The sequence below is a fragment of the Mytilus californianus genome, unplaced genomic scaffold (assembly GCF_021869535.1).
Source record: "Mytilus californianus isolate M0D057914Y unplaced genomic scaffold, xbMytCali1.0.p SCAF_14, whole genome shotgun sequence".
Taxonomy (NCBI): Eukaryota; Metazoa; Mollusca; class Bivalvia; order Mytilida; family Mytilidae; genus Mytilus; species Mytilus californianus.
The window spans coordinates 27,261,943-27,322,890 of record NW_026262626.1 but is presented as its reverse complement, the minus strand read 5'-3'; the positions used below and the strand labels follow the sequence as shown (position 1 = coordinate 27,322,890).

At 31.8% G+C, this 60,948-nt stretch overlaps 3 protein-coding genes across 6 annotated transcripts; 2 read left to right on the top strand and 1 right to left on the bottom strand.

Annotated features, from left to right (window-relative positions):
* Positions 1-1,933: 1,933 nt before the first annotated feature.
* LOC127724468 (uncharacterized) lies at positions 1,934-35,519 on the bottom strand. 4 transcript variants are annotated; one of them, XM_052231432.1, is made up of 17 exons: positions 35,408-35,519; positions 32,630-32,803; positions 30,227-30,322; positions 28,883-28,894; positions 26,313-26,336; positions 22,091-22,246; positions 16,982-17,080; positions 16,141-16,279; positions 13,051-13,223; positions 11,832-11,903; positions 10,991-11,056; positions 9,632-9,741; positions 8,568-8,628; positions 7,989-8,021; positions 6,179-6,369; positions 5,348-5,435; positions 1,934-4,364 (listed from the first exon to the last, which is right to left on the bottom strand). In XM_052231432.1, exons 1-17 carry the CDS (start codon positions 35,486-35,488, stop codon positions 4,293-4,295), a joined length of 1,647 nt encoding a protein of 548 aa, XP_052087392.1. In that variant the 5' UTR covers positions 35,489-35,519; the 3' UTR covers positions 1,934-4,292. The 4 variants fall into 4 exon arrangements, with proteins under 4 accessions (XP_052087392.1, XP_052087394.1, XP_052087393.1 ...); XM_052231434.1 differs by lacking the exon at positions 7,989-8,021; XM_052231433.1 differs by lacking the exon at positions 28,883-28,894.
* A 9,502-nt stretch (positions 35,520-45,021) lies between these two features.
* On the top strand, positions 45,022-46,859 carry LOC127724465 (complement C1q-like protein 3). The gene is made up of 3 exons (XM_052231430.1): positions 45,022-45,106; positions 45,769-45,944; positions 46,447-46,859. The coding sequence occupies exons 1-3, from the start codon at positions 45,102-45,104 to the stop codon at positions 46,839-46,841; spliced, it is 576 nt and encodes a 191-aa protein (XP_052087390.1). The 5' UTR covers positions 45,022-45,101; the 3' UTR covers positions 46,842-46,859.
* Positions 46,860-51,170: 4,311 nt separating this feature from the next.
* On the top strand, positions 51,171-53,094 carry LOC127724464 (cerebellin-3-like). The gene is made up of 3 exons (XM_052231429.1): positions 51,171-51,322; positions 51,993-52,168; positions 52,679-53,094. The coding sequence occupies exons 1-3, from the start codon at positions 51,318-51,320 to the stop codon at positions 53,071-53,073; spliced, it is 576 nt and encodes a 191-aa protein (XP_052087389.1). The 5' UTR covers positions 51,171-51,317; the 3' UTR covers positions 53,074-53,094.
* Positions 53,095-60,948: the final 7,854 nt, after the last annotated feature.

The window sequence follows — 60,948 nt, the reverse complement described above, 5'->3', positions numbered from 1 at the left end:
AGTTGACCTATTGCTTATAGTTTCTAAGAAACAGTCTTAACCAAAAAAACTTAACATTGACCAATGAACCATGAAAATGAGGTCAAGGTCAGATGAACCATGCCAGACAGACATGTACACCTTACAATCAATTTATGCATTAAATATAGTTGACCTATTGCTTATAGTATCTAAGAAACAAACTCAACCACGAAAACTTAACATTGACCAATGAACCATGAAAACGAGGTCAAGGTCAGATGATACCTGCCAGACAGACATATACACCTTACAATCCTTCCATACAACAAATATAGTTGATCTATTGCTTATAGTTGAAGAAAAACAGACCAAAACACAAAAACTTAACACTGAGAAATGAACCGTGAAAATGAGGTCAAGGTCATATAAAACCTGCGAGACTGACATGTTCATCATAAAATATTTCCATACACCAAATATAGTTGTCCTATTGCATATAGTATTAGAAAAAAAGACCAAAACTCAAAAACTTAACTTTGACCACTGAACCATGAAAATGAGGTCAAGGTCATATGACACCTACCAGTTTGACATTTACACCTAACAATCATTCCATATACCAAATATAGTAGACCTACTCTGCTTATAGTATCTGATATATGGACTTGACCACGAAAACTTAACCTTGTTCACTGATCCATGAAATGAGGTGGAGGTCAAATGAAAATTGTCTGACGGGCATGAGGACCTTGCAAGGTACGCACATACTAAATATAGTTATCCTATTACTCATAATAAGAAAGAAATTAACATTACAAAATGTTGACTTTTTTTTCAAGTAGTCACTGAACCATGAAAATGAGGTCAAGGACAATGGACATATGACAGACGGAAACTTCGTAACATAAGGCATATATATACAAAGTATGAAGCATCCAGGTCTTCTAGCTTCTAAAATAAAAAGCTTTTAAGAAGTTAGCTAACGCCGCCTCCGGATCACTATCCCTATGTCGAGCTTTCTGCAACAAATGTCGCAGGCTCGACAATAAACTTGTCTATTGTTGAAAACCATATGTTGATGTTTTGTTTTTGGGCTATTGTGGGGTAGCAAAGGTGCTATGTAAGTACCTGCTGCAATTACAGGTAACTTTACTGGATTTGCAAAAGACATCTATGATGTCTGTATGTGCCATATGTGATTCTATAACCTTCACCAGGTACGCATTAGTCCAAAAGTTTAGAAAGTCCGTAAAGTATTAAATATAATATGTTGGAGAGCACAATAACTAAAAGGGCTTACAGGCATTATGAGATTTTGAAGTCTGATGCATTTTTTTAAGGAACAGCCCTATGCAGAACTTTGAAAATAACCCTTAAGGTTGCATTTCTGTAAATATTGACAATGCATTTTCCCATAGGAACTCCCTTTACGGCTAAAACTGTACCACTTTTACTATGAAGTTTTGAAAAAAATCATATCCTAGAATGGAAAGTTCATATGCACTACTATTTTTTTCAAAGGTCAAAATATAGGGCTGTGTGGCATATTTTCAACGTTTATATGCCCCGAACTTCAAAGAGTTAAAACTAACACTAAATTTCTTGACTCCACCTACCTCGACTGTAGGGTTACCACAGATTTCAATATAAACAATATACAAAAGTATGTTTACTGGTAACATTCCCAAGTTATGTCTCTATAAGATGCAACATAGAGATCATAACTAGGAACCAGTATGTAAACAAAATTAATTATCTGTGAATATTCTATTTCTCCCCAAAAGAGGCATGGTTTGAGAACCAGCTGTATTTACAAAGTGCAACCTTAAGTCAACTTTGCCTACAATTAAAGTTCCAGCACCATTGCATAATTTTATGAACTGGAAAAATACATAAAGAATTGTTTTTAATATGATTACAATGATACAAAGGACTGGAATTTTTACTTGCAGGATGAGAAATTGAAGAGTAATTATTTATTAATATTTTATTCACACATTCATCGAACCAACCATTTGTTGGTTAACAAATTTGTGTACAAAAACAGATACAAAAATATTTCACATTCATTAACTATATTAAACAATAAAACTAAAATATGCCTTCAACATTTCATTATGAAATGCTATGTATTATATCCTTCTAGCTTAATTACCAATTGAAGAATTATTTTGAAAGCTAAGAATTTTCTAATAAATTGAGTATACCTGTAGTAAAAAGCTATTTAACTGATAACAAAGTTGGCTTTCTTTCTCCCGCTGTATTGCAGAAGTAACGATTATCATTACTAGTTCACAAGATAATGAAATTGTTGAGCCAAACATATCAATTAGTTTGTATTTTAACCATAACTTATTGAGAATTTATGTAAATAGTTCAAAATCTAGATACTCAAATTAATAAGCTGCAGATTTGATTGTATATATGCATACATGGCAATATAATTTGAAAATGTTATTGTGATATTTTTTAAAGATTTATACAAAAATTTTGCCAGACACGCAAGTATCAACTCAAATAAATGTACATGTAAAAAAAATGCATTTTCAAAATATAACCATAGCCGAGGACTAGTTCTATGCTTGAAACTTTATTGGGGTTTAAATGAAATCATGTAATGCATTGAAGAAAGGGCATAAAGGAACGTTATGTCGGAGAAAATGCAATATTGCATGTATCATTGCTAAGATTCAATGATCTTGCAGATAACAGATTGCAACTTTGTTTTCCTCAACATTTAGCCAAGATCACTCTCAAGGGGAAGTGACTAATACTGTCTTCTCATGCCATTCATTTATTTTGCCCCACCCACAACAAATAATAAATGCAGCCTTAAAATATGTAATTTGAATAAAGTCGAAAAACAAATTTTTTTAACACATTTGAATAAACATCACAACACATGAAATACATTTCTGAAAGAAAATAATGTTTGAAAAAAAAAGAACTCCATATTTCAGGTGATTCATTCATTTTTGCACCACTGATGAATGATAATGATATGTACAAAATGAACTATTCTTAACATAACTCCAATCTCAGAAGTTGAAACAAATCATTTAATTCTGTGTCAGACTTATCCAATACCCATACACTTTCATTTCCATTAAAGTCCACACACCTCATACTTTCTACTCTATAATCTAACAATATACTGTACACCTCTTTATAGGCCACAGATCAATTATAGGGAGGATTTTGTTATCCTTAAATTGTTTGTCCGTTTTTCATCTTAAAGAATTATTTGAAAAAATAAAATAAAATATGGAATTAAGGAAGACATGATAAGGAGTGAGTGATAATCTATTGATAAGTTTTCTGTGGCCTTCTGTATCACCACAACTTCATATTAAAATCCATTTTTATGAAAAGATGATCATAAATCGAAATCAATGAGAAATGTGTATAAGTTACCCTTTTATAAATGAATTATATTGTGCTGCAAAAACTCTGAAATTGTGTAATAAGATGGAAAAAATTATTGAAAATGAATACAATTTTAACATAATACAGCAAAATTGAGACTACCATTCATTTTAAGCATGCCATCTCTGATACATAAAAATTTAATTATTTCTGCCTCAAATTTTTGTTACTTTTTTTTTTACAAAATTTTCTTAAAACTATTGACTATGAAACAACATTGAAGGCCAAATTCTATAGGACTCTCAAAAATTTCATGTGAACATTGCAGGCAGTTAAATAAAGAATATTTTGAGGTGAAAAAATAAAGTGAAATTTATGCAACTTAGCATTACTTATACAGTCCCAAACCACAGTTTTTTAAGATTGAGTAACAATAAACATAAAGTTTGAAAGTTGGACTGAAAATTAAAATCAAATTATACAAATTAGCTAAAATATTATATCTACCATAACATAGCAGTTACAGGCAGTTCCTTTAAAACTAAATTACATGGGACCCAACCAATTAAAAAAACATAAAACTTTGAAATGTGTCTGTACTGTTTCAATTTGATAAAAAACAATAATATTCAAAATAGAGTAACAGACCTCACATGAGGTATTCAAAGTAAATTTTAGCATGGATATGAAATGTACTGCATACATACATTTTGAAAGTTGTTCAGAAACAACTACTTAAAATTAGAAGTCTTTAACAACTAATAAGTATCACTTGAAGTAAAAATATTTGGCTAAAAAATCACATTTTGAAACTATCAAAATATGCTTTGATCAGTATAAAAACCAAAATGGAAATATCTGTGACTGTGCAGTCTGAAGCACTCAGGGATAAAAACATTCTTGTGTTTCTGTGTTTGGACGGCATGACTTCTCTGACTTTGATGATCAAATTGACAATTCGCAATTTACGATTCACTCTGCACTGGTCTACCATTCCTCATGTAGTTTATCCAGTTTGTACTCAAACATTTTGGTTCCTGAAAAAATAAAAAATAAATCTGTACACCAAAATTATCAGAAAAATAAATAAACAATTTGAAATATTGTTTAATCTGGTGGAAGCTGTATCACTAATGTACTTAGAGGATGTGTAGAAAAACTGTCCTGTGGATCCATTTAGTTTTGTGGATACCAATTTTCCTGGATTGTGGAAAAATTGTATTTTCGTGGAGATTTGATTTTGAAGTTTTGCCAAAGCCTCCCTACAGACCTATAGAAAATGTGTACTTTGTTGGACATTTTAATTTGTGGTTTACCTTTACACATGAAATCCACGAAAATTAGGTTACTATGATTAATAATGATTCCATAGTATTCCTTTTCAATGATCTGGTAAAATGTTATGTTCTTTCTGTAAAACATCATGACTTTTTTCAACATTCAAAGATGTCACAATAGCTGAATCAAAAGACAGTATGAAAAATTGACATCATATCTATGTCTTGACTAATGAATAATTGACATTATAACTATGTCTTGACCAATGAAAAATTGACATCATAACTATGTCTTGACCGATGAAAAATTGACATCATAACTATGTCTTGACTAATGAAAAATTGACATTAAAACTATGTCTTGACCAATGAAAAATTGACATCATAACTATGTCTTGACCGATGAAAAATTGACATTATAACTATGTCTTGACCAATGAAAAATTGACATCATAACTATGTCTTGACCGATGAAAAATTGACATCATAACTATGTCTTGACCAGTCCAATGAAAAAGCTCCTGAAATCACCCCTGGTTTTTGGTGGGGTTCCTGTTACTCAATCTTTAGTTTTCTATGTTGAGATTTGTATACTGTTTGTCTTTTAGAAGTTTTTCATTTTGTGACATGACATTGTCAGTTTGTTTTCGACTTTTGAGTTTGAATATCTCTTTGGTATCTCTCTTTTACAAGAAACAGGTTGACCAAGAAAAGTGTTTGGTGTAAAGTTAAAAATATCTTACAATAGTTCTTGTTTTCTGTCTGATTTCATCCAGGGTAAGAGGTATTGGAGGTGGTGGAGGTGGTAGCTCTTTTCCTAACTTCCGTCGACTGAAAAATAAAAGTATAAGATTAAACAGCTGCTGAACGGTTTCAATCAAAGGACTGTTCAATAAAAACATATGAGGGACCCAGGGAAGGCACTTCAAAATCTCAAATATGGTTGGGTGTTAAAGACTATTTTGTACAGGGATAATGCAAGAGAAATTCAAAAGTTCCCTCTATAGACGTTTACTCCATTATCAAAGTGCCTACTTTTACTAACATGCATTTTTTAATGGAACAGCTCTTGCACCTAAACTCATGAAAGTGGGTCTATTTGAATCTTACCAAGAGCTATTTAAAAGATATGGAAATCAGAATGGCTCAAGTAAAACATTTTGCTTTAGGTGACTATTTATTTGTTTTGAAGAACAATTAAGAAACACAAATTACTCAATCACATATCAATACATCATTGACTACTAAAAAATGGGCATTTTTGAAGGGTTTTGTGAAAAAAAGTTATTTAAAAAATTATCTGATATTTTTAATTTAATAAAAGATTAAGATAGTTTCAGAACAAGCCAGTGATTGCCAAAAACAAATGAAATATACAATCCTTTTAATAAAATAACAGAAAAATTTAATATTCATATTGTCTTTAAAAGAGAAAAGTAAATTTTTGTGAACTTTTGGAAAACAATTTGTATCCTGGTTGTTGTTACTCCCAATTATATCTGTGTGTATTGGTACCGGTTCCTTGATATATATTTCAACTGACCTTGCTATATGACCTTCATAATCATACATACCTAGATTCTTTTCTAAATGAACCTCTAGAAGCTAGACTTGTTCTAGATTCCCTGCTGACTAGTGACCTAGGTTTTGAACTTCCCTGACTGACTGACATTCTGGGTGGAGGAATAGCAGGATACACCGAATCAGGCATCCGTAAGTCCTCCTCGGATATATATTGGTCTTCTGGGGCAGGCAAGATTGATAGCTAAAATATGGACAACAGTATAGATGATCAACATTTCCAATAAGACCACACCAAATTAATTTGCTGTTCTTAAAATTTTTCTTCTAAAACAAAGGATTGGAAGTGATATATTGACTATTGTTAATTTCGGAATCTACAACAACTAATAATTAAACAGCCTAGATGTACAAAATATTTAAATTTCATAAATCTTTATGATCTTTTATGGGAGTAAACTTAGTGTTAAAAAATTCCAGATTTGATTGAAAAAAAGATTTCAAATTATGAAACGTTAGATGAAAATTGAGATATATATATTTTTTTTCTGACTTTAGCCTAGAATTTGAGGGTGTCTGATGAACAACAAATAAATTTGTGTGGCCTATTTCTATTATTTAAAAAAAAAAAAAAGCTGAAATTGGCATGTAGATGACTTTTTATTCATATTCTTGTTGATAACTTTTTTCTTAGAATAAGAGAATATTGGCATGGGGGATATTAAGTTGTGGTCAGTTTTTTTTTCTGTTAATCTACATGGATATGATTATGCATGCAGTTATAAAAATGAACAAAAAATTATATGTAAATATATAATGCTATTTAGAAATAATAATGTATATATTAAAATGTTTTCAAAATTAAAATTATTTCAAGAAGTCTAAAATTAAAAAAAAAAAAAGATTAGATGAGTTAAACAAATGCATTAGGGAATTTTGACTTCACTTTAACAATAGATTTTTATTTGTAGGTATGGCATTTGAAACTATATATAATTTCAAATACATATTTTTTTGACTATCTGTAAATAAAGGTTGCAAAACTGTTAGTTTACAATAAAATGTTAGATTTAGGGAAAACACACATCATGTATTAAAATGCAAAAAAGAGCCACTCATGAAATTAAATAAACTGAAAAAAGGTGATTTTTAAACGTAAGATTTGACCATTCAACTAACAATATGAGACAAACATGTATAATAGTTATTTAAAAAGTAATAAAGCTTGTATCATATTCATTCTCTTGAAACAAAAACAAAAAGATAGACATATCTACCATCACAAGCAGGGATATTTTTAACTTAAAAACATTTTCATGCCTGATGGAAAAGTACCAGAGGTACATAAATTTTTATTCATAATTCATAAAGAATATTTTTTTAATCCAAAAGAGTGGAAAATACAGATTCCTTAAAATGTTTGTAAAAGTATATTTGTGCCCTACAGTTTTCTGGAAAAATTAAATAATGTAGCAGCTGTGTAGCTACTTTTCTACGTTTTCCAAAAAATATTAAAATATTTCAGGGTACCTGGTGTTTTTTTTTTCTTCACTGAATGTTTTTGTTTAAGAACCATTATGCTTGAAATGTCAAAAATCTACCAATGTTGGAAAGTGGTTGTGTGAAAAGAAGACATCAATTTAACACTTGATCAGAAAATTGTACTGAATTACTTCGAATTGACTAAACATGACTAATAAAAATCCTTTAACAATAGACAAATTAACAACATAACATGAACAACAATAACAGAACAGCACACTATCATATGTGTGTTTCACAATGTTATCATCTTGTGCTAGAAAAAGTAACAACTATTTTAATACAAAACTCATTGAAATACAGATCACACATTTGACCTACAAGATTGGTCTGCATTCCGCAATATAAAGATTTCTGAAATTAAACATCATCATCATGATTTTTATGATTATAATTTGTCAATGGCGTATTGCTACTCTTATGTTTAGTGTAAAGGGTTTTAATCCAACGGTATATGGACTTTTCGTATAATATGTTTAAAATGATTATTTGAAAGGTTTTATCTATTATATGAAAAAGAAATCGAATATTGGATTAAAGGGGATAGACAAACTAGCTTCCACCATCACCTGAATTTTGTTTAGCATTGTGATACAAAATGAAAATTATTTTTAAAACAATGATCTTTTTATAGATGTATAATTGTATTAAGTTAGATATATAAACATTAAACTCTCAAATTACAATTAACTTGCAGTTACTTATATGAAAATATTAATCATAAACAGAATGTTGTTGACCAATACCAATATTATTTGGTTACAGGGAAGTTTTTGTATCATGCAGGTAGTGGACAATAAACATGGAAATGGTACATGTTAGGGAATTGGAATTATCTCCCTTTAAAGATAATTCAATTTTGGGGAGGGGAGATAATCCTTTGAATCTGACGAAACTTACCACATCTCTGAGAGTATTTCCCTCCAAAAAACTTGATAATTCTCCATGTTTATCTAAAATTCTACAAATGATAAAAAATAATATAAAATTGGAATTAAGATAAACATTAAAAGTCGTCTTGCTGAAATATATTTCAAATGCTGACGACTGTATGATATCCTCATGTTTTCTCCTTTCAGTGACAATTGATTCTTATATTGCTGACAAAAATATATTATGAAATAAGATGTAAATGGTGAGCAAATTTTATCCTAAATTTAATTTATATTATACTTAGGATATAATACAATTAAACTGATTTTATTTTTATTTTGAAAAGCAATATATATATATTTTTTTTTTAATATCTGTGTAGCTTCTTAAATAAAACGGTGACACAGAAAAATCTTTCACACCCTTTGAAAAAACTTAATTTACCAATTATCATGCCTAATTAATGTTTTTTTTATGAACAAGAATGAACTACACTAAATAATTCTACATAGTTATAGGATATTAATATTTAATATATTTGTCATAATAAAGGAAAGACAAACATTAGGTTAAGGTGGTACCTAACACTACAGGGAGATAACTCTGTAAAAATCAGCTAAACGTTTTAATTACGTTGTATTGTTAAGGAAATATTAAGCTTCTCAATGATCAAAATTAGTGTTTGTCAAACTGCTATATAACCAATGAAATTTTTCTGATAAAGTGGTTGGTTCAAATTTTTTGAAATTCTTATATTTTTGTCAAAGGGTCAAAGTAAACATTTTGTCAAAATTTTATGAAAATTAAACGAGCCAAATTAATATTAGTCAAGGTGTTGGGTACCACCTTAATCTAATTTGCTATGACATTATACTAGGTTTAATATTAGAAATTCCAGTATTGGCATTAAAACTGTTAATTCGGAATTTATTGTGATGTTTTTATTAATGCAAATAATGCGATTGTATCAGGTTTGCAATAAAAAAAAATTTGTATTCATAAATTCAGTAGTGAATTTCCATCATAAAATTTGCCAGTGGTGAAGGATTTGCAATAATGAATACACACATTCATTTCTGAATTTACAATACCTGTTTGTTGCGGCATTGTTTGCCATGGCCATTTGATGCATTCTGTGTAATTTTCGTAAAAATCTCTTTCTCTGTTTTATTTTTACTTTTAATTCCGCTTCTCTAGCAAGCTACAAAAACAAAATATTCAATGTTAAAAAACATATGAAATACACTTTCTGTGATGAATTTTAATTCCTAATGGAACTCAAAAGTCAAGGATTTGAAATGTGCTAATAAAACAAATCTTCATGATCCAGGCTATATTCAAAGTACCACATAAAATGGCGTAAAAAAGTACCTTTAAAGGTTGACATTTCTTCAATATTGAAAGTTAAAATGTCATTCAAAGTTGTCTTTTTTTTTTTAATAAAATATGAAAATGTGAATACTCTTTAATTTTCAGGGCATTTGATGTTTTTTTTTAGTTTGATATGTTACAGCACATTCAAGAGTATTTTTTTTTCATGTTTTGATTGTAATCAATGATATGTATTTTTTTGTTAAGACAGTTGTCAAGAGTACTATTGATTATACTGTTGTAGGAACTGGAAAAACTAGAAAAACAGCAAATACACATTTCATTTGTTTTCCCTGTGAATGTAACACTTTCCTTAGCTCTTCATAAAATTGCATGACTTTGATGTCAAATTTGCTTGACCTGACTTATCACTGACATTATGTTTGACTTGATGTAATCAGTTGACCGGTTTATAAGGTTTTCATCAAATTGATATTGTAAAATGTCAGCGGCTCAACACAATATGAAGCCATTTTGAGTTTGTTTACTGCACTCACTTGACAAATAGCTTCATATTGTGACTCTCAGCTGATGTTTTACAACATCATTATGCACAAAACCTGATAATCAGCACTTAAAAAGTTTCTTGCTCCAGGTGTATTTTATACTGCAACTGTACTGTACTACGAGATGTGCTATCAAAACATTTGTGATCACTAACCACAAAAAAATCTGTATTTGTGGTATTACCAAAATATTTTTTGTTGAATTTCATTGAGGACACAAAAAAGGGATGCAGATTTGCTAAATTTATATATTGTTTGCTTCATGTCAAATTATCAGATGAAATATTGTCTTTATAGTCAATAGGCCTGACTCATCTTTTTTGTGATTTTTTTTAACTCACTGCATTGGCCTGTAAGTAAAACTATTTAGAGACCAAAGAAAATTTTGAGTTGAAGATGATTACAACTCTCTGACAATGCTGACAATAAACAATTTTGACTTTTCTTGTTTGTTTGATGCTTTTTGTTGTTCTATTTATTTGTCTTCCCAAACTTTTGGTTTTGCTATTTTGCTAATAATCCTTTCAAGAGTAGTGGTACTGGACTCTATATTTCTAAGATTTATATCTGTACCTGCTCTGGGTCAGGCGGTTTTTCTCCAAGGTCCATTGTAAAGCAGTGTAACTGTGGCATCTGTGTCTACAAAAAAAACATTAAATAAGGTAAGTGGCTTTATGTAAAGATCTACTTATTTGCAAGAGAATCCTTTTTATAGAATAGATATACAGAAAAAAATGTCTTCTTACTTTTTAAAATGCACCATAGTTTTAAAAAAAACTTTTACATTAACTAATTAAGTTAAAGTAATGTACCAAATTTAGGCATGTATAATCTGCAGTTTTTTTCTCCTAAATTTAAATTGTAAGGCTGGGTACAGATTATACACTTATACACAGAGAAAAAGTAGATTCAACAGTGTTTGTTGTAACATTCTGCCAAGTTTGTTCTAGGTGCCTTATTTCTATTCCAGATTCTTTAATGATTTTAACAATTCTGCACACTAGCTCTTAACAAATATATTTGTGAATTACCAATACTTTTTATATTTTCCTTTACTGACAAGCACAGATTTTGCAATTTTTGTCGTAGCTGTTGAATTTGGCTTATTTTAACACTAGTGAAGTGTCATAGAATCATTTGTCAACATTTTTAACATCTTTTTGTTAAAGAATTTTTCTATGAAAATACTGGAAACTACCACACTCTACTTGAAACATATTGGAGTTTCATGGACCATTTCAACAAGTGACAAAAAAGGACTTTCTTCTGAATTTCTGTTGTGAATAGGATGTGCTGGTTATACCTTTTTTACAGCAAATTAGAAATATATTAGTTTCTATAAAAGTTTCCGTTTAAAAAAGTTTTTCTCGTCATTGAAGTATGCATAGTTTCTAAATTGGTAACCAGTAAATACCTTTGGGAATTTCTTCTCTAAATCTGAACTTCTTGATTTCTGTGGGGATGCTACCTTTGTGTGTGAGTGTTGCTGAAAAAAAAAATCACAGAATTAATACACACTTTTATGTTTGTCAGAAAATCAAACAGCAAATTTTATATGAATTTGAAATTCATGCTATCATACACATGTGTAATGTATGGACATTTTATTATCAATCTATTCTGAAGGGAGTAGACCTAGTTTAAGGGACATAATCTGTAAAATCATTGTTAGGTTTGTATCAAACATTTTTATATATACGTTCTAAGCTTCTTAGTAACATAGTTTATTTTAATTCTATTTCACATAGATATAAGAAGATGTGGTATGAGTTTCAATGAGACAACTCTCCATCCAAGTCAAAATTTATAAAAGTAAACCATTATAGGTCAAAGTACGGTCTTCAACACGGAGCCTTGGCTCACACCGAACAGCAAGCTATAAAGGGTCCCAAAAATTACTAGTGTAAAACCATTCAAACGGGATGCTTAAAAAAGCGTGTATGTAATTGCCTATTACAAACACATTACTGACTTAAAGAGTTATCTTCCTTAACCATGGTCTATTCCCTTAATTATTAATAGTTTTGACATGTTCTTGGTCTTGACACTTGCTACTGGACGTTAGTTTGAAATGACTTGTCAAGTCATGCATGGATAGCAGAAAACACTTAACCTACTGACACACCTTGTGTTGAGTATATATATCCTATTCCCCCTGGTTTCATTTCCATGTTGTCACTAGACAAAGTAGCGAAATGATTTTTGGTAGACGACCTATAAATTTGTAATTAACTACTACTGTGAATTCATTATTATTCGAGGGATACCAATTTTCGTAGGTTTCGTGGGTACAGGTAAACCACGATTTCAAATGTTCAACGAATGACAAATTTTATAGAGGCACGTATAAGGACTTTGACAAAACCACGAAATCAAATATCCTTGAAAATTCAAGTTTTCCTCACTCCAAGAAAATTGGTACCCACGAAAATAAATGAATCCACAGTATCATGACAGTAATCAAAATGTGTGAATGTGAATCAAATTTTTTCCACAGCACAAATGATCATGATTTTGTGTTGCAGACATACAATTTTTTAAAAGTTTTAGTATTTAAATGTTTTTGCATGAACTTTTTTTCATATAACATATTAGATCTTTTCATACGGGTTTTTTTCCCTTTTCATTCTTACATGTTTGAACTGTTGAGTAATTGCCCAGTCCTGTGTATCTTTGTACAATCCTGGTACAGAGGATCTCTCTGATATCTGACTGAGTGAACGGCCAGGATAGTCTTGTAAAGCTGCTACTGTAGAATGGGTTTCTAGATTTGAGCGATTCAATGAACTGGTGGCTGAACCAGAACCTGAAAATAAATTAATGGCGGGTTGTTTAATTTCCATCAAAGAAAAGATTTGATACATGTAAATGTGCCTATTCAAGTTCAGCATTTAACTGTTAAATGAGATGCTGCTAATGATATATATGTATATATGAACAAAAATGTACACACATAAATGTCTCACCAGCCAGTGCTTTACTTATCATGACTAAAATTTATGTTGAAAGTCTGTAATATGAAGGTTTTACTACAAGTAGCACATAAACTTAACATCAACAATGAACCATGAAAATGAGTTCAAGGTCATATGAAACCTGCAACTCAAACATGTACACCTTACAACCATTCCATACACCAAATACAGTTGACCTATATTGCTTATAGTATCTGAGAGACACAGACTTGACCACTAAAACTTAACCTTAATCACTGATCCATGAAAAGATGTTGAGGTCAGTTGAACCCTGTCTGACAGACATGTAGACCTTGCAAGGATCCCATATAACAAATACAGGTATCCTATTACATATACCAAGTGAGCATTTCACACGAAAAAAAAATACAGCCAGGTCATGTACATTCTGAAATATAAAGCTTTATACAAATTATTAACGCAGTCTACACAGCACCAATAAAGTAATCCCTTTGTATCTTATTCTGCAACTTTTGCATGACAAATACTTATGGACAGATGAACAAACATTGGCTTTAAAATTAGAAAGATCAAATCATAGGGAACATGTGTACTAAGTTTCAAGTTGATTGGACTTAACTTCATCAAAAACTACCTTGACCAAAAACTTTAACCTGAAGCGGGACAGACGGACGGATGGATGAATGAACGAACGAATGAACGAAGGGACAGACAGACGAACGGACGCACAGACCAAAAAAAATAATGTCCCTAGGTGGGGCATAAAAATAAAAATATTTTCAAATAAAAACAGTGCGATTACTATATGCTTCCAATATTTTTCGAGGAGCATAAAAAACCTGTTTAATAGAAGATCTTAGACAGGCATATAAGTGATTTCATTTTTGAATATAACATTGGCAATTAATTTGAATTTCTGCTAGCTGATTTTGAAGGTGGGCATACAAATTTTATGTATTGATTAGATTGATATGAACATTGGTGTATCCAACAGAATTAATTCATCAGTAAAAAGTAAAATAACAAAAATACTGAACTCCGAGGAAAATTCAAAACGGAAAGTCCCTAATCAAATGGCAAAATCAAAACGTCAAACACATCAAACAAATGGACAATTGTCATATTCCTGACTTGGTACAGGCATTTTCTTATGTAAAAAAGGGTGGATTAAACCTGGTTTTATAGCTAGATAAACCTCTCACTTGTATGACAGTCACATAAAATTCCATTATATTGACAACGATGTGTGAACAAAACAAACAGACATAATAGGTAAAAATGTCAAAAATATGGGTACAGCAGTCAACATTTTGTTATTATCTTAATCACTATAAAAACAAACAAATATGTAAACACACATTTACTATGGCACAATAACACAATGACGGGATGTTTAAGTACAGAGCCACGTCATATGTAACAAACCAGTTTGACATGAGAATGTCTATTCTGGTTTTTACAAGAACAAAAAATGCTAACTGCTAAAATCAATATTCTTTTTTTGGAACTTCTGCTAATCTGAATGACATTTTTTTATTTAATTATGTGAATATGGTTGAACCTATTTTAAACTGTTTTACTTGAGCAAATTTGTTTCAATTTGCTTACAACATATATTGCAAATAGGGTTTCCATAAGAATGTTTAACAGAAAAAATATAAATTGGGTTACAGAAGAACTTTGTTCTGCTTTAAAAGGTCAATACAGAAAATTAACCCTCTACATTCCTGAGGTTAGGGATTTTAGATTATCCATGCTAATCTGTTATTTTTAACAAATACATGTAAACAACCTAGATTAATCTCCAATAAAACCCTCTGCTTAAAAGATTTTGTAAATACTGCTTAAATCTATGGACTAATATTTAAAACTTCCTTAATTGTAATTTCTATGTAAGACTAAGTAACTTTAAAAAGAAATTTTGCCACCCATATTCATATTAAGATTATGTTACTAATAGTTTACAATCATACTAATGAAGAAAAAGGGGGAATCACCTAGTATATGGTGCCTAGTATATCCCTGTGTGTAAAGGATAGTACTCTTGGACTTGATTTAGGCATGACAGATTCAAAAATAAGTCTTCCATTTCAGCTACAACAAATTATACAACCAAATAATGAAGTAGTGTATTGTGAAAGTACTTTTATTCATGGGGTACTAATTTTCGTTGTTTTTCGTGGATGACCTTATCCACAAATTTAAATGTCCAACAAAATATATCAATTGTTGTCCAAATCAAGACATGGAAATATCCCCATGTAGGTTGGACTACATGGATACGACATATAATCTAGAGAATACATCGACTATCAGCAAACGTACTATGAACTATATATATACAACTTCAGACAGGATTTTACCCCTTTAATCTTTACAAAACCAAAACTTTACGATGTTTAACCTTTTATTTCTCATGAAAAAAATAGTTTTGATCGATAAAAGTCAGACTTCCTGTGATGATATGCCATGATTAAGTGTTCATTTTATCTCCTCATAATTCTCATTCGAAAAAAAAAAAAAAATTTGGCCACTATATGAAATCAAAGTGAGAATTATAAGTTCAGATTACCTAGCTTTTAAGACAACTGTTTGTTTTTTTAATTTATAAACTGTTTCATACAAAATCTTGTACCAATTATCACTAATAGTACACAAGTAGTCAAAATTAGTATTGTTTTATTATTGGAGTCTGACTAGGTTTTGGTTGCTCTAAGAGGCATTTTGAGTTGTCATGATCAAAATGTTTCAAGTGTGTGCTCTTATAACCAATAATGAATTATATACCTGATGCTTGAGTCTGAAGAGCTGGTTTGAAATATGATGAATACACATCTGGTTTCTTGATGTCCAGCCAAAATCTGTCAACTTCTGCCTGGGTTTTGAGTTTTCCTTCTTTCATCAATTTATCCTGTAGTTCTATAATCTGTAAACAAATATAAAAAAAAGAGTTAATGCTTTAGATTTAACAGTCATTAGTTAATGTTAATTTCTCAAGTCAGGAATACATTTGTTTTAAATATCTTATCGCAAATCTTTATTTGGTTGGAGAGAATTTTTATTTACAAGTGTCCACACTATAAGACTGTCACAACATCTGAAGATGTATATGTTCTCTCTTGACTTCATGGCTATGAAAACTGTGACAAAACAATACAAAATCACAACACTTTCTAGAGTTAACATGACTTTTACACATTTTAAGAGTAAGTATTAAATTTTGCATGGTATATTATGAGGGTCGTAATGGAGGTACCTTCATGACAAATAACGGTAAAAAATCTGGCCAAATGACGTTTACGGTAATTTTTGGTGCATGACGATAAAATGAACACTTTCTTTATGACAGTAAAATAATCGACTGATTTTGATGAATCATGTTAAATTCTTTCCAAACATAATGGTAACCGTTAATTATTTGAGACCTCTGACGAATCACGATAAGGATATTTTGACTAAACACGATAAAATTTTAACTAATTTTACTAATGCTAGCAGAACATGACCATTTGACATCTGACGGTAAAGGGCATCGCTACCTTCATATAGGTGTACATCATGTACATCAAATCCATGAGTGTTCTAAACACCCAAACAGATCAATATAGTTCATATTTTCAATAATTACCTTTGCCATTTCTGTTTTTGGAACTGTTTTAAGAAAATCTGTATTTGTTGACAATTCATGTCTTTTTAATTTCTTCTTCACAGAGTTCTTTTGTGCCTTCTAATACAAAAACAAAATATAAATGAGAAAATGCTAGATCTAAAATGTATTTCTGAAGATGTACAAAAACAACTGGAATTTGAAGTTTTTCAAAGCTGTAAAGTAAGGGATCCTACCAATAGTTTTATCTTCTTTATACCATTTTCTCAATATAATAGCAATCACCTTTTTTAATAGTACTAATAGTTATTTTCACCTGTCTTTGTCACTTATTAAAGGAGTTGATGTCCATTGGAATTATTCACAAAAAATTTCCAGAAGCTTCAAATTTGAACTCAAATACCATGTTTTTATAAATTAGTATTACACTTTAAGGGATCTTATCAAAGCATTTAAAAAAGTTCGAAAATTTAGAAATGGGAAACATATGCTCAAAAGTAATATAAAAATGAACTTATGTACCATATAGTTGAGGAAATGCACTTTGGAATCTCTAGTTTGACCTACAATTTGTTTTGAAAGACGAAGTTACTGATATCAGCAAAAAATTTGAACTCAGAATGCTATCTATCAACTGCCAAATGATGAATCATTTGTGATGACTAGCAGATTGAAGGTCTTATATTATATTGTGACGTGGAAAAATACAAATTTATATATACATTGTTAAGAAGAGAATACTGAAACTTAAATTAAATAAAATTTTCTCACTACTCATACTAATTATATTAAGTTGTTATCTGATGCAAAATGAACACCATAAGAAAAAAAAAGAAGGGAATGTGCAGTGCCAATCAAATTTACTTGTTACCTACATTTCATATATACAAGAAATTTTTACTTCACTGTATAGTTAGTATGACTGTTAAAGTATCTCATTTTTGGTTTGCTCACAGAAATAATTTTTTTAAACAATCACTTAAAGTGGGATTGGGTTAGAGGTTGTTAGGCTGTCTGACCAATGGTTCAGAGAGGATGTTTTAAGGTTGATGTCTGGACAAGAGATTGAGGGATTTTAAGGAATGATGTCTGAACAAAGGTTCAGAGAGGATGATGTCTGGACAAAAAGTTTGTGGGATGTTAAGGGATAATGTCTGAACAAAAAGTTTGTGGGATGTCAAGGGATAATGTCTGGACAAAAGGTTCATGGGATGTTAAGGGATAATGTCTTGACAAAAGGTTCATGGGAAGTTAAGGGATAATGTCTGGACAAAAAGTTTGTGGGATGTTAAGGGATAATGTCTGGACAAAAGGTTCATAGGATGTTAAGGGATAATGTCTGGACAAAAGGTTCATGGGATGTTAAGGGATAATGTCTGGACAAAAGGTTCATGGGATGTTAAGGGATAATGTCTGGACAAAAGGTTCATGGGATGTTAAGGGATAATGTCTGGACAAAAGGTTCATGGGATGTTAAGGGATAATGTCTGGACAAAAGGTTAATGGGATGTTAAGGGATAATGTCTGGACAAAAGGTTCATGGGATGTTAAGAGATAATGTCTGGACAAAACATTCAAGGATAATGTCTAGACAAAATGTCTACGGATGAGGTCTAGACTAAAGGTTCATGGGATGCTCAGGGATGCTGTCTGGACAAAACTGGTTTCATGAAAATGAAAACATATATTGTAACAAAAATACCTTCACTCTGACATGCTGTAAAAAAACAAAAACTTGTGAATTTTAATGCAACTCTCTGGTGGAGTGTTGTCTCATTGGCAATCATACCACATCTTCTTATTTTTATATTTTGATATCATATAAATCACAAAATATCAAGCCATGTTTAAAAATCATGAAACACAGCCCTTCAACTGGTTTTACATCTGCAGAGATTTTCTATATATATATAATATATATATGAACAACATTCGATCTTCAATATATGTAAAAATTGTAATGATATTGTCTTTTAGTTGGTGTTTATTATAGCTTTCTTTTTCAAGTCACAGTGCCTACAGCAACCTATTAGAAAATCATGTCAAATATAGCACTATTACTTCTAAATTCTGAATTCAAACCAAAATTTGCTTTCATTGAGTAGTGGATCCATTTAAAGATATTACATTGCTATGTATAGGGAATATTTTTTTTTATCTTATACAGAACTTATCAGAACTGTACATAAATGTGCTAATTGTCATTTTTAAAAGTTTGAATCAGCAAATGCTAGTTAATCAACATACTAGTATCCACTGAGAATGAGTTTAATAAGTAACAAAGAGGACATGAAAAAACTGCACAGTGCCAATGAAAGAAATGAAATAAGTTAAATGAACTTCACAGTTGCCAGAAATGTAAAAGTTCATGTGCACTTAGTACTGTAAATTCAGAAATTATTGCGTGCATTTATTATTGCGATTTTGTCATTTTAGACTAAAATGCGATTTTTATTTTTGCGATATTGAGAAAAATCCTGTTTAATTAATATAAAAAAATTCAAAATGCGAGTTTAAAATATTGCGATTATAACACTGTCGCATTTTTCGCAATAATAAAAACATCGCAATAATTTCTGAATTTACAGTATTTAAAAATGTTAAAACGTTAAAAAAAATGAATTGAACTTTATTCTCAAACAGTTCAAACATACAAGTATCTTATATTTATATAATTTATACTAAATATGACCAAAGGTTGTTACTGATTTGTGGACAAAAAACTTAAATAAGTGTGAATTAAAACATGTATAAAAATACCTTCTCTGGGACATGCTAAAAAGCACAATAAATGTAATTTTTATAGCATACAGATGACATAGATTACCAAGTATAACTCTTCCTTCAGAATATAATCATAACAAGTGTGTCTGTTATCCTGACATTGTTATAAATATATTTATGTATTTCCATGCTCTTACTGTCTCTTTAACAAAAAGCTTGTAGTTTTTAATTTGAGTTCATTTAGCACATATAAATAAATTATATGCATTTCATAGTTGCTAGAAATGTAATAATTCATGTGCACTAAGTATAACTGTTAAAATATGTGAATTGAGTTTTACATACAAGTATCTTGTATATACATGTATATATTTATGTATGAATATGGCTAATGGTTGTTAACATTTGTGTACCAAAAAAAGTGTAGGTGAATTAGAACATGTTTAAAAAATACCTTCTCTGGTACTTGCTGAAAAGCACATAAAATGTAAATTGTAATTAACCAAAGAACTTCAGCAATTTTATCATGTTAATTAATGTAATTAAATGGAATGTACCTTCAGAACTTAAGAAGATGAACTGTGAGCAAATTTGCTCATTAAAGTTAATTTGCTACAAGTATTCTGTAAACAGAAAATTCAGCAATGTATGTGAAAATTTATCAAAAGGAAAAACATACTCAAATGAAGCATGATACCAAATTTAAAGAAAATCTGATTTGTAGTTACTTACAAAAGTGCAAAAAAATTTCAGACCTGGCCATATGTGCAAGATTAGATAAGTAAATTCGTCATGTTTGTATTTGGTTAAAAGGAAGTTGACCCTCAAAGATTTTGAAAACGCATTAAACCGTATAGCATGCTCACATGAAGCTTAATTGCTACCAAATTTTAGGAAGCTAAGTTATTTTAAAGTTCCAGAGAAAAATGTGATGCAAATTTAATTAGACAATGACAAAGGTAACCCTGCATAACTCTTCCTTCAGAGTAGGAGTATAGTCAATACAAGCAGTGGCGGATCCAGGGGGGGGGTGTTCCGGGGGTTGAACCCCCCCCCCCCCTTTTTTTTGGACGATCAATGCATTTGAATGGGGACATATAGTTGGAACCCCCCTTTTTTTTTGGACGATCACTGCATTTGAATGGGGACATATAGTTGGAACCCCCCCCTTTATTCTAGGTTAGGAACCCCCCTTTTATAAATGGCTGGATCCGCCCCTGACAAGTGTTTCTGTTATCCTACATTATGTGTGAATTGAGTTTTATTTTTAAATAGTTTGAACATACAAGTATCTTGTACATGAATATGGCTGAAGATTGTTATAATTTGTGGACAAAACAAAGTTCAGGTGAATTAAAACAAGTATAAAAATACCTTCTCCGGGACATGCTGAAAGCACAAAAGAAAAATGTTTTATAGCAAAGTACTTCAGCAGATTTGTCATGTTATTAACCTGAAATGTACCACCAGAACTAAGTAATGCAACTTTCTGTTATCCTCAAGATTTCATACATATTTATGCATTTTTATCATTCATGCACTTACTTTCTCTACAACAAAAAGTTTTCAGTTTTTAACTTGAATTCATTTAGGTGGATCTTACTTGTTCAAGTTAGTTGCATACTTTAATTAAGCCATACAAAACTGTGATGAAAGCTTCTACACTATTGCAAGTCAACAGAGAAAGTTATATTGGAAAACATTTAACAATTACTAATCCCTCTAAGGGTTCAGCTTGTCAGGCTTTTCAAAATTTAAAAATACAACTGAAAAATGAATTTTATAGAGTTAAGTTGAAGATCAAAGAACAAAATGTGACACATCAAAAGAATTATTCAACATTTGCTGGGTAATAAGTCTTTCTAACATGTGCAACCCTCATACTAATTGCTATAAACATTGGTCAGTATCTAACTTTGAGACAGGCGTTTCAGGTGATTTGCACCAATGAATTAAAAAAAAATCTTCTAAGAAGTCATCTGACAAAATAAAATTTTGCAGTAATGAAAACATGGATGGCTGCATCTTTTCTACATCAAAGACTATTTTCCAGTAATTTGATTTAATAATTCGAGATCTTAATAAATTTTTAAAACTTCAAACAGGTAAACACAATGGTGCCAATTTTAGTTCAGCTATTTTTCACCTGTTTATGTTTTTACACACATCTTGAGTACACGACACCTTTAATGGTGGGGCCTTGAATGGAATTGGGTGTATGCATACAACATAATATGTAAACTTTGCAAAATTTCTAAATCTTTATTAAAATTTGATCTCAGCACTTGCTTACTTTTCATGCTTTGTTGAGGGAGCACAGGTTAAGCAGCTAGCGACCAAGCATAAAAAAGTGAGCAAGTGCATGAGATCTAATTCTAATAAGATTGTAAAATTTCCTTAACATACTTTTGTTTCTTCTTCCTCTTGTCGAGGTGTTCTTGGTGTCCTTGGTGTTTGTGATCGGCTATCAGACTGTGTTTTAACTCTAAGTGCCAAACCAGAAACCTTTTTTGAGTAAAAATTTCCACCATCTTCTTGATTTTCCATAATTTGTTGATATCGCTGAAAAAATAATTATGATGAAAATTATTTAATGAAAAATTTAATAAAAGTACTTATGCTTTAGTTTAAATTTCATGTTTTTATTTACTTTATTTTCCAAAGTCAGTATTTATTTTTACCATATATCTCCCTTGGATACAGAAGACTGTATGACAAGTCCATTTTTAGCCAATAATAATAAGTACTGATCAAATATCACCAAATTATAAATAATGTAATTTTGATATTGATAATGCATTAAATAGTTTATCAGTTGTCAAAAATGGTACTGTGAATAAAATTGAGAATGGAAATGGGGAATATGTCAAAGAGACAACAACCCGACCAAAGAGCACATTGAACAGCCGAAGGCCACCAACGGGTCTTCAACTCCGCGAGAAAATCAAGCACCCAGAGGTATCCTCAGCTGGCCCCTAAATAAAATTGTGTACTAGTTCAGTGAAAATGGACGTCACCCTAAACTCCAAAATATCTTTTTCTCAAAGCTGCATTAACAGTCTTAAAAATGCAATTTTTGCAGTCATTTCATTTTTATGATATAAATGACAGAAGAGTACTGAAATGGTAAAATTACAATGTTGTTATTGCTTGGCAGGAATATTTACATAATTTTTAAGGAATAACACATTCTCAATCATTTTCCTGGCAAAACAATGGTTCTTGTCATACATCTTTTTTTTTTACTTGTACACACACATATATTACTGTTAGGTTATCAAAATTGAAAATTAATGATAAGTGCATAAGGTTAACAAAATTAATGATAATTTCCTATTTTACCAAACACTTAAAAGATTGATGCAAAGACAGGTAGACTCTTTGGTTGATAGAATAATAGTATGTTGACAAAATACAGATATATCAATTTGAAAAGAAAAATAACCCTCAGAAATGTGAATAAAGCTAGACCTTAACCTCTTGTGATCATCAAAATCATGCAAGAAATGTGCTTTTAGACCAGGATTCAGCTAATGTGCATGTCTATGCTAAAAAAACATGCAATTTTACTTTCATATTTCTTGAATCTATATATCTTAATATCAATTTTCAAAAAATTCAATACATTCAAACACACAGAAACACACAGCAGGGAAATTCATATAAAAAAAGATAAGGAAAGCACAAAACTTCAAAAAAATGTAGCATGATTTGTATAGGTTTCTTTGTCTTTTTTTCAGACTCAGCAAAAACTGATACATAACAAATATTTGATCAATGATTGTTGTTCAATAAAGAAATGAATTTTTAGATATGTCTGTGTCCATGTTAAACTTTTTATATAGAAACTTTGACTTCTGAATCTTAAAAGTATTGTCTGTGACTGAACATACACAAGGATTACATCTTCTTTATTCCTTATCGGTCAGAAATGAGCTTGTATACTTGTGTGTCATTTTTTATGCTAATATGTCATGTTTTGTTGTATTGTTGTTTCGTTCTATTTAGGGTACAGTCACAGTACATGTAGGAGGCCTCGGTGGCCTAAGTGGTCTAAGTAGTCCAAGTACTGTATAACCTTAAAGAGCCTCCTCATGGGGTTTTTAAACGCCCGTTTACGGGACGTATTATGGTATACCGTTGTACGTCCGTCTGTCCGTCCGTCCGTCCGTCGTCAACATGTCGGACATTAACTCAAAAACGCTTTAACCAATTTGCTTAAAACTTTGGTGAATTGTTTATATCTATTGACGTGAGCTCCCTTTCGTTTTTTATAAATTTTAGATTTTACGTTTCCGAGTTATGGGGTTTTATTCATTAAAAAAAGGGTGATTTTCTAGTTTTAGGACAATAACTCAAGAATGCTTTCACCAACTTGCAAGAAATTTTGGTTAATTGTTTATATCTAATGACATGAGCCCCCTTTGGATTTTTATAAATTTTAGATTTTACGTTTCCGAGTTATGGGGTTTTATTCATAAAAAAAAGGGGGGATTTTCCAGTTTTCGGACAATAACTCAAAAATGCTTTCAGCAGTTCTCATGAAACTTTGATGAATTGTTGATATCTATTGATGTAAGCTCCCTTTAGAATTTTATAAATTTTAGATTTTACATTTCCGAATTATGGGGTTTATTCATTAAAAAAGGGGGGATTTTCCAGTTTTCAGACAAAAACTCAAAAATGCTTTCAGCAATTCGTGTGAAACTTTGGTTAATTGTTTATATCTATTGATGTAAGCTCCCTTTAGAATTTTAGAATTTTTATTTGTTTTTAGTCTGACAACAGATTTACTAAGTATTGCGCAACAGCACAGTGTATTGCACAACAGCAAGAAATCCTTAATTGAATATAAATTCAATTCATATTATAACCAACTTCAAGTTCTTTGACTACATTTATTCAGAAACCTATAATAGATGTATGTCAAATATTTAATTACAATCCAAATTCAGACCTATATCAAGCTTGAATATTGTGTCCATTTTTGCCACAACTGTTTCAGGGTTAGACCTCTGCGGGCGTATCCAGCTGCGCTCAGCGAAGCAGTTTATTGATTATGTGATTACTTGGCCGTTTTTATAGTGATTATTTGATTACCAGACCAAATATTTCATGATTATTTGATTATTTGATAATCTAGGACTTTATTTTGATTATTTGATTATCTTGTTTAAAAAAATAAATAATGATTAAGTGATTATATTGGCAAATAGTTTGTGATTATGCGATTACTTGGACACCCCCATGAGGGGTCTCCTTAAATCTTTGAATTCTTAATATGTCTAGTTTTTGTATGATGCTGTAGTTTTAACTTTTCTTATCAGTATCTGATCAATGTGATAGCAAAATGATCCTCGACAAAGTTCCCACAGATTAACCATTTCAATATGATCATTTGAAAAGTGTGCTTTGTGTCAGTTTGTAATTACAAAAAAAAATGTAGGTTTCAGTCAAATTTCAGGTGTAATGCTTTAAGAGATAATGTCCTATTTTGTCTACTTCTGAAAAATAAAATCTTTGTTTGTAGAAAAGGTTTGGTAAGTAGAGCTTAAAATAATGTGAGCTATAAATTTTTTGACAATCAGCGCATCGGTTATAATAACATGTCACATCAATTTCTTTTATTTGTCACATTTCATTGTTAAAATACAGTTTACTCTCATGCTGAAAAATTATTTCTTGTTATGTTTTGATTTATCATGCAGGTTAATTTTTTTTTTTATGAAAGTTTATCACACTTTCTTTAAAGCTAATGGATTATAATTCACAAGTGAAAATATGTCAATTTAAAGCTATGGTTTTCTCCTTTTAAAATATAAGATTTTGAATACTGTGAAAGCATATAAAATTATCAGTTTAGGAAAATCAATTGCAGGAATGTTGTTAATTAACCAAATACAATCTATTTTTAAAGACCAAGGAAAAATATCAGTCATTATATATGCACAAAAAGAGCCTTCAACTTAAACATTTAACTTTCACAGTATTTGAGGACAATATCTTATTTATTACATCAGAAATTACTTATGTGTTAACCATTTTTGGCAATTTGCAATACTTTTTTTCAATTTTGTCAAAAGCAATATAATAAAAGGTAAAATGCTGACACCATATGAATCAAATTCATTAAATTGACCATTGAAAACTGAAAATAGGTATAACACAAGCATGGTTTAAGATGTAAATAATTTAGAAATCAAGATCAGCAAAGATACTGATATGATGAAAGGGGGTCTCATAAGGGGGTCTGATCCCGGATCCCGCTTATTGTTTTGTCAGATTCCCGTATCCCACTTATCATTGTAATGATAACTCTTGACGTGTCCCGCCTGACTTCGTTTCCCGTTTTCACGCCTAATAATTTGACTTTCACGTGTCATGCTTACAAAAAATTGGCCAATCCCACATCATGCTTAGACCCCAAATGAGACCCACATGAAAGGTATATTATTAGGCTCTGCTGACCAAAGTTTAAGACAAGAATTAAAGCAAAATTGCTCTTCAAGAAAAAGAAAAAGTTTTAAAGATCCCTGTAAAATTTGAAAAATTTGCAAAATGAAATAAAAATCTTCACTTGTGATTCATGCAGTTTGGTGTATGTAAAATCTGCTGTTAAATCTCATACCTCAGATGATGAACGATAGACAATCTAAATTTATACATATATATAACATTAATATAAAACAAAATTATAATATAAAATCATATCAGAAAATCCTGTAATGGTTTCATTGTCAGACAGACTAAGTTATTTACATCAATACATATACATATACTTTGTCATAATTTTATATTAATACTATTTCTCTTAACAGGATACAATGCAAGCCATAACCACTTTTATATATTTTACTTAATCCTAGTCACAATGGTCAAAAGTTGACTAATCTAATATATAAATTCATCTGCTGCAATATTTTCTGTTTCTATCAAAAAAGAGTTGTCATCTTTATATTGCTCTCTTATTATCAAAAGTTTTCCTCCAAGAGATTTTATAGCTTAGATTGAGACCTGTATAGTTTTATATACATATATAATGTCAATAATTTGACAGTCGTATTATTATTGCTCTGAATGGATATCTGAAAGAAGTGGAAATAAATGACAACTTCCATTGAATGAGAACCAAAAAATGGCTTCCGCCGATTTTTTCAACAAATATTTATTTTTTTGCCATTTGCAAATTTGGACTGTTAGCAGAAACCTTACAGACTATAAAACATTTCTATAATGAAGAAATGTTTACATAACTAGACTGAGAAGATCAGTAATAAAGCTTTTCTTTTGACTATGATCAATAAATTCAGTAAGGATTAACCATTGCCTAACAAAACTTAATAGATTCAGTTATCAAAAACCTTCTCCTTGTGCATGGCCTCAAATTTTTCTCAACTTCTGCAAATAACCAACAGTTTCTCAGAATGATTGACAAAATATTTCTTTAACATCTTCAAATTGAATCATTCGAAATTTCATATTAATTGCTAAAATGCAAAAAACTGTTGTTATCTGGGCTCAATTTTCCTTATTATTGCATCAATAACTAACAATTACTAATGAAAATTTACAGTATATCATAAAGTGCTACTTCTTTGTTGGTGTGTGGAAACTGATACTGATGGAAACACGAGTATAAGCATTAGAGGACCATCTCACTAGGAGAGGTACAAGACGAAGTGCATCCACTTTTTGCTAGATCAAAACCACAGTGCACTGGCAATATACTAAGCTAAGAGATTTAATGCTTAGAGACTAAATCTTTAGAGCAGGTTCATGAAATGATCGACAGTTACTGCAGCTAGGATTTGTCCAAATAATTATGACGTCTTGGAAGACTATTTTAATAAAAAAAAAAAAGTCAAAATCTAAAAATACCCACAGCAGACGGCATGATTATCTGGACTACAGCTAGGATATGTTCCATGGAACTGCAGTGAAGGTCAAAACAATTTCTGGTAGATGGACGCACTTATGATTTTATTGTACTTTTTTACGACAATTGCGATGGCAATAGATAAAAATTTAAACATTTAAATGTAGTTAAAATGATCGTTGTGATAATCTCTACTTTACAAAGTTGGGATTTATAAATCATGACTACAAATAAAAGATTTAAACCAATTCATTTCTCATTTGAAGTGAGTCTGAAATTTATGAAATTATTTCCCTTGATTAATAGTAGATGTACTAGATATATGGGAAGATAAAGAATCAAAGATAAGAAGGTTTTAATCCCAGAAAATTTGGATTAATATTTTGTTGTATTCATTTTAATCATTTTTGCTTTTATGATAATAAGGGGTAGTCTTCATTTTTACCACTGAAACCATACACAGTTTAACAACTTTTGTTGTAACTAGTCAGTGTCATTATAATTCAAATTCAATCTACAGCTTTTAAGAAAGAGCTAAGTACTGAAATTGATATTGCTCATGTGAAACAGCTAATTCAGGTGACAATTGGTTTTGCCTGAACTTAAATTCAGGAATTGGACATATTGAATAGAGTTTTTGATTGAAATTAATTGGAAGTCACAGAGTATTGCTGAAGGCATTACAGTGACCTATAGTAAAAACATCAACATCACTTGGTCTCTGCTGGTGAAAAGTTGACATTGACAATCATACCACATACATCTCCTTATTTTTTTTAATAATATATACTATTGTATATTTTTGATTAAATTTCATGAAATATTTCATTCACTTCATATTAGTGCTCTGCACTGCTGAGAATTAAAACTAGTCTATAGCGAGACATAAATACTTGCTTTAAACTGCAAGCCATCAGTTGAACATAATTTTAAGTACATTTGTGTAGAATTACAAAACAAAATGTATATTAAAATATGTATCTTGTCCAATGCCAATACATCAGACATCTTTTTGTACCTTTGATTGTCTCAGGTAAAACCTGACCCTAAATAATCCAATCTTTATATATTGCTGATTTAAGAAGAAATTCATATGTGCAATTCATCTTTTTTTCAAAATCTGACAGATTATGGGTAATTTCATTCTTTATGCACCAAGGTCAAAGTATTATAACTTCAGTGGTTAAACATCAGTTGTTTAGGAAGTTCTTAACCAATGAGAATGCTTTGGTGTATACTTTTGAAAATATTACCATGAATGCCTCAGATTCAGAAACGGAGAATCAATCAAGCAATGCAACCTTTGCCAAGTAATATATTACCTTTCTCCTGTTCTGAAATATTTGTGTTACATCATGTACATCAAAGAATTATCTTTTTGATATAATTAAATAATTTTTAAGATGTCATCAAATTAAGATAAAAAACATACAAAATTTTCCAAAGAATATCCAATTCATTTGGCATATATGACTCGATTCAAAAATCAATATCCCCCTTAGTTTAGAAAAAGAATATCAACGTTAAATAATAGCAATCAATTGCAAAAAAACATATTCACCCATAAACAGATCCTTTAGAATTTTAAAATTATTTTCTTTTCTTTTAGTTTTTTTTAAATCTTAAACTATTGTGTAAGAAAGTAAAGGTCAACTCATTTCAAGAATACATGAAAATTTAGTTGTCTTTTTTAGTGTCCTTTTTCAGAAAATAGAGTTTTGTTCTAAACAGGAGACTTGGAGTAACAAGATGATTTAATCTCCTCAACAAATAAACTGTTAAAAAGACTGACATATCAGAAGTGACTTTTTTGAGGATTGATATCTAAAAATAAATGCATCATTTGTAGTAATAGTATGCAACCTCTCATTTTAAGTGTTGCATGCCATACAGAGAAAAAATAAACCACTGGCATCATAAAAAATTAAAGAACAATCACCAATATAAATTCTCTGTGTTTTTTTAAGCATTCTTGCTTTGTCCTATTAAATTTACACTATATGGTAGTCTTTTCACAAGGTAAAGAAAGTTATAACTAAACTGAACTTAAAAAAAAAAACAGATGAAAATTTGAAATAATTACAATTGCTGTTTCCTGTAAAAGAGAAATCTTAAAGCTACATACAATTTTCAAAATGAGGCTGTATGAAATTTTTTTAAATAAATAACGTTTAAAAGAAAATCAATATAAATGCCTACATAAAAATGAAACATTTTATTTTATAACTGATTGGTTGAACATCTTTTGTACATGTACATACCACATATTTAAAAAAAAATAGATTTATAAAAAAAATTGTGATTTGACATTTACCTTTCAAATAAAACTATACTCAAAACTAAGGAAAGTATCTTCAACCATAAAAGGTAAGAAGACAGAAATATATAGAGGGAATAGTTGGGTATTTTTTCTTCAATAATGAAAACTGACAAATATTGTATATGTTGATAGACAGGGCAATTAGATATAAATCAATTAATTACTAAATGTACACTAAGAAAAGAACATTAAGGAACTAATAAGATTATTAAAGGAGGAAATGGAATAAAGTACTCTATAACTATTCTGATCAAATGATTTCCATATTCAACTTGATGAACAAAACTATGCTTTGGAAGAAATTGAATAGTATATTATTCAGATATAAGTGTTGTCGTTTTCCTACCTCTTCCCTTTTCTTTTTTCTCTTATCTGTATTTCCATCCATATCATCATTTTCTTTTTCAGATTTGATCTTTTTCTTCTTTCTTCTGCCCTTTTCCTGAAATATTAGAAATGTATATCAAATATAATAGTCCTGTTATTTTCTTGATTAAAATTTTAAAGAAATAGGTAAGGAAAGTTATAATATTTATAGATGCTGCATACTTGATTGAAAAGATTGTTATGAAAAAAGAGTGTTATTCAGGAATTAAAACTTACTTTATATATTTATGTAAGAACATTATTTCATTGATGATAATGTGAAAACTTTTATGCACTACCTTAGCATGGTCTCGGTTTAATACTACAACAAAAGTTGTTGCTTAAGAAATTATTTTGAACATGAGAATCTATCAAAGCATAAAACTCAAAACTTCACAATATCCATGACATTATTGTGTTCAAATCAAGTTGAGGGTAATGAATACAACTGAAACTAGAGGCTCTCAAGAGCCTGTGTCGCTCACCTGTATTTACTGATGCTTTGGAAATCATGTAAAATAAGGTTAAAATCATAATTAATAGTATTAGATATTATAATGATATCTAAGATAATAACAAAAAACTGCAAAATTTCTGTAAAATTACTAACAGGTTGTTGGATTCGTCTGAAAATTTCAGGGCAGATAAATCTAAATCTGATAACATTTTTGCCACCTGTCAGATTTGCTCTAAATGCTTTAGTTTCAGAGATATAAACCAAAAACTGCATTTTACCCCTATGTTCTATTTTTAACCATGTCTGCCATGATGGTTGGAAGGCGGGGTCATTGGACAAATTTTTTAAACTAGATACCCTAATAATGATTATGGCCAAGTATGGTTAAATTTGTCTCAGTAGTTTCAGAGAAGAAGATTTTTGTAAAAGATTACAAAAATTTACGAAAATTTGTTAAAAATTTACTATAAAGGGCAATAACTCCTAAAGGGGTCTACTGACAATTTTGGTTATGACAACTTATTTGTAGATCTTACTTTGCTGAACATTATTGCTGTTTACAGTTTATCTCTATCTATAATAATATTCAAGATAATAAACAAAAACTGCAAAATTTCCTTAAAATTACCAATTCAGGGGCAGCAACCCAACAATGAGTAGTCAGATTTGTCTGAAAATTTCAGGGCAGATAGATCTTGACCTGATTATCAGTTTGACCTGTCAGATTTACTCTAAATGCTTTTGTTTCAGAGATATAAGCCAAAATCTACATTTTACCCCTATTTTCTATTTTTAGCAATGGCGGCCATCTTGGTTGGTTGGCGGGGTCATCGGACACATTTTTTAAACTAGATACCCTAATGATGATTGTGGCGAAGTTTGGTTAAATTTGGCCCAGTGGTTTCAGAGGAGAAGATTTTTGTAAAAGCTAACGACGACGGACGGACGACGACGACAGACGCCAAGTGATGAGAAAAGCTCACTTGGCCCTTCGAGCCAGGTGAGCTAAAAAGAAGCATTTTTGGCAATTTTTACTTTCTTGAATCATGAAAATATTTACAAGCACTTTCATTATTTATAATTAGTTTTTGCTCTTTTGATAAACCTTTATATGACTAAAAAAAATCTTTTCATATAACCGTGTCTGTCGATTTTTTTAAACTTTTGCAAGAAAAATGATATTAAGCATATAGTATTATAGTAGGAGTGAACATTTACCTATTGTATTCACAAAATATTTTAAAAAAATCTTCTATCTTCCTAATGTTAAATAATGTTCATTAAATTCATAAATGAGTTAAAGATGATGTATTCAGGTGACACTTCAATGCAAAAAAAAATCATTTCAAAATTGACAAGTTTGCCCTAAAAATAGAAATTTGTGCCACCACATCTTCTATCAATATATCATTTTGAATAAAGCTGTTGATTAAGTCTAAATATTGATGATAAGATCTTTTTTTTAAAGTCATTTTTCTCAATTTTTTACCCATTATTCTCTATTCTTTATATTTAAGCACCCCATTCTCAATTATATTCTTTATTTTTTGGGCCTGTTTTTCTCTATTCTTTATATTTTCACCATTTTTCTGCAGTATCTTTCAATTATTCTCTATTCTGTAAACCCCATCCAGACCCTCACAAAGGAGTGTTGATGAGTAAGAAAGATTTTAAAATAAAAAAGCTGACATTTGACAGACTTGCAAATGTATATGTTTGTGAATATTTTAAAACTATTATTTGAAAGATTTATAATACTTTTGATTTTCAAATATATTTTAAAACTATTATTTGAAAGATTTATAATACTTTTGATTTTCAAATTTAAACACCTCTTTCCATGGAGCCAACACTTGGATTCCTGTAATTGCAGAAACCTTGAAGTTCCTGCATTTATTAATATTTAGACATAAAAAGTATTATTACTTTTGTTTTATCATCTTCCATCCCATAATCAGTTAACACAGAAGGTAAATTGGATTCTTTGTGAGTTTTAGCTGAGTATGCGCTCCTCACTCTTGTCAAATCTATCCTCATGGACTGAGGTCGAGATGACTCCCCTTCTTTATCAGTGTCAACATCTGTGTCTTCATATTCATCCTAAAAAAAAATAATGATACATGTAACTTGCATATAAATGTGCACAACAGCTTAACATTATTCTTATTAAAAAAATTGCAGATTCAAAAAGTTATCCTAAAGAAATATTGGGAAAATCCCATTAAAGTTTCCTGAGTTTCACAGGCTGGTCTGGACAATAGCAATCTTTTGTCAATTAAACAATTACAATGTTACTGACAGACTAATGGCTGATCAGTAGGTCCGAGTACACAGTTATTTCGTAGTGCATTTCTTTTAGACAATAAATGAAAATTAAAAAAATCCCACCTGCGCTTTCTTAATAACATTTTTACAGTGTGTTGTACTACTTTTGGGACAAATTATATCAAAATTATAGAAAACTTCATCGGCTCTAACTCAAAATATGGACAATTTCATGTTAAGGGGGTCTTCAAATCTTTTGACAGCTTCCGAAGTGCTAATTTTTAACATTTTTCAGCTGGACCAAATCACTTCTTTACTTTAAAATTCATGACCCAAATTTTTTTACAGTGTCATTTCACCCCCCTTCTTACTATTTGAGTCATAAAACATGGAGAAATAAATTTGGAAGGGGTATAAAAAAAATCGACAAGTAACACACTGTCCACACTAGGGACTATATTCGTGGACAACGAAAATATAAGGACGATGACTGTGTACCCGGACCAGTAAACAAATTATCATTTGAATGACCTAAAGCTTCAATTGTTAATCATGCTGACAATGGCCTGGTCTATATGACCTTCTTAGGGACATATAAACATAATTAGCATAAATTAAATGGAAGTTATAGTTAATCTTTATAAAATAAGCATGACAGCATTTAAACTAACTTTTCTTTATTCCTATTTGGATGCGAAAGTCAGTTTTGCTGCAAACTGAATCTTGCTTCATGTAATGTACATACTTTTTTAAGGTTAGTGGCAAATATGAATTTTTGCATGTGATGTGGAACTTGCTTTGTTCTAGACGCAGGGACTTAACTCAACTTGTTTTCTCCAGGGGAAAGCATGGCCCCCAACATATTTGTTTCAGGAGCCCAGTTGAAATTTTAGGGGCCCAATCATTTTTTATACCAATAAAAAAAAACTTAAATGTACTTTCCATGTACTTATAACTTTTTTTAGGTGACCAAATATGTAGCTTTTGAGTCTAGTCAAGATTATGTGTGATAACCAGGGTTCTCACTAAGGCGAGTCCATGAGTCCTGGACTCATCAAAATCTGTCTGGACTCATCATTTTCAAAATTTGTGAGTCCAAAGATGCATCAAAATTGTAAAATGTTATATCAACTGAGCACATATATACATTGTATCATCATTTTATAACAAAAGTTAAAAAATAATCTAAATTTGATGTCATTTTCTTGCTCATTGAGACTGAAATTATATCATACATGTATATCAACAAAATTTCATCTTTTCACTGCTGAACTCGCCATGGCTAAAAATGATGAGTCCCTGGACTCACCTTCAATAATTCTTAGTGAGAACCCTGATAACTATAAAATATTTGAATTATTGCCACCAGAATTATATCATAAGATTTGACAATACTGATTTTAGTACTTTTTCAACCAAAATTGTCCACCTTCAATTTGAATTTCCTGTTGACAATATGGCTGTTTCTATAAATGCTATTTCAAATCCAAGCCATCCTCTTATAGTGTTGAACAAAAATATTATTCAGTCACTTTTTATTGAAGATTGAATAGCAAACTAGATATTTTGATATTTTATTTACGAGATTTAGCATTTCGTTTTTTCATTGATGATTTTGTAAATAGCGATGCGTTGACAAGTTTTCGTCAAATACGGGCTTGACTCCCTGGACATCTGGAATCGTCTCTGAAGCAAAGCCGAATTAACAGTTTAGATGAAAACACTAAAAAATAATGAAATGATCGTAAAAGAGAGATAAGAACAATATTTAGAGAAAGGGTATATGTCAAATCGTGACTTCGCATTGAAAATTAGTTGTACAACCGGGTTTTGGTTATTAAAATGAACTAACTGGTTTCCTAATATCCTCTCTTTAATTTTCCAGCTTTCATTAAACAATCAGGTTTCCCTTTTTGTTTATATTGAGGGGGGAAATGGTAGAAATGGGATTCACTGCGAATATTTTAGTTGCCAGCTGGGCGATCGAATGCTAAAATATATTCGCCCAGCCGAAAATCTGGTCGCCTTTAAGATTAGTCCCTGAGACGGACTCACTGAGCTTGATTTTTAATGCGCTAGTTTACAAGGTAACAGTCTACAAGAAGACATACATATGTAATACCCTACCCACTAACCCAGGCAGGTACATTTTTATTTTGTCCCGAGCAGACCAGCATTTGCTTTTCTTCTAAGTGCATCCTTGCTTAGCAGAGAAGCAGCAAATGCCAAATACCAATTTTACAATTGGTATGACCGCGCCGGGGAACAGAATCACGACCTCCGCACTCGAGGCGAGCAAGCTACTACAAAAGTGTTAGTCAAAACCACAGATCGATAGGTGCAGTTGATTCGATGAAAATAGACCGCCTGCAAAAAAATATCATTCTGTGTTGCCATTTTAGAAGTTTAAAAGGGACCAGGTTATTCCTTAACACATTCTTCATTATTTTTCGTTGCTTTATGGTCTCCTTCAGGGGTTTTGATAGTTACTTGTCGAGGAGATTTATTTTCTTCCTCCATATTGTTGATGTTGTCTTGGTATCAACTTCGTTTCCGGTTCCTAATTTGATACTAAATTTAGTCGTATGACGGAGAATTCCGATTAATTTTATGCAATCATTCGTAATAAGGGAGCTACCATTTGATTTTTATGGGGGGGGGGCTAGGATGAAATTTGAAAAAGGCACTGGCTACAGTTACATGGAAATGTAACAATAATATAAAAATTATTGTTACATTGAAGACATTGAAGACTAATCGCCGGAATACAAGGTTGGGTAAGGAACCAATTAATTACGAATGTAACAATAATATTTGTGTCTACGGTTACATTGCATTATTGTTACATGTTTATGAACTGCCATGTACATGTATGATGGGGCTACGGTAACGAATATGTATTAAAATAAAACTTGAAAACTGTTATTTGATATTTACAATATTGCATACAATTTTTGTAATTTTTATTTACAATGACAGTTAATCCAGTAAGTTGTTTTTGGAGAATGCTTTAGTCCGACGCATTTTTTTAAAGTTAAAGAAACTTTAAATGTATTCCATGCTCCAGACGAAAAATATTTTTATACTCTTGCGATGTTTAAATTTTCGTCCAATATTTATGTTGAAAGCATGTGAGGTTGTTTAAATACAAGTCAGTTGTAAAAGTAATTGATGTTGACATTGGCCGATAGGTTGAAACTGGTGGAAACAGTGTTTTCATTTTCAGAGTCCAGATATTGTGATCGTAATTTCGTTATTGTTGGTGAAAGTAGTATCTTAAAGAACATCAAAACAATGAATACTTAAAAGATCTTAAAACTATTTAAACACTATTCGTTGAATATCGAAGAATTAAGTAACAAAACCATAGAAGGTTTAAGTTTTATAATTATAGGGTACATTGCAGTCTTTAATGTAACAATAACGCAATGTAACCGTAGACATGTAAATGGTCTTTTGTTCTGACGTTGGAAAGTTCCGGGCGGAAAGAACTAACTAGCCGAAAAGTTCCGGAGGAACTTATTAACTAGTTACTTTGTTCTTCCTCTGGTTTAAAAGTTCCACCGGAACAAAGTGACTAGTTGAAAAGTTCCAACGGAACATATCAAATAGTTAGAAAGTTCCTTTTTGCCAAATTAGTCAAAACCGGAACTAACAAACTATCCCAAAAGTTCCAACGGAACTTATCAACCAGGCAGAAAGTTCCATTTGGAGAATTGATGCAAAGTAAAAGCGCAACATATTATATTTGAACCTTTCAAAGGGAAACCAAAATACTGATTACAAAAGTCAAAAGGAACTTATCAACTAGCCACATAGTTCCTCTTTGGCAAATAAGTCAAAACCGGAACTAACAAACTAGCCCAAAAGTTCCAACGGAACTTATCAACCAGTCACAAAGTTCCATTTGGAGAATTGATGCAAAGAATCACATGAGGAGGGGGGTATTCTTCCCTCTCTCGAGGGTACTATGAATACTAAATTTGCATGATAATGCAACTTATTCCGTTTTATGTGAGCTATGAAATACAACTTAAATTTTGCATATTTGTCCCCAAAGAAACCCCTTTCAGTGCGTTGGGTATTCTTGTAAATTAATGATTTGCTCTTATATATGCTGATACTCATTCTTCCCCCTCTTTCCACAAAAAGGACGAAATATGGTATATTCGGAACGATATAACTAGTTGTTCTGTTCCGCCAGAACTATTCAACTAGCTACATTGTTCCAGGACTTTTCAACTAGCTACTTTTTTCCGGAACTTTTCGACTGCACTCGGAATAAAACAACTAGTTTGAAAGTTCCATCGGAACGAAATAACTAGTTGAAAAGTTCCGCCGGAACAAAGTAACTTACGGAACATAGTGGCTGTTACAGACACACATATTACTGTTACATTCGTAATTAATCGGTTCTTTACCCAACCTTGTATTCCTGCAATTAGTCTCCAATGTAACAATAATTTTTATATTATTGTTACATTTCCATGTAACCGTAGCCAGTGCCTTTGAAAAAATAGGCAGGACAGGAGTTTTGAAAAAAGTTAAAAAAAAAAAAAAGGCAGGATGAGACACTTTGCAAAAAAAAAAAGGCAGGACTGAATAGAGTGAAAAATAAAAAGGCAGGACAGAGATTACAACTAAAAAAAAATGCAGGACAACATTTTTCATCCTAGCCCCCCCCATAAAAATCAAATGGCATCTCCCTAAATAATAAGCGATAAACGGTTACGGTATACCAGCTCTTGGATTAACGAAAACAAGTAAATTTTGTAATATACTCGTAGGTAATAGGAACTATTCGTAAGTGGAATTGTCATAAAATGTTTAGGAAAAAGGGGGAACACTAATTGATCCCAAATTATAACTGGATTTTCAAACTATTTAAATCCTTAGACTTGAAAAATGTTTTAGTTGATGAAAAAGTATAGCACTAGAAACATAAAGATAAAAGCAAATTAACTAAATTGTATAGTCCCACAGCGAATAATTTTTGGTATCAGGTCCGTTCGCGCCGAATACACTTTCGCACCCTTCTTCTTCTTCTTCCATATACTGCCCACATTCAACTTTCTGAATATACTGGCAAATTGGTTCTGCAAGGTTAAAAACAGGATAAAAGCAAATGTTCATCTTTAGTTTGTAAGGTTGGTCATTTGAGATTTGAATGTCTCAAATGACTGTGCTGTGGCGATCTCCGGGGGAAGCTTGTTCCAGTCTTTGGTGTTCACAAAGAAGGACCATTTCCTGCAGTCTTTGGTTGCTGTTTGCACCATGTATCCATGCTGTTGATACCCTATGGGTAGTGCTCCACAATTAATGGCGGAATATACAAGAAACTGAAACTGAAAACTGTGTGTGGGTGGATATTCTAGTTGGTCTTTGGAGGTACATGTCTTTGTTGATGGCTACTTTGTCATTGACGATCTAATAAATCATTGCGAGCCTGGCCTCTCTGCGTCGTTCTTGGAGACTTTTCCATTCCAATTCGTTAAAATTGTCCGTGACACTTGATCTGTTTCTCTGGCGCTTGGTGACGTATCGCGCAGCCCTCCTTTGAACCTTTTCAATTTGGTCAATATGTTTTTGATGATATGGGTCCCATACTGTTGTGGCGTATTCTAGTTGGGGCCTTACTAGAGCTTTGTATGCTTGCTCTTTGATGCTTTTAGAGCCGATGTGTAGGTTTCGGTGGAGGAAACCAAGGCTTCTGCTGGCTTTGCTGGTAATGTTGTTGATATGTTCTCCCCAGTCTAGAACGCTTGTGATGGTGCAGCCCAGGTACTTAATTGACGTTTCATGTTTTAGTACATGGTCATGTAATATATAGTCCCATTTGATCGGCTTTTTCTTTCTGGAGACAGTCAGCACACTGCACTTTTCTGGGTGAAACTCCATCTTCCACTTTTCCTCCCATAGTGCCAGTTTATCTAGGTCTGACTGTAGGTGTCGACAATCAGTATCTGAGGCGATGGTTAGGTAGACTACTGTGTCATCCGCAAAGAGACGAACTGTTGATTTTAGGTCATTCGCTAGGTTATTTATGTAAAACAAAAATAGACTAGGGCCTAGGACTGACCCTTGTGAAACTCCAGATTCTACCTTTGCTCTGTCTGACTGTTCACCCTCAACTACTACTACTTGGGTTCTATTTGTCAGGAATGCTTCTATCCAGCTGTTGGTTTTCACCCTGATTCCATAGTGATTGGGTTTATGTAGGAGTAGGCTATGGGATACCTTGTCGAATGCTTTTGAGAAATCTAGTATCAGTAGGTCAGACTGTTTTCCCAATTCAAGGTTCTTTGTCAGGTCATCAATGCATTCTAAGAGTTGCGCCTCGCAGGATCGTTTACTTCGAAATCCATATTGTAGTGGATAAAGGATGTTGTTTGCCTCTGCGTGTTTCATAATGTGGCTGATAACAATATGTTCGATGGTCTTGCAGCAAATACATGTAAGAGATATTGGTCTGTAATTTGCTGGGATGTACTTTTGACCCTTTTTGTATGCTGGTGTGACTGTTGCTGTCCGACAGTCATCTGGTACTTTGCCTGTCTCCATTGAAATATTAAATATGATGGTAAGTATGGGAGCGATTTCGCTGGCAAGTTCTTTGAGTATCATATTGGTCTGATGTTATCCGGTCCAGCGGCTTTGTGTGGTTTAATTAAGGTTTCTCAATTGTTTTTCTACTCCGTTGTTTGTGATAAAGATGTCTCTACTGTCAGACTGTCAGGATAATTTTCTGGTGAGTCGGACATATGATATTGATTGTAGAATTCACCATGTTCACTGTTGCTGATGTTGTTTGCTGTGGAAAATACAGATTAAAATTGTTCATTTAATATGTTTGCTTTGTTGATTGGATCTATTTCTAAGCTACCATTTTTTCTTAGAGGTGCCACTCCACTTTTATCGCTTTTCCTGTGCTTGATGTATGTCCAAAATCTTTTCGAAGGGGGATGTGTTTCTTCAGGATTCTCTGGGGTGATGATATTTTCAATATACTTCCAATATGCTTGTCTTATGTTTTTCTGTGCTGTCTTTTTCAGTTCTTTAAATCTTGCATAGTCGTCAGGATGGTTTGATTTCTTTTTCTTTTTATATGCTCGGTCTTTTCGCCTTATGAGTGATTTTATTTCCCGTGTAATCCATGGATTCTTATCTTTGGTCTTACATGTTTTTGCTGGTATATGTTTGTTTGTACTTGTTTCAAGACCGTCTTTAAACATTTTCCATAATATATTTATATCTGGTCTATCCATATTGCTTTCTTGTTGAATAGTGTTGTGAAGATGTTTCATATCTTCCTTCATGCTGTCCCATTTCGCCCTCTTGTAGAGGGGGATTTTTCGTTGTTTCTGTTTGTTTGTTACTGGGTTGATGTTCATTTCACCATATACAATGTCATGGTCTGATATTCCTGGTATGATATCTATTCTCATTATCTTGCTAGGACGGTTAGTGATCAAGAGACCCTACACGTTCGCCCCCTAGGTCCGTTCGCACCCTACACGTTCGCACCCAGTTTTCATTCAAAAATAGATTTATTCAATTTCCAGTTGAATTAATAGACATTTTTTTATTTGTATATACAAAAAAAAAAATGTATTTTCCTGAATAAAAATTGGGGAATTATTGTATCAAATGTTTTCTTTTTTTTTTTATTAATTTAAAGATTGATTATTAGATGTTAATTATGTATGATTACTGCTAATTGGTATTTATACACGGCTAAATTTGGTATTATTGTTGTGTGTGTTTGAAAATCATGATAATTGTTGTTTTAACTTGCTTTGAGGTAAATTCTGCATGTATTTAGCTTGGTATGAGTAAAACATTGAAGATTTTAAACGATAAACATGAAAGATAATTGTTTTTAACAGCTTGGCCCTTTTGATCTCATGTGTGTTTGGACAAAAAAACGTCAGAATCTAACTTTAATTTGAAACAACGATTTTTTTTTATATCAATACACTATCCAAAACATGATGAAGATTTATTCAACACAAAAAAAAAAAAACGTTGTCAGAATCTCACTTTATTTTGAAAAAATAAAATAAAAAAATTAAAAATGTTTAGCAATACACTTACAAAATGAAAAGGGTGCGAACGTGTAGGGTGCGAAAGTGAATATGTCATACAATCTCATTTATCTATTTTAAAATGGTATTCAGAAGTTTAGTCAGTGTTTTGTAATGATAGAAATTATTAGATTTATTTTGAAAGGCAAAGATTTCTTCTTATGTTATTATTGATTTGCGTATGCATGTGAAACGTGAGAAATTTGGAATTGGTTACTCTAATAGTAATTCAAATTTCGTGTCCAAAATAAGTACACGAGATAACTTTGGACCAATTACAAATTAAAAAAAAATATATATATCACCATTTGCCATCATATTTTGCCATTCGTTTTTGATTTTTTCAGCTAAATATTTTAGACTTCGAATATGTGACCGATATCTTTTTGCGCCAACAATGAAATCATTTATGCCACAACTCATTTGCGCCAATACTACTTCTGCGCCACTTCATTTTGAAAACTAAAGGTTTCATTTGCGCCAATAAAACAATCATACAAATGCGCCAAGTTTATCAATTTATTCATTTTTACTTATATATATATCTATTAAATGACTATCCTCCTCCTTTATCTAGGTTTAGGACCGGCACTTTACCGACTTTAATTTCAATGAAAAAAAAAAAATGACAAAAAACGATGCAGGACGCGATGTCAATACTACCACGTCGTCCATAGGATGTATCGTTCATACCTTGAAAAGATGTATCGGTCATAGGACAACATCGTCCATACTTTGTTCGGATTTTTTTTTAATTTATAAAGTATTGTAATATATGCAGTCAGGAATCTGATGTTCAGTAGTTGTCGTTTGTTTATGTGATTCATAATTGTTTCTCGTTTCTCGTTTTTTATATAAATTAGGCCGTTGGTTTTCCCGTCTGAATGGTTTTACACAAGTAATTTTTTGGGGCCCTTTATAGGTTGCTGTTTGGTGTGAGCCAAGGCTCTATGTTGAAGACCGTACCTTGACCTATAATGGTTTACTTTTATAATTGTGACTTGGATGGAGAGTTGTCTCATTGGCACTCATACCACATCTTCCTATATCTATGTAGATGATTATATTATATGTAGGACTCAAATCTATGGTGGGTTCCAAATGTATGGCAAATTCCTAATCTATGGCAAATATGACGTTACAAATCAAATCTATGGCAGTTTTTTGTTTTCTCCAAATCTATGGCAGATCTTGAAATTGCGTAATTTTCCGGGGAAAAGAGTAACATATAGCGTCACAATTAAATAACGCCATAATTACGTCGTCGTCGCCGGCGCTAATGTTGGCAGAACCGGCATAGATTTGAACACCATTTATATTTTTTTTCTTTTAATTGTATGATGTAAACCAAAAACAAATATTTAACACGGAGCTCACAGATTTCAAATTTTTACAAACAAAAACACAGGGAAACACTCTCCCTCTAAAAACAATTTGCCGATGGTTTAAAGGAAGATGTGCTGTACTGTCCGAATCCCGCGATGAACAAAGGCACGGCTGTTTTTAGTAGTAGATATTTTAGGAAAGGAGTTATAATTTATATTTTAGCATCTACGCCTGGCAAAGTATATACAGTGAGAGATGAAACTACAGGATACCACTTTGACTTAAATCGTCATTAGTTAAAAAAAAAAATGATTAACGCTCAAATAAATATTATATGAAAAATTAAACTGTTTAATTCTTTTCATAAAAAACTGCTTTCTTTTTTGTCATGGGACTACCATTTTTATTAGTTGGTTTAATAAATAGACTAAACAGGTACCATGCACAGATAAGAAATGCTTATTTTTCAGGGGCGCATCATTTTAATCCTGAAGTCCGTTTTCATACATTTTCACTTGTTTAAGAAAAGGCATCGGTCGTATATGTACTGCCTTGTTTTCCATATGCACAAAATTTGTCAAAGATTTGGAAACAACAAAAATTCGCCATAGATTAGGAAATTACAAAACTTGCCATAGATTAGGATTGTAACAAATCTGCCATAGATTTGGGACGGCATGGCGTCATAATTGCCATAGATTTGGGATGTCATGGCGTCATATTTGCCATAGATTAGGGATCTGCCATAGATCTGGAACCCACCATAGATTTGAGTCCTACATATTATATATGACTTGTAAATGTATTATGCTGTATTTGCATTATTTGTCATGTTTTTATATGTTATACACTTGGAATACGCATTATATATATCATATGTAAATGTGCTTTATCTAATAAAATATTTATATTATTTTCTAGATGGATTTGTAATATCTTGCGTAAAACAAACAGAAAAATTCTGTCAAAGTTAGACAATAATACAATATAAGTTTAGCGGATACAAAAAGACTGCTCAAACAGCTTGCATTGTTACAAGAATTTCACTAACCAATGTATGTTAGTATCCGCTAAACTTATTTTTTAATTATGACTGAAACTAATCTCCCATTTTGGATATTCATTTTTATTTGCTTTATTGTTTCAGTTTGTTTTACGCAATAATATGTTACTAAGAGTATAATGCATGCCTATACCTCTCTATGATAATCGACAGTCAAAATAATGTGCTGAAATGGCGCGTGTCGTTTTAAGTCCTGCATACAAACCTTAAAAATAAGGAGATTTGGTATGATTGCCGATGAGACAACAATTCATATTATAGACCGACGAGCAAAGATGTGAACAATTTCAAGCTATCATAAGGCATGAAACAATGAACAAAATCCATAATCGTATAGTAAGCTACCAAAGGCTCCGATACCTCAAAATGGTGAATACAAATCTCTACAGACTCCACTCTGATGTCACCAGAAGTTACGATATATACCTTCCACAGATGTAGATGCACACTTGATGACAAAATCACTCTTTAAAAAAAAAGTCGTTTTTCAAACTTTGGGGGGGGGGGGGGGGGCAACTTCTTTTTACTGAGTGGTATGGATTAGCCGCGTTACTATTTCAAGCTTGAGAATATGCGTTTTGTTTCACAAAATATATGAAATGAGTGGGTTACTGGATGTTTCAGCTGCTCAACCCTATCACAAAAGGATTGAAATCCACCCAAGTCTAAACACTCAATGTAAATATAGTAACGTTATGAACATTATGCAATAGTGTGGTCGAATTAACATTGGCCGAAATGATTATGGCCAAACTGGTAAAGTGGCCAAAAAATCTCCATAGCCTTTATATATGTAACCACGCATACAGACGCCATAACCGTCAAGCACACCATATAAGAACATCCACCAATGTAAACAAGAAATACACAATATTCGAAACACAGTGTTTAACCGCCAAATATACGATATATCTCACTTTAGCCACATTGGCTTGTCTTCATGACTCATTGTATAGGTTAAACATTTTCTCTATTTTTTATGTACTATATTATATATCAAGTATACTTATACCGTGAAGTCTGGCACATCCAAAGAAAAATAGCTGCTTTGAAACAATTGAAACATTGGTAGTTAAGTGCTTTTTCTGAAATTAATTTTGAATTTTATCGTGTGTTATTCTCTGTACCTTTTACTATTTCGCTAAGCTAAAAAAAAAAAAACTAAAACAAGCAACAACAAAAAAACCGACATATATTAATGAATTTAAAAAAAGGAGATGTTCGCTATAATTCTACGAGGCAACATCCCGAGAGACATAAATAATCAAAATGACTCCAGTCCTCCGCATTGTATTGTTTGATTTGGAAAGCCCCCCTCCCTTGCGCTTTACGAAGCAAGCCACTAAACTAAGGGTATATATTTAGTATATTTATTTTTGGCATTTACAGAGTAAATAGTAGCATTAAGTTTTATAAATTGTGCAGAAGAAATTTTATTTATTTTTTGTCGTGACTTGCAATTCTGGGAAAACATAACAGCTGTTTGTTTTTTGAAAACTCTACCAAAAATGGATTTCGATTATCCTTTTTGATATCTGGATTGCATGATCATGGTGATATAAAATGTCGTCAAGTGAACTACATCTTCAATGTGTGTATTACACAATCAAACAACAAAAGCAAGGCACTTGCTTTAATTCATCAAAACTGAGGATTCAAAATGAAGTAAGTAAACATATTGAGTTCGATAACAAACATTAACATGCTTAAGCGCATGATTTTTTTATGTTATTGAAATAAATAAATAAAGAGAAATAAACTATATATAGAAATGACAGCAACTTATTCTAGTATTTAACATCCTAAAGAACAGAAAACGTTAAGGCTACCTGCTTATTCTTTGCGCCTAACTATCAACTTTTTAAGGCGAAGCACGAAGTCTGTTGGCATTCCAATGTGCCTGCACCAGGCCTCGTCAGCAGTTGTTTATATTTTTATCAAGCGATTTAGAGCTTGCTTCATGGCAAAGCTATATATTAGTTTATTGTAAAATCATGTTAATCTTTAATTTGTTTTACTGAATTGTTTCAATGTAGGCAATTTATTATTTCAAAAATTAAAATAAATGCATTTGACGTTAATAAAACGGGTAAACAATATCATTTCAGATCCAAAATTTGGATCACATATTCTTCACCCTATTACACATGACCACACACTCCCGGATGTACATATGCACCCAAATTGTTAATTAACTGCATGTCAATCAGTTTTTGTGAACTGGCTATTGGAACGTATGCAAGCAGAGGGTAAGCAAGTTTCAGAAACTTGTTAAGACAAACTTATAGACATAATATATTTTTAGAATCAAAAATACTGTTTTGTAGCTTTGCTAATGTTAGCGTCATTGCGGCAATACTGACCTCCATCTTGATATTAGGCGGGAGCTGTCATAAATCCTGTTCAAGGAATGCCAGTCTCATGAAGAGTATTCAGTACCAGTTGAAACTTGTGGAAGCCAATGATGGAAAGTGTGACTGTTACCACAGTCCTTCAACTCCAAGTAAGTTTCAATATAACAATATTAAATTCTTAAATCTTAAAATGGGGATGGGAAGGGGTTATATCCAAGTTTCCTACTTTGATAATAGTCTCCGTTATATTAATTCACAGCTTTTATAGAAGGGTCGAGATTGACCTTACCGTATAGACACCTATTTGTTGTTGCCCTCTTTATTTTGTACTGCCTCGAACTTGCGTTTTAATATTCAAACCCACATTTACTAATATTTAGCGGAGATGGCACTACTCACTTCGAAGCAAATTTTTACCTGGAATATATATATATATAAAAAAATAATAAACAATGAATACCCCTAAAATTAGTGTTAATCTCTGAATTAATTAATTTAACAGTAATAATAATAATAATAATAATAATTAATGTTGGACTCCTCGCATGAAGAATTAATGTAATTTTCTTGGTTATTTTCCAATCACAAGGTACTTGTGATTGTTCTGACAATGCTGAATGAATATATGATACCGATTACTTTTTTAATTAGGTTTCGGAAAGGTTGGTTTTCTGGTATATAATTCGAAAACACTGCAGAATATTGGTAACGGCGCTGTAGTTGTATACGACACTGTTACTACCAACATCGGAGGAGGATATGATAAGTCGACTGGTGTCTTCACTGCATCTGTAGAAGGTCTTTACTACTTTACCTGGACAGTTCTTACTCAAGCTGGCAAGACTTTCTATACACATTTAATACTGAATGACACGGTTGTAGCAAAGAATCATGCTGGAGCGTCTGGGATGTCTACATACATGCCATCTAGTCAAAGAGCTGTTTTACAAATGAAGAAAAATGACAAAGTATCTATCAGGATTCATAACGGAGGTTCATTCATGCACGGAGGTCAGTGGTCAACCTTTAGCGGCTTCAAAATCTAAATAAAATGAATTGACCATTAAGAATGACTTATTTCATTTATTTTTACATATAATCATTTCAAGAACTGTTGTTTCCAACATATTGGAATCCTAGAAAATCCTAGCGGATAAGCTACATCTGTTTGATTGTTTGAGTTAGGATGGCATGGATGAGGTGTTTATATTTCATTTTTATACAATTTTTTTAATTTTTTGGCACATTATTCTGTTAACCAAATTTAGACCATCAATTACAGTTTTTCTACAGAAAAAGCCTGGCATAATGGAAAACACAATCGCATTATCATTATTATGTGATAAAATTATAACCACTCAAAACCGCCAAGAAGACCAGTACAATATTATAACTTGTGACCATTTGAAGATTCCGGTATATTGTGTTGGGGAATTATAATGTATCTGAATTTAGATTCTAAAGGATTTTTAAACTATTTATATCCTTAGACTTAAAAGTGTTTTAAGTTGATGAAAAACTATACAATTAGAAATTAGTTCAACAACAAAGACCTTTTCTTACGGGAAGAAAATCTGAGATGGCGACAATTATTTAAAAAGTAAAGGAGATTTTAAGTCTTACCATTTCTATCTCGCTGATTATTTAATGATTGCAAGCATAAATGGGAAACAAACTATTTTTTATAATAGAAGTTATAAGTGAATTATATATTTGAAAAGGCAAATGATTGTTTTATTACTGATTTGCGTATAAATGTTAAAAGTGAAAAATTATTTGGAACTGGGGACTTTCATAGTATGTTAAAGCTGTGAAGAATTTCAAGTTATCATACTGCCTTAAACAATGAACAAACCCCATAATCGTATAGTAAGCTATCAAAGGCTTAAATACTAAAAGCTGGTACATATCAACGCCACTATAGTGTCACCAGAACTTACGGTACCCCTTCCACTGCAGCTGCAGATGCAAACTTCACGACAAAATCCCTCTTTAAAAAAGATTCCCTTTCAATTAAAACAATCGTTTGTCAAACCAGGCGGGGAGGGGGAACACTTACTTTGTACTGAGTGGTAGGGATGAGTCGCTTGAATATGTTATTAAATTGAGAATGCGAATGGGGAATGTATCAAAGAGACGACAACCCGACCAAAGAGCAGAAAACAGCCCAAAGCAACCAATGGATCTTCAACACAACGAGAAAATCCTGCACCCAGAGGCGGGCTTCAGTTGGCTCCATAACAAAAATGTGTACTAGTTCAGTGGAAATGGACGTCTCACTAAACTCCAAAACATATAAAATGCCATCTAGTCAGAGTGTTGTTTTACAAATGAAGAAAAATTACAAAGTATCTATGTGTTCTTTCTTTTTTGCCCATTATTCTCTTTTCTCTCTATCCAAACACCCCATCCATAACTATTCTTTATTTTTTATCTATTTTTTTTACATTATTATTATTCGCAATATTCCCTATTCTGTAAATTCCATCCAGCCCCTAATTAATAAAATTTCAAAAGAGGAAGCCGGATTATTCATTTATTAACGAGACTTTACATAACCAACACTCAATCAAAGAATCGTATACTAGAACTTATATCTGATATAACTCAGATATACTTTTTGACCTTTTGCCATTTGTCAAATTTTCCAAGCATTAAAATTTTTCAAAACGGGAAGGCCAATTTCCCCTCAATGTGTTTCTCATCGGAACCTTTTTCAAAAAGCCTATCTATTTTAACCTAAATTCATAGTGTCATAGCCCAATGTGTATACTCAAATTAAGGCTGCACATATATAATGGATTGCTTTCTAACAGATCACCAAAACACAATCCAAAAGTCTGCAATTTTGGCTATAAAATGTAAATATTTGACCCACAAAATTGGACAAGACAGACATCATCAAAATTTGAAAATGTTGGAAGTAAATCTAAGTAACTATTGTATTGCTACTAATCATTAATCCACATTGGTTAGCAACGTCACAAGTTTGGGCTTAAAAATTTGACAGGAACATGCATTAAAATGTTTTAATTTTGTATCAAAATGCTTTCAATGACAACAGGAAGCGTAGAATACCATTTTGAGTTTAAAGAAATATGTAAATTTGTTTTGAAAATAAATAAGCATACGGTATAGACACTCTAACATTCATTTTCAAGTAGAATTTGACAACTTTTATGTTTTGACCCTGTCAGTGAAACAAACATAGGGGAAAGTCTCGGTACTGGATTTGTCTGTTTTTAAGAAAAAGAGTTTTAATATAAACAAAATGCCATTTCCTGGTAACTTTTTGTATAATATGTACAAAACGTTTTGAATCGGTTTCTTCACTCTTTTCTATGAAAACTCGTTTGGTCTATATTTTCATTAAACTGTTTAATCTGGGTGTCTGAGTTATTGCAACATACGTGTTTATTACTCTAGAAGTAATGTCCACCGTATACTGAAAGGTTTTCAAGTGTTGAATTTAAAATTTCGGAAAAGCCAATCAAGTTTATTACGACGATTTTGTATACTATTTAAAAAAAAACAAAAAAACACCCAAACATTATTTCGAGAAAAAAAAAACACGCCTTTTTAACTCCAAAACAATCCATTTGTATAATTAATCAGGTGTAACATAGATATAAGAAGATGTGGTATGCGTGCCAATGAGACAACTCTCCATTCAAGTCAAAATTTATAAAAGTAAACCATTATAGGTCAAAGTATGGTCTTCAACACGGAGTTTTGGCTCACACCGAACAGTAAGATATAAAGGGCCCCAAAATTACTAGTGTAAAAACATTCAAACGGGAAAACCAACGGTCTAATCTATATAAAAAACGAGAAACGAGAAACACTTATGAACCACATCAACAAACGACAACTACTGAACATCAGATTCCTGACTTAGGACAGGTGCAAACAAATGCAGCGGGTTTAAACGTTTTAATGGTACCAAACCTTCACCCTTTTTCTGAAACAATAGTGTAACATCACAACATAGAAAGACACACTATAAGATAATAACTGAAATAGTTTAACTCAATCAAAGGACATATTAACACCAGTGAACATACACTGAACAAATAAATTTGACCTATGATACAATGTTAATACAAAATAAATAAACTAAGGGAAGAATAATAAAAGTAACATGTTATATCGGTATGAAATGTTAAACAATTTAAGAAAAACAATATGCTCGAACAAAAATATCAGCCATTTGCAATAACTTTAAACACAGGTAAATGAAAATAATTTTGTTGTTAGGTATACGTGTACAGTTCCAATAGAGAAAGGAAATATTTTTAAAAAATAAATAATTTTGATGTTCATAGTACGAAGTGAAAATTTATAGTAATACCAAACACTTATCAAAGCTGGTATATAGACGAGATATAACCCTGAATAACATTAAAAAACAAAAAAGCATTCCAATTAGTATCAACAGGTCAAATAAACAAGACAGTACGATTTGAGAGTACTCGCAGTTACTGACAGCTAGTTAAAAGCCTGTTAATTTTGAATTATATTAACATGATTAATATAAAAAACATTATTTAACTGCTTGAGAAGATCCAGGAGAGGGAAGTACTTTTTAAAGGCAACAAAGAAAAGTTTGATTCGTTAATTTTCTGCTTGTGGTGTTGGCTTCAATCCTTACACATATACTTTGGCACATGTACGATTTTACGACTATTGCTTTACATTACCGAATATGAACCTAAATAATGCAGTATTGATGTAGTTCGTTCAAACTATTGTACTATTTTAGTACCATAATTTTACAGTACTAGATTTGTACTACAAATTTGATGTACTACAAATTTGATGTACCTCCGTAGTGAAGTAGTATGAAGGTACACAATTTGATATACATATATCGTAGTTCTTGTTTACTTCTATATATACAAAAAGGATGCCTCAGATGCTCATCTCTACCACATAAGATTGAAGTGGTCCCGAGGTCTTAACACTCAATATAAATGATAACGTTATGAACATCTACTTTAGTCAAAATGATTATGGCCGAACTTGTTAAGTGACCAAAACGTCTCAAAAGCACGGGAACTATATATATTTTAGCCCTTTTAACCCAAATTGGCTAGTCTTCAAGACTCGTTGTAGTCGTAAAATTTCCCCTGTATATTAGTGTACTATATTTTATCTATTACTAATACTGTGAAGTCTGGCTTTCCGGACACGTACAAAAATAGCTGCTTTGAAAAAAATGGAATAATGGTAGTGAAACTATTTTTGAATTTTATTGTGCGTTATTCTCTGTTCCTTTTGTTATTGCGCTTTAGTTTTTATTTTTTTTTTACCGTGAATTGCAATTCCGAGAAAACGTAACAGCTGTTTGTTTTTGTAAACTCTGCCAAAAATGGATTTCAATTAACCTTTTTGATATCTGGATTGCATCATCAAGGTGACATGAAAAGTCTACAAATGAACTACATTTTTAATGTCTGTATTACACCTTCATACAAGATAAACACGGCATTTTTTTAATTCATCAATACTAAGGATTAAAAATGAAGTAAGTAAAAAAATCTTGAGTTCCATAACTGACTTAAACAACTATTAAGCATATGGATTTTCTATGTAACTGAAATAAAAGAAAAAAAAAACCAAACATATCTAGATCGAAATAATATAAACTTATTCGAGTCGTAAACAGTTAAAGAAAAAGGGAAATCGTTAGGACTTTCTGCTTATCATATGCGTCTAACTATCAACTTTTTTAGACGTAATTAACACGAAGTTTGTTGGCATTTCAATGTGCCTGTACCAAACGAGCAGCATTGTCATCGGTTGTTTATATTTGTATCGAGCTATTTAAAGCTTGCTATATGGTAACACTATATATTAACGTTTGTGGTAAGCTCATGTTTACCTCTAATTTGTTTAATTGAATTGTAGAGTTTCTGTATCATAGATGTTATATTGTAGGCAGCTTATTATTCTAAAAATAATCAATTTGAGGTTGATTAAACGGGTAATCAATATTATTTGAATCACATATTATTCACCTTACGAAACACACGGTGATGGACATAAATCCTTTTTGAGAACTATAAATGTGGAAACCTACGCGAGCAGAGCCACAAAAAAATTCACAAACTTGGGTACTGCAGTAGTCTCCAATCTTTGTTAAGACAACCTTAAAGACATACATATTTTTAAAGTTATAAATACTGTTTTTGTAGCTTTGTTAATGCCATCGTCATTGCGTCAATACTGACCGCCATCCTGACATCAGGTGGGAGCTGTCACAAATCCTGTTCAAGGAACGCAAGTCTGATGAAGAGTATTCAATACCAGTTGAAACTAGTGGAAGATAATGATGGAAAGTGTGACTGTAACCACAGTCCTTCATCTGCGAGTAAGTTTGAATATAATAACAATAAATGATTTACTCTTAAAATGGTAAAAGGGGGGGGGGGGGGGTTATATCCAAAATTCCTACTTTGACCACGCCACATGTTCATTTGCATGTCCATAGTTAGGAATCTCGTTAACGGTTTAATGGCTGTTTGTTCGTGTCTTAAAGTGATTTTTCTTGGTCATTTTGGGGACTTTGTGTTGATTGTAGGAGATTTTTTATAGTCTCTGTTTTATTAATTCACAGCCTTTCTAGAGCGGTCGTTTAAGAGATTGACCTCTATAATGTTTACTGCTTAGAAGTTACATTTTAATATTGCAACCCACATGACAGATTTTTTAGCGGAGATGATACTACTCCTTTTGAAGCAAATTATTACTCGAAATATAAAAAGTTACAAATAATATAAAATATGAATTAAAATAGAATTGATAATTGTGTAACACGTTCCTTGTAATCAATTTGACAATGCTGAATGAACATATGATCCCTATTCCTTTTTTTAAATAGGTTTTGGAAAGGTTGGTTTTCTGGTTTTTAATTCGAAAACACTGCAGAATATTGGTACCGGATCTGTTGTTGTGTACGACACTGTTACTACCAACCTCGGTGGAGGATATGATAAGTCGACTGGTGTGTTCACTGCACCTGTGGAAGGTCTTTACTTCTTTGCCTGGACAGTTCTTACTTACGCTGGCAAAACTTTCTACACACAATTAATACTGAATGACACTATTGTAGCAAGGAATTATGCTGCAGCTGGAAAAATATCTACAGAAATGCCATCTAGCCAGAGTGCTGTTTTACAAATGAAGAAAAATGACAAAGTATCTATCAGGGTTCAAAGCGGAGGTGTATTCATGTTCGGAGACAAATGGTCAACCTTCAGTGGCTTCAAAATCTAAATAAAATAAATTAAACTTAAGAATAGCTTATTTCATTTATTTGTTATCTATAAACCTTCCAGATACATAAGAACTTATATCTGATATTAATCTGATATATCTATTGTCCACCATTAGTTATTACATTGTCATTTGTCAAACTTTCCCCGCTTTAAATTTTTTCTAAGAGGGACAGCCAATTTCTCTGACTTTATATCACAGCAGAACCATTTTCAAAAAGTCTATCAATCTTAACTGAAATTCATTGCATCATAGTCCAATATGTATACTTAAATGAGGTCTGTACAGATAAAATGGTTTGCTTTCTTAACAGATGACCAGAAAAAAAAGACAACCCGAAAGTCTGCAATTTTGATAATGAAATGTTAAATATTTAACCCACACAAATATACAAGAGTTAGACAGACATCGTTAACATTTGAATCTCTGTTGGAAGTAAACCTATGTATTGTTTTGCAAATACAAATTAATTCACATTTGTTACCAACGCCTTGAATCTGAGCTTAAATGCCAAATTTGAGAAAAGCATGTACAATTTTTTATTTTGTATCAAAATGCTTTCAATGACAACATGAAGCGCTGCATATCATATTGATTTTTTTTAAATATGTCAATTTGTTTTGGAAAAGTTTCAGCATATGATTTGGCCCTTTAACATTCATTTTCCAGTAGAATTTGACAACTCTTATATTTTGACCCTGTGAGTGAAACAAGCACAGGGGAATTGGCTCTATCTCTTCATTCAAATCTTAAGACATCCCATTATCTCAAGAAAGTAAAATTTCAGCTTTTAATTCCCTTAGAAAGTTTAGTCTTATTTTCAGTTGTTCGCGAGCCAATGTACAAAAAGAGCATTCAAGGAATCAATGTATTGAGCCTTCAGTTACTTTACCATATACAGTTTCAACCTGGATCGTTTGCAAAATTAAACTGTATTGAATTAGCTTTTAGTAACTTCGAATCCTCTCATTTCAGTACTTTGAGTCTATCTATTTTTGTTTGTGTTTTTATGTGCTTTGTATCGATCTGATTAGTTAAGCGCTTTTGAACTGATTCTTGTAGTTTGATCTTATGTCGTGCTGTTACAACACTGTCACTGGACAGAATAGGGTTTGGTGTCATCAAACATGTTTAACCCCGACACATTCTGTAGCGGTGTGTTCAAAGTGAGGAGCCTGTTATTCAGTGGTTGTCGTTTGGTGCTGTATAGCATATCTGTTTTTCGTTAATTATTATGTACATAAATCTGGTTGTTAGTTTTCTCGTTTGAATTGTTTTACAGTTGTCATTTCGTGGCCTTTTAAAATTTACTATGCGGTATGGGTTTTGCTCATTGTTGAAGTCCGTACGGTGACCTATGGTTGTTAACTTTTATGTAATTTGGTCTCTGGTTGAGAGTTGTCTCATTGGCAAAATTACCACATATTCTTTTTTTATATCTACATGTCTCTTGTGGGTCCATAATTGGTAATAAAGCATGATGTTGTTGAATTGTATACGTACTTGTCTATTGTCGAAGATTGTTTGTTGCTTACTGTTATCGTTTGGTTGCTATCTCTTTGGCGTTAACACTAGCTACATCTTCTTTCATACTTGTATAAAAGAGTTATATAAATTGATTTACACACATATTTGAATTTAACACTGAAAGATTAATTGACTACTATAGAAATAAGGAGATGTCGTATGATTCTAAATGAGATAACTATCCACCGGCGACGTAAGCTATACCTTCACATTTCTGTATGTCTTTTTCTTGATGAACAAGTCTTTATACTGTATTATGCTGTAAAGCATATACTAATATCACTTTCAAATTATGGAGACTTGTTTTTATACAAATAAGAAGATGTGGTATGATTACCAATGAGACAATTCTCTACCAATACGTGGAAGGTTAGCAACTATAACTTACCGTACGGATCAGCAATGAACAAAACCCATACCGCATAGCAAACGTACCTGAAAAAGTTTGTACAACGGAATTGAAACCGCATGTTTATTAGATTGTACGATATTTTAGATTCTATAATAATGCTAAATAGTAGATCTGAATATATACCGTATAGCTTATGACATAGATACTATAAAATAGGTTACATACATGTATAGTTGTACAACCACATAGAAACAACGGAATATAATACCATACATTGACTTGTTATAATTGTACAAGATAAAAGACAACAGTAAATTGGTTTTTAATTGCAAATCAGTATATATACGACGAAAAAAATAACGAATAATCCAAGTGGGCAATCAAAAATCATACGTTGAATTAAAATAAAAACGAAAAATCCCACATGATCATGGCCAAAAGAAAAACGACACAAAACAAACTAAAACAGAAATTTAAGATTGGTAAACAAAAAGTCCATCAAATACTGTGTGTGAACTTATACGCTCATGACGATTGAAAAGTTTCTGCTCTACTTTAAGCATCAATCGTTTTGCTCGTGGAAATTGACAATCTGGTGATACGTAGAAATCGATTATATGTCCAACAACGAAAAGAGAACGGTATTATTCCAAAGACAAGTGAAACATGTCTGTAGTTAGCTTTTACCGATAAAAAATATAAACACAAAAAGAAGAACATTTAGAAAATTGTAGATCAAGAACATAAAAGAGAGGCGAAAGATACCAAAGGCACATTGAAACTCATTAGATAAGCATACATGTGTAATACAAATATTTGTGATAAGTGGAAATATGCGTAAACAATGTTGACACGAATATCCCATAAAAGTCAACTAAACCAATATGTTGACCTTAAGTCTTTTAACTAGTTGACTACAACTCTACCATACACAAACCTTTGTTCAATAAATTCATTGTATTTAAAAAAAAAATCCTTGTAAACGGGATTTATCTGAGAAAAAATTAATGTAAGGAACCACAACCATGGAATACTTCTGATACAATAACTGAGCCAACACGTTGATGAGGCAGAACGATTGAAATCGGCGTTACATAAGTATAACCGTCGGTTATCAATAGAGTATACAGATACGTTTTGCTTAATCATAATTTGAATTCAATTAAAACAGAATTACAATTCATTATTCATAAATCAAAAGTAAAATAGAATCATGAATTATATATGCCAGTGTTTTATTATTCATTTAAAGAATAAAAAATAAAATACAAAACAACACATCATATCAAACTAACATGTATGGAATTAGTATTGTTATTGCAATACCTTATATGGATTATTTGTTTCACAGATGACGATGGATATATTCCAAATGCCGTATCCACATTCCCGTCCTCTTCCCCCTGAATGTCCCCTTCCGATTAAGACTTATCACAGGGTTTGTACTTACACGAGCAACATGACGGGTGCCACATATAGGGCACGATCTCGTTACTCTTCCGGAACACCTGAGATCACCCTTGGGTTTTGGTGGGTTCGTGTTTCTCAGTTTTTTGTTTCTTTGTTGTGTTTTCTGTACAGTTTGTCTTTTGGTCTTTTTTCATTTTTTACCATGAGGTTGTCAGTTTATTTTCGATTAATGAGTTGGAATGTCCCTTTGGTATCTTTCGCCTGTTTTTTGCCATAATAAATACCATGTATCATGCATTAAAAATTGGCTCACTTCAATGCAACCTGCCATTGATATTTTGTAAATTTGGAAGCCACGAAAAGACTGCGTTATCGGATGACCTCTTCAATTAGACCAGATTTAAATATTCAAAGTCGATTGGCTAAGGGGAATTGCACTAGTAACCACAATTTAGATGAAACGGCCAAAAAGGTATTAACTCTTCTTAAAATAGATTATAGAAATTTAAACAAACCATTACTAAAATTACCAAATTAAACCCTATCAAATAGATTTCCTTGCGTTGAGTCAAAACACCTGGGGCCTGTTTATCGAAGCTGCCATAGGGTTCGTTCGAAGACATATCTTTGATAATTAGGATTATTGTTAGACCAACTTACGACATGTCGAAGCTATCTTAGAACTATCTAAGCTAGGCTGTCATTACGGCATCAATAATCACAATATCCAATATATTCCTGTTATAACTCTCTTTCTTTATAAAATGAAGATTTTGTCTAACAACATAACGATTGATATTGATTATCACATCGGTATTATGACGATGGTAGTCCCAGTCTCTGTTCCCTTACCCACTGCTAGATCCAGATGAAGATCAACGTCATCAGCCTCCACTATAAATACTTGGAGATCAAGACAAGCTTGATAGATATAGGAAGATGTGGTATGACTGCCAATGAGACAACTCTCCATCCAAGTAACAATTTATAAAAGTAAACCATTATAGGTCAAGGTACGGCCTTCAACACGGAGCATTCGCTCACACCGAACAGCCAGCTATAAAGGGCCCCAAAAATTACTAGTGTAAAACCATTCAAACGGGAAAACCAACGGTCTAATCTATATAAAAACGAGAAACGACACGTATGAACTACATAAACAGACGACAACTACTGTACATCAGATTCCTGACTTAGGACAGGTGCAAACATTTGCAGCGGGATTAAACGTTTTAATGGTACCAAACCTTCTCCCTTTTCTGAAACAATAGTATAACATCACAGCATAGAAAGACACACTATGAAATATCTATTGGAAGGCTTAACTCAATCAAAAAACGTAAATTAACAAACAATGAACGAATAGATTTGATCTGTGATACCTGAATGCAAATACATAGTTAATAAAAATTATAAGGGATAAATGATTAAGGTCAAAAGTAAATAAACAGGTTAAAACAAAGTTAAAGTATGATACCACTGTGAAATGTTAAACAATATTTAGAAAATAATCACTTTTGAAAAAACCTGCGTCATATTATACAAAGGTAAATGAAAATAATTTTGTTGTTAAGTATACTTCTTCTTCTGTGTGTATAAAATCTTCCGTTTAGGAATACCAAGAAATGTCTTTAATATCAATAAAACTAATCTAACACTTGGTACATATGGGGTGAATATCAACAGTAAAACTATACAATAAGTGCTAGATTAAAATTCCTTTACAGGTGCAAGAACAGTATTTAAGGAGAAATGAAATAATTTTGATGTTCATAGTACGAAGAAGTGAAAATTTGTAGTAATACCAAATAATCAAAGCTGGTATATAGACAAAAATCAACTAATACACATCCCAGGGATTTAGTATTTTAACGTCATGAACAGTCAAAGAAGACATGACTTGTGCAATGCCAAAAATAAATGTATCGACAGGTAGTAGGATAGTTAAATCTGCTATTAAAGGGGCGCAGTTAGTGTCCATAGGAATACCTACTATCTGACGATACACTTTATCGACTAAACGTACATATATGTTATCTAGGAGAAAATTTTAAGCTGAATGGATACCAAGATGTCTATATTTAGCACATAGACGTCTCAGTATCACATTCATTTGATCTCTGTTGGAAATGGTCTCATTGGCAATCATACAACATCAATAGGCTACTACAAATTAGAGTGCTGTTTTACGCGACTGTCATACAAGTGAGAGGTTTAGCTGGCTATAAAACCAGGTTTAATCCACCATTTTCTACATAAGAAAATGCCTATACCAAGTCAAGAATATGACAGTTGTTGTCAATTCGTTTGATGTGTTTGAGCTTTTGATTTTGCGATTAGATTTTCCTCGGAGTTCAGTATTTTGTGATGTTACTTTTTACAATAGAAGTCCATTAATCCTAGGGATGGATTTTTGGTTGCATAAATAACCGAATTAAGAAATTAAAAAAAATTCTTAGTTGGCGTTTTCTTCATGACACCTAAGCGTAAAAGGCCACATTGAAGCGGGAGCTTATTTATGAAAAAAGTGCCGTTTTAAAAATTAGACAAAATCTTTTAGTATACTAAAACCAGGTCAAAACCACTAGATTTCTGACATCAGAATACATTTGCATAGTAATTTCGCAAATACTCAATGTAAACATGCCCCTGAGAAATTGGCCAATCGACTCAATGAACCACAATGCATTGTGGGCTACAACGAGTTTACTATCACTTAATTGGTTTAAATGTGTCATTTTGTATTATTTCTCGGAATCTCATATTTGATTTTTTTGTTTATCTACTGTAGACCATGTAATTTATATAGCCTTATCTTCAATTTCAATGCTCAAACATTTAAAGTATTTTTCATAAGCCTCAACATTCGATTTTTTTCATATTGATTTGTCAAAGTAAGAAAGAATACGTTTTGTCTAGTGTTATGCACTGTCCCTGTGCATGCATTCCACGTGAAACTAATAAGGACGTGTTCATTGAATAGTAAATTTCATTGAGCTCTTTAAAACTAATTAAAGTAAAAATGGGTGACATGAAACTATTTGCCTTTGAAATTTTCGTATCCCGTATGTGTAACTACTTATGTCTTTGCAAAGACAATGCTCTTTCCAAATGCAGAGAGAATATGGCATAGCAATTCTACTTGATATGCATCAATACTGGCTACAAAGCACCACGAGGTCCAAGACAAACACAGATACTATATGCATATGCTATTTAACTAATTACAGGGTTTGTACTAGCATGAGCAACACTACGGGTGCCACATGTGGAGCAGAATCTGTTTACCCTTCCGGAGCACCTGAGATCGACCCCAGTTTTTGGTAGGGTTTATGTTGCTTAGTCTTTAGTTTTCTATGTTGTGTTATGTGTACTATTGTTTGTCTGTTTGTCTTTTCCTTTTTTTTTGAATTTGAATGTCCCTTTGGTATCTTTCGCCCCTCTTTTAGATTAAAATAAGTGCAATTCATTTTTGTCAAAAATTTGTGATATAGATTGATTGATATACCTGTTTTTTTTGCTAAAGACGTAATGCTGTCTTCTAGTTGTTATTTTTTTTTTTGTCGTTAAGTTGCTGTCTCATTGACCTCGTTCAATTTTAATTGAAAAAAATGACATCATGCACTCGTATACGTGCATATATTGGAATTTGAACGACTGTCATACAAGTGAGAGGTTTAGCAAGCTATAAAACATGGTTGAATCCAACATTTTCTACATAAGAAAATGCTTGTACCAAGTCAGAAATATGACAGTTGTTATTTTTTCGTTTGATGTGTTTGAGCTTTTGATTTTGCTATTTGATTAGGGACTTTCCGTTTTGAATTTTCCTCGGAGTTCGTTTTTTTGTTATTCTACCTTTTATACAGCAATGCTTTTATTGTTCATATTCATATCAAAGTCACAGCTTGTAAATATGTTTTGAAATATTTCTTTTCTTAGGACGGACACAAGTAGTCGTAAATCTGAGCAAAGACCTAAAACTACCTATGATAGTCTTTAGATTCATATGAAACTTCAAATTAAAACGAAACATTGAATATGTTTTTTTATACTTGAATAGCTAAGTTTTATTCAGAATACATTTGCATAGTAATTTCGCAAATACTAAATGTAAACATGCCTCTGAGAAATTGGCCAATCGACTCAATGAACCACAATGCATTGTGGGCTACAACGAGTTTACTATCATTTAATTGGTTTAAATGCGTCATTTTGTATTATTTCTCGGAATCTCATATTTGATTTGTTTGTTCATCTACTGTAGACCATGAAATGTATATAGCCTTATTTTCAATTTCAATGCTCAAACATTTAATGTATTGTTCATAAGCCTCAACATTCGACTTTTTTCATATTGACTTGTCAAATAAGGACGGAAACAAGTAGTCGTAAATCTGAGCATATAACTAACACTACCTATGATGGTCTTTAAATTCATATGAAACTTCAAATTGAAACGATACATTGAATATGTTTTTTTATACTTGAATAGCTAAGTTTTATTCTAAAAGAAGTGAACATGAACTTTTTTTTTTAAAAGAACATCCTCTATATTATCAAAATCTTCATGAATGTATCAATAT

What these genes read in the sequence shown, in the direction of transcription:
- LOC127724468 (XM_052231432.1), bottom strand. Translation starts at nt 35,488, where the DNA reads ATGGAGGAAGAAAATAAATCTCCTCGACAAGTAACTATCAAAACCCCT. An exon ending in AAGAGGAAGAAGAAACAAAA is followed by an intron (nt 17,081 to 22,090) that starts GTATGTTAAGGA and finishes TTTTTGTATTAG; the next exon opens with AAGGCACAAAAGAACTCTGT. An exon ending in TTACTCAACAGTTCAAACAT is followed by an intron (nt 11,904 to 13,050) that starts GTAAGAATGAAA and finishes TTTTTTTTTCAG; the next exon opens with CAACACTCACACACAAAGGT.
- LOC127724465 (XM_052231430.1), top strand. An exon ending in CCACAGTCCTTCAACTCCAA is followed by an intron (nt 45,945 to 46,446) that starts GTAAGTTTCAAT and finishes TTTTTTAATTAG; the next exon opens with GTTTCGGAAAGGTTGGTTTT.
- LOC127724464 (XM_052231429.1), top strand. An exon ending in CCACAGTCCTTCATCTGCGA is followed by an intron (nt 52,169 to 52,678) that starts GTAAGTTTGAAT and finishes TTTTTTAAATAG; the next exon opens with GTTTTGGAAAGGTTGGTTTT.